Raw genomic sequence first — 72,089 nt, 5'->3', positions numbered from 1 at the left:
AAGAGAGACTGCACAGTCAAAGGGGACTGTCTGTGACTCCATGGTAAGACTGGCATAGTGATCCAGGAGTTCACATTTCTTACTGGCTTGGTGAAATCTAATTATAGAACTCACCACCCATTTGGGGTGTCTGCCGGGTTTTCTGATAGTCTGCCCTGAGACAGGCACTCACAATTGTGAGCCACTACAGATAGCCTGACAAGCTCTCTGTGAATGGAGTCCTGCATCTGTGCAGAACTCTTTGCGGTAGTTGGGAATAAATCCCTGATTCAGCAAGGCACATAAACATATGCACAATTTTACCACATGTGTAATCCCACTGATTTCAATGGAGTACTCATATTCTTAAAGTTATGCACATCATTGAGTATTCTGGTGACTCAAAGCCCATACCTCTAGCTCTCATGATTCTGAAGCTAATCTTCACACTGTGAATCATGTGTAAACTGAGGCAATGATGTCTTCTTGAGTATGCAGATGTCATAAAACAATGACTGGGAAGGTGTGAACTGCCCTATTCATCTCAGTCATATATTGACTCTGAAGCTTAATGATGATAATTTATATTGTTAAGTGAGAATCAAAGCAGATATGACCACACTCGGAAAGAGGCAGCCCTATTATAAAGAACTGCATAACCTACTATCTAATTTTTGTGCCTTGTTTTCTATATCAAATGAGTAGGGCTTAGTTTGTGAACGAGGCTTGGGGGAGTACCAGTATGTCTTATTTTCCAAGGCAACCTTTGCTTGTTAGATGCATTGGGATCAACAAGAAGAATGACAACATTTTCAACTAAAATCATATGAAATCCTTTTAAGTTATTTCTTACAATCTCACACACACAAACAACAACCTGGCATCCCTCCCTTTCCTTGCAAACCCAACACTTTCTTGGCATGTTTTTAACGTGCTATTTTGTTGCTGCTACTTTTCTAGCTGACATGGAGCTTACAGATCTTAACGTGGATTCAAACATGAAAAGTGAACGCTGTATGTGGAGACAGGAAGGAGTAGAGAGAAAATGGTAAAAGGGCAGCTTATGCACTTCATACCAATGGAAGAAGAAGAGCTCCCCCATTTCTCTCTGTCAGTATAAAAAATCTTAAATTTCATTTCTTGCCTTTCCACAAGCTTCTTGGTGAATTTTTAAAGTTCCAAGAAAATCGAAAGAAAATAAAACCCCTTGAAGTAACATTTCTATTTGTATATACATAAAGAGATGGTGAAAGGAACTGACTCCAGACTGACTGAGCCATCAAAGGGCCTTTGGAAATTAGACAGCTAGACTCTGGGGACCTTATTATATACTATATTTTTATTCTAAAGCCACAGTCTATTTGTTTAACTGTTTGTACAAAAGGGGGCAAATATCTGGGGTAGGAGAAAATGAGAGATGGAGGAAGAGTCCTATTGTTCAGCTGATCCTTTCAAACATCACTAAGTATTTTGCTGCGTTACTGGAAGAAATCAGAACAGATTCTTTCTTTAACACAAGGACTCTTCGGGTATGATATACAAAGTGTTCCATCAACAACTCTACCACTGTAAGTAATGGCGCTGGTCCCAAGCCCAGATAAAAGAGGAGGGTTCTGCAGTAGGGTTTGCAACCCACTCAGGTAAAACCTTACTGCAACAGAAACAGCTCAGTTAAACCAAAGCCCGAGGATGGAAAGTGCAGATGGAGCTCAAAACCCAAATATGGCAGATGTCAGTAAAAGCCAAAAGGAAGAGGAGATCTCAAGACCTTGAATCCTGATGACCAAATCTGTAACAAACACAGGCACATAGAACGTACAACACTTTATATAGTATGGGAAATCTTGCAGAGGTTCTACGAGAAATGAAAAAAATACCACCTGAACATACTTGGTGTGAATAAGACTATATGGCAGGGAGGGGTAAGATGATGTCTGATGTGCTACAATCTTATACTCAGGAGGAGGACTGCATAAAAGAGGTGTAGAGCTTATGCTAGGTAACATGACAGCAAAGACCTTGCTGGCTTGGGAGCTAGCAAATGATGGACCAAGAACAGCCAGGCTGCAAACAAGACATGTCAAGTGTACAATAATCCAAATATATGCACCACCAAGTGCAGCAGGTGACAGTGAAAAGGGCACATTCCATGAGCATGTACAGCAAGTACTGGATGACGTGTCTAACCATGACATCAAGTTGTTGATAGGCAACTTTAATGTACAAAATGGCAACAACACTACTAGATAGGAAGGAGTCATGGGCACAGCAGCAGAAGACATCTGAACTGATAATGGCAAATGGCTCTTGAATCTCTGTAGCACAAATATCCTAAAGACAGGAGGTTGTCACTTCCAGCTCAAAAGAATTCACAAGCCCACATGGAGATTAGCAGACTATGTGACTGTCAACTAGATAGACCATGTGTGTATATCTTATAAATGGACATCTTCTCTGAGTGTTATCAGAGTCAGCAGAGGAGCAGATGTTGGCTCAGATCATTATCTTTTAGTGGCATGTTACAACTTAAACACAAAAAGATCACAAAGTCAGATGAAGAGTCTTACAGCAATAGAAAAGTTGAAGCATGAAGAAACAGATCAGATTGCATTTAGCAACCACTCCAGTGTTTTACAGGACTAGGCTGATGAAAGTCTAGAAAACAGATGGTTTAGCTGGACAAAGATGGAGTAATGGTCCTCTGAAGAGGGTGAAAGAAAGATGCATGGATTACATCTGGAACGTAGGCAGTGACTGACAAGTGGAAAGCTCTGAAGGCAAAAAAGGAACAGTACAAGATACAGGCACAGCTCAGAGGTGGATGCAAGCTACAGAGAGAGACAACAAAATAAAGAAGAAACACGGGCAGGATAAAAATGCCTAGGTTCATGAGAAGACTGCAGAGGCAGAAGCAGCAGCACGGAGGAGAGACTTCAAGCACCTCTGTAGAATAGTAAAAGGCCTTTCAGGAAGAATCAGACCATCACAAGTGATGCACCGGGACAATTATGGACAGATGTTGAAAATACATGAAGAACAAGCCAGACAATGGAAAGAACACATCCATTCCATATTCAGTTGTCCAGAGCTGATGACGATGCACAGGTTCAAGAGAAATGCCAATGTTAAGTTAGAAATAGAAAAGGGACCAGTAATACCTGATGAAATTAAAGCAGACATCAAAGGCCTCAAACAGGAGAAAGCTCCTGGGGTTGGCGGAATTCAAACAGAGGTACTGAAGATGGCATGCAAAATTCTGTTTGAGCAGCTAACAAAATTCCATAATGAAATATGGGTGAAAGAACAAGTGCCATAAGCCTGAAAAGATGGTGTCACTGTAGCGTTGCCAACAAAGCTGATCTTACTCAGTGCACAAACTGGAGAGCTATTGTACTACTATCAGTCCCAGGCAAAGTTATTTAACAACCAAACTAGCTTTAAGAGAGACCTGGATACATTTATGAGTACAATTGTATGAGGGGGTTACTTGGGATGTTGGGGGCATCACGTAGGAAATAAGGGCCCTTGCTGTCTGAGGACTCGGTTTACAACTTACATGTAAATTGAGATAACACACATTCCTTTATTTAAGACCTGCTTAGCCATTTCTGCCTAATCAGGGCTATGTGAGTCTGAACATATGCCACCAACATCATTTAGGGGCAATTCATAACTTTACATATAATGTTGCTACATACATTTTATCGTGATACTATTGACCAGAAAGTTATCGGCTTTTAAATGATACTTTGCCAGGCATATTTTGTAGATTATTACAATAGTGTGTAAGGTGTGAAGAAAGAGGTGCATTCCATCATATTGGCAAACAGTGGTCTCCATACCAAACTAAAGGTCAAATTATCCCACGCGATTGTACTGAGCATGCTACTGTATGGAGATTTGGCCGAAAGATTGGAGGCTGCCCACCACAGATGGCTGAGGAAGATACTACACATTTCATGGAAAGATAAAATAACAAATGTGAGAGCCAGTGAGCTGACAGAGCAGGACATGTGAGAAAATATCAAAGAAAGAAAGCTCAGGTGATTGGAACTCGTGCACATGGATGATGGGAGCCATGCTGAGCACTGAATTGGGTATCTGAGGGAGGAAAGAGAAAGCAAGGAAGTCCAAGGAAGAACTGGCAGAAGACAATGACAGATGATATTGAATGTGCAGACGTCACCTCGGAAGCAGTATCACAACTAGCGAACAACTGTAATGAATGGAGGAACTGGACTGCCCAGTGTGTCAGCAGGAGGGGCTAAGGTATAAGGTTCCATCAGTCTGTACAACCTCATCTTTGTAAAGTGACACAGCAGAAAGTCTGACCAAGAGGATGCAGTTTTGGGTAAGGTTACATCTTGTCCTCTTTGAGAGCATATAGCACAAATGGGAGAAAATCTTTATCTAAAAGTCAGATGGGATTTTAAATAAAATTTTAGCACTGATTAGCAGGAGAAACTTGTTTGCTGCTATGTCAGTCTCAGACTTTTATAAAGTCTGAGGCCTAAGCAGACTGACAGTGAGTAAACAGCTGTATATAGTTAAAAGAACGGTGGAAAAGGCTGTGCTGATGTGGAGCTGTGCCTAAACATGTGGGTTTGCTTCTTAAAGTTCCTGGAATCAAACCGAAATATTTACTGGAATTTCTCTAGCGCCTGGATGTAGTATAAAATGGTACTGTGTGAACTTCCTTCAGATAGCTTTGTGATATACCTCAATCCTGACCTATGACGCTCATGTATCCTAGCTGTTGGCATTCACAGATTAAAAAAATATGCCTGTTGTCTTAATTTGGAACATCTCTGGGTACACACACCTGATAATGAATCTCAGTCCTTTCCTGTAATTAGAGCTGAGTGGGAAATGGTTTTCCCGTTCTGTGAAAATATTTGAGATTTTGAATCCTGACAAAAATATTTCACAAACCAAAAATCTATATATATAAATAATTTTGGGTTAATCAAAATGTTTTGTTTCAATAATTTCAAAATGTTTCAATTTTGACCATTTTGTATTTTTACTTTAGCTTTAATTTTAAAACAAAAGTAGTTTTGAAGCAGAAAACTAATTTCTCATTTTAAAAATGTTGAAGCAGGACTTTTTTCAAGTCAAGAAATTAATCAAATGAACATTGTTCAACAAAAGAAGTTCCCTCAAAAAATTCTCAACCATCTCTATTTATAACACCCTTTCTAGGTTTTCCTTGAGCAGAAACTCTAAACTATAAACCATGCTGAACTGTAAGGGGTCTTTCAAGTGTAAGTTTGGGACTAGCATGAAACTTCCAAACTTGTTTTAATTCCGTTACATGGCAACTCCATCCCAGTGAGCTGCGTAATAAAAGCAGTTGTGGAAGCTTTTTGTCTTCTTTGGCTCATAATAAAGGGACATTACAAGCCAGGTTCTTGGATGTGGTGTGGCTAGATTGGCATTAGAACTGGCACAACTGGCCATTGCTTCATAGATTAGAAAGTGGGAAGGGACTATTGTGATAATCTAGTCTGACGTCCTCTGTAACACAGGCCACAGGATCACCTCACTGTAAAAAATCCTAAAGCTGTATTAAGATAGCATAGCAGCTACTATGCCACCCCATCACTGCTGCTAGTGTGCAGGGCATGGCTAGAGCAAAGGGAGATTCATTATGCCCTGCCAATACCCTGCAGTCTTTTCAGCCTCGTAGGGCTGCTGGCAGCTAGTGTAATTTAGCTCTGCACACAGCAGCTCAATATCAGGGGTGCTTTTTGTCATCTTTGCAAATACCTTCTGATCAGTGCCGTGTGCTTCTCAATAATAGCCCAAGTTCTGATCCCACAACTTTTCACCTACACTTTGTTTATGCAGGACTCCAGCATACTGGGGAATTCTATTTTAGCTCTATTCTTGCTTTCCAAGTTTTCATTTCCTTACAAGAATTTCTCACCTATTGAATTTTGGAGGAAGAGGAAGGGCCTTTCCTATATATACATTTGCAAATTAGTTGAAAGTCTGCTTGTTCAAGCTATGCATTCATGAGCCTAAGGATACTGGCACAAGAGAGTACTCATATCAGTTGCTCGGAATACATTAGATGACATAGCCTAAGGGATTTAAAGTTTGCTTTGAACAAGGCATCAAATGTGCCTCTGAAATGGTTCTAAGGACTTTTTGACAAGGGTTGAATACAAAGTTGGAGTTATTTCTAAGAAAACATAAGATGTGGAATTTTGTGTCACTGATCTTGGTTCGATGAATGCTGTGTTGTAATTTGTTTTCCTAGACAATGTGCTATTTTGAGGTTGTTATGTGGTTTTTTATTCTCCAGTTCTTTTATTCTCCAGTTCTTGGAGAAGGCACTTTGTGAAAACAATGCAGTGCAAGTTTAAAACAGAAGTTTGCCTGGAAATTGTTGATTGCATGTATACCTAAAATATAACTTCTAGTTCAATCACAAGTTATTGGGCTGAGTGCAGGAATTACTGGGTGAAATTCAATGAATTATATCATGTAGGAATAAGACTAAATGACGATACTTGTCCTTTCTAGCCTTCAAATCTATTAATCTATTTAGAACATTACAAATTAAAATCAATTCAGATACAGATTTGTAACCTGATTTTTTTTGGGGGGGAGGGAATGTGGAGGGGGTTAAATTCTAAATATTCATGTGTGCTATAGAACAACTAGCAATGTTACCAGATCAGAGATCCAATTCTGTAGTCCTTTGCAGGCCAAGAATAAGAACTAAAGGACCAGGCCCTAAAATAGCAGAATTAAGGCACTGATTCAGTAAGATACTTAAACACGAGCCCCGTCTTAAGCTTGAGTAGTTCCAGAGCCTCATAAAATAGTAACACGCAAGGTTCTGGGGCCATTTTTAAAAAAGTAAGTTTAGTAATGGTGAAAGGTGCCAGAATGAAACCATTGAAGACGGTTAGCTATTTATCCACAGAAGACGTGCACAGGTAGTGGCAATGCAAGTTTCCCCAAATCTCTCTTTCAACACATCTCAACCCTATCCTGGAAGGATTACTTTTTGGTTTGGGTAGGTTGCTCCTCTTGCCATGCAATTCTAAGCCATTCTTTTGGGATGGTCAACAACGATCTCAACTAGTCTAAATGGTGGTAGTGGTTTATGGACACTTGTGTAGTCTGAAAAAGATCACATACTCATTTCCCAACCCATACACCATGGCTGCCTTCCACAGTGTTTCTTCCACCTTTTTCTGAAGCAGCTGGCACTTGCGCAGAGCAGCTGGTATTGTTTTGTATGCTGCAGGGTTGGCTGCAGAGAACAGAACAGATTAGGGCAGGCTGCATTTTAACATAGCAATGACAGCTTGCTGTGTTATCTACTGTTTGAATAAGAAGAATGTAGTTGTTAAACACAAGTACTAGCTTCCTGAATGAAAAGAACAACACAGTACTAGCCACTGCTGGAGACAGGTTTCTAGACTAAATGAGTCCCTGGTCCAATCTAGTATGGAAAGTCCAAATGGTACTTAATTTCCTATCAAATAAAAACAATATTTTGGTCACTTCTTACCTGGACTGAATTCCAGTCAGGTGGCCTAATGATACAAGGGACTTAACATATTTTATTACCAATCCCTTGAGCTATCGAGTCTCCTCAACAATTTTACATCCTTCTCCCTTCCCCTTCCCCTCCTTGTCACGAATTCCGTGCATGAACTTGTTGCCTGCAGTCCCACAATTAGCAATACCCCAGCACACAGTCTGCTGCCTTTTCTCTTGTTCAGATAGCATTGAGGTTGACAGGTTTAATTATGAGTAATCAGAGCATGCTGGGACCAAGGGCACAAAGGTGATGAAGAGAAATGAGATTCTGGAGGATTAGTAAAGGCCTTCGATGTCCTCCTAAGCTCCTGAAAGCATCAGGCTGAGAAACCAATAGAATTTATTGAGCACTGAAGTGGCTGGATTTTTTTTTTAACTACTTAATCATTTTCATAAATAACACAAAGTATTTTTACCGGAGACTCTATTTTAATCCCTATACGAGTGTTACTCACTTGTTATAAATCTCCCAACAGCAACAACTGCTAGATTGTATCTAGCACTTCCTTAAAGAGTAAATTCTATTCTGTATTAAAATATGGGGAAGGATTTTGGTTTCCATAGTGTGTATTTTACCATATTGTACTATAATTCTGCAGGTGACAGTTACGTTCTACTACTAGCGTGGGATAGATTATAATCCTCTTTGCACAACAAGGGAGAGGGAGTCAGGAGACTTTCCCCATGCCCTTTGCCAGTGGCATAGCTACGGGTGGGCGTGGGTGGGCCATGGCCCACCCACTTTGAAAGCAGGCCCACCCAATCAGATTTTTAAGCAATTCATCCCATGTTTTTATCAGCCTCTCTTTCGCTTGTGATACAAGGCTTGTGCCCACCCGTGTCCACCACAGGCCCTGCCAAAAAATCAATTCTGTCTACGCCTCTGCCTTTGCATAAAGTCTGCCCAGAAGAGCAGTCTCTGAGCTCGAGAGATCACAGACTATATCCCTGAAATGCTGTCCCCCTCGTAAGAAATCACTCACCATAAAGAGGGTGCAGAAGGGTTCGGGGAAGACAGAACCATGGCTTCACTCCCTACTAAATGCCAGCTAGCGGGATTGGCTGGCTGCATGGTGAAAGGACTACACTGCACCCTGAAAGGTTTGTTGCAGATTGGTCTCCTCACAGTGCAAATAGAGAGGCACAATGCCTCCTGTGGCTTCCTACTGGACTGCTGGCCCTAGGGTTGTGCTGCTCCACACTGACCCCAATGTGGCACGGTGGCTGAATGCCCTCTCTGAATACAAAGTTATTTCAAAATAACTTTAACCTTTTGAGTGGAGATATTTATGAGACACCAGCTGCTGAATGAAATTTGCCTGAAATGTTTTCTGCTGAAACTCCTGCATTAAGGTTCCACACACAAAGGCAGCCCAGAAAGCTGCGGATCAGGCTAATGCGTGGAATCTCCATTGCTCTTCAGCTTTTTTTCATTAAACTGGATGTTTTGGTCGTTGTATTGTTTCTGTAAACATTAATTATTCAAGCTGTCAGGAGCAGCCTCTGAAGCACTTTAAGCAACACCAGGAGCAAGTGGGAGAAATGATACCCAGCACAGGGCTGCTGATCCTTCTCTCCCCTGCATTCCTCCAGACCGATTATTGTGCAGGCCTTACCCCTTCCCAAGCCATGAGGCCCCTGTCTGTTATACAATCATGATATTTAAAATGATTTTAGCTGCTGATTTTTCTGGGTCTTCAGCTTCCTTGCTACTCACTCATTCACGTTCATACTTATCCCCAAACACATTAAGTGAAATGAAAAATTGATCTGATGCTGCTTCTCCATAGGCGAATGAAGCTTTTTGCCACTCTCAGATTCCAAATCTCTGCACTTGATGAGAGCACCAGCTAAAGAGCTGCAGACAAGAAGCCATTTGCAATGCACAAGTCAACAACTTTTTATTGGTCCTGAAAAAACCCAGGAACAATACTGCGTATTCTGGAATACCAGCCTACTGGCACATTATCTCTTTTATAGAGCTCTCTCTCAACAGCATTCAGCATGAGGATGGAGAAGAGGAGCCAATGTGCCCACTATCATGTTTTGGGGCTAGTCTGATAATCCACATAAAGGTTTGCAGGATTGGCCAATAGTTTATGCTGTGGTGGCATTAGACAATACAGCAGTACATAATTTCTTCAGTAACTACACAGGTACTGTGTATTGGTCCAGGTATTAAAAGGATCCCCTAATCATAGTATCATAGACTACAACTCCACTGGAAAGAGAAAGGTGTGTTTCTTTTAAATACTGTGCAATAACTTCCAATGCCATTTCTATTTTGTCTGCTGGTACTGCAACTGTGCAATTAATTGAAGTAAGCTAAACCTTTCTGAATGTACTGTGCTGATCACGTTCACCAGAGAGCTTTATGAAATTACCTCCCCACTGTATTTGGAACCAAGAGGAATAAAACCACTAGATATTCTACATTGCTTGGCGATACATCTGCCGCTTGCCGGTGTGGGATGTTTTTGAATAAATAATTCAGCATGTGCATTTGTTTTAATGATACATAACTCTACCAAAAATGTGCTCACAAAGATTCACAATACCATCTCCTTGCTTGTTTCAACAAGACAGCAAAGCACCTGCATGCAAACAGCATCTGTCACTAAGAACTGCATTTGCATTTCCATGTATTCATTATCTCAGGTTAATATGAGGTGAATTATATTGTTCAGAGAAAATGTAAAAATGAAGATATGGTAGGTATTGGGTTTCCCATTCATAACTACGGGTCCTATAGCATTACAACAGGCACACTTAAAAAAGCCCATTCCAGTTTTAGAGGAATTATCTGTTCCAATGACAGTCCCCATTTTAATGATTGGGAATATTTGGAAACCTTATACCACTAAAACTGTAATGAACTTTTAATGTACTAACTGTATGTTGTGTTGAAGTAGGATACTGTACTTTGTTTGCTGTTCTGTTTGTGGGTTTCTGACAAATTCTAGGCAGAATTCAGATATATAATAATGTACATACAAACACTAGTGGAACTACTATTTTGTATTTTTATAGCAACTTTTATCTAAGGATCTCAGTGGTTCAGAATTATAGTATGACAGCAGCCACTTCATAGTTAAGGTTCCAACTAAACTTCCATTGTTAATCTGAAAATACTGCATTATGTCAACACTGAGGGACAGAATGAAGATTGCTGTGATTATTTGGTCTATGGCTTATTGTGGAAGTTCAATCTTAACTCTGAATTTTCTCAGTTTCTTATCTTTGTTGGTTCTTTATTGTTGTTATAATTTAATTCTAACATTCCATAATGTCGTATACTTTCAAAACACAAATATGTGCCAGAAACCCCAGCTTCACTTCAGTTAAGCTTTGTGTGTATCAATTAAAAAAATGATTATCTGACAGAATTTGGTTTCTATAAAATTAATATTTTCTGTAAGAAAATCTTGATTTTGCCAGAAATGTTCATGTGATGCTGACAGACCAGCTCAAGCCAAAACCATAGGCCAATTAACTTGTATATGAATATCAGAGAAGTGTTAAGTCTATTAATATGGATTCAGGCCCATTAGATTGTGTTGATAGAGATCAAAAGAGATGTTAATCGTATTATTTTTGCTTGTCTAGATCCTGTTGTTTACCATTACACTACCTTTACATTATGTACACCCCAGTAATTAAATAATCCTGATTCGAAGTGTGTGTTAATGTAAATGTACTCGGGTGTTAGAACTTCATGACAACTAATAGAATGTTACTTGTATTGTTTTCACTTACCTATTCCTATTATAATGTAATGGCAGGCATTTACATTATGTATATCCCTTTGACTAAATAACTCATCAAGTGCAAATGAAGGAAAGTGTGGATTCAGTGATAGTCGTGTTCAACAAAAGGAATTCACAGACTCAGTCTGCATTTTCTACTCATTGTCATCAAAGGAAAGGTCCAGGTGGGTTACCGAGATTGTCAGCTTGTCTTCTGCGAGAAGAAGATATAAATATGGATTCAAAGAATGATCCTGTATCTCTGAACAGTTTGGATTCTAACAAGGTGGAATATCTGAACAAAAAGACAGAAATCCCCAGAGTTATTCTGGGTACCCCGAGAGACATTTGAAAACTGGCAGTTTATTACATCTCTGCTATAATTTTGCATTTACAAACTTTCACTCACCTGTTATTGTATTTTACCTTCTTTAACCTCTCTCAATAACTCTTTAGTTAGGTTACTAGAGAATTGGCTGTCAGCGTTATCTTTGGTGTGAGATCCAGAGTACCAATTGAACTGGGGTAAGTGACTGATCCTTTGGGATTGGGGGTAACCTGATGTAGTGTGATTTTTGGTTTATGTGACCATTATAACTAAGTCCAGTTTGTCTGGGTGGCAAGATATCCTGGAGTGCCTAAGGGGACTGTCTGCGACTCCATGGTAAATTTCCTATAGTGATACAGGACTGCACATTTGTTACTTATTTAGTGAAATCTAGTTATAGAATATATCACCAGTTTGGAATGTCTGCCCTGTTTTCTGAGTCTGACCTGAGACTGGCACTCACCATTGCAAGGTACTCTAGCCAGCATGACAGTTCAGTTTTCTATTGGGAAAACAGATTAAATATTCAGTTTTGAATCAATTAAATTAAACTGTATTTTGCTATTAGAATGTTATTTTATGGGATTTGTAGTTCAGACCCCCATTCTCTCCTATGAGATGAGCTCTCTGGATACTAAACTTTCCATAACATAATGTGAAGTTTTCTCTAACCAAGCTCTTCATGGTCTATTGTGGGAGAGTCATATGACTCTGAATGCATCATGGAAGATTTATTCTGGTCAGCAGCCTAGCGCATAGGGGAGAAAGAGGAAATTAGGCTCCTGAATTACAATTCTTATAAAGCAGTGCACCATGATGGGAAAATGCTGTTTCATGTTGAAATGATTTGAAAGGAAACATTTTGGGTTATTCCAACAAGTCAAAACGAAACATTTCAATTTCAAGAATGTGAAAATGTTTCATTTTCATAGAAAATGTCAAACACAACATTTCGAAAAATAAGATTTTTTTCAGAATTTCCCTATGTGAAAAATTCCATAATTTCAATTTTTCATAAAATATGAGCCAAAGAAAAATGTAGAAATTTCCCATGGGACATAAATTTCATATTTGATTCAGTTCTGCCTCTTAGGAAGGTATGCATCATTTTACCTATTTTATAGATGTGAGAATTGAGGAATGCAGAGCTCAGATTTTCTACTCATCAAGCTAATCAGTGGCTGTTGGACACAGCATGCAGGAGACCTGACTCTGTCCATTAATCAATCACTAGATCATTATTTCCTGCTAGATATGTTTGAGCCCCATTTATAACTACTCACACTTTTTTCACATCTAAAAGGCATTTATATTTTCTCATCACCTTCTTTTAATCTGGATTAACAATCTACTTTCCTTTCAGCCTTACTTTTGCTATCTTCCCTATTAAAATCAGTCCAACTAATCTGGACTAATATGGGCTGGCATTTTACTAATCTGGGCCAGCAGAAGTTTATGTAGTCAAAAATATTAATTCCATTTTAACAGTCAATGCAAGCTACTGGGGCCCAAAAGTCATTCTGTGTTAGATTTCTGCCCTGTCATACAGGGTTCTTCTGCTGGAAGACAGGAAGTGGGATAGCCTCTGTGTAAATATCGAGTCTTAACCCTGTTGAATATTTCTAGGATTAGCCGAGAGCACTCAGTATTGCAAAACTGGGTGTGGATGGGGGACAAATTAATCTGACATATGTGAAAATCTAGATTGGTTTCAAGAGGAGCCAACGAACAAACCATTCATTAACTTCATATAAAGGTTAACAAGAAGAGATTATGAATGGCTTCTTGGAAACAGCTGTATCGTAAGAATGACCTCCTTGTATAGTACTGTCCAAGAATGTTTTTCCATGCTTATCCAGCCTTGGGGCATATATATGCACTGAAAATCTACAGACGGTCAGAAGTAGCCTGCAGACACCTGAAGTCAACAGGCAGATCAAGCAAGTAGTTGCTTCAGATGTTGGTGGAAGACTGTAGTTTGTTCAAGCATTCTAGCTATTTTTTTTTTTTTGAAGAAGGGAAAAGAACACATACAGTAATTCAGGTGAGGAGCCTATTCATTCCTTGTGGACTTTGTTCATTCTGTGTAGGAGGAGATATGTTCATCTTTACTCTTTGGATTTATTTAATTAAGAATGTTTCCCCAATTAACAGGATCACATCTTGAGCTCAGAGTGCCCTGATAATCTCATATGTAATTAATAACAGACTGATCATACCATCAAAAGCAACAAAGGCCAAGATTTTCTATAATAAGATCCTCAAGCAAGGCTTCTAAATCCATATTTATTTTTCAAAATTATTGGCCTGATTTTCATAATTGCTAAGTGCCCAATACCTCCCATTGACCTTGATAAGTAAATACCAACCTCTTTCCACAAACTAGCACTCTCCAAATCTGGGAGAAGAATTGGGCTTTGCAGCATGATCAGAAAAATAACAAATCTGCGCTCTTGGTGGACTCAGGAGAGAAGCTAATTTCACAATCAAGGAGTCTTCATGGAAAATGCCCTGCCAGCACATCCCTCTCATTTATCTCAAAAGAGCTTCTCATCTCATCTGCTTATCTCATCTGTGGCAGAAGGGAATAAGAGAGCATCAGTCTTTTAGATAATCAGATCCCCAATCATTTAGGGCTTTAAAGGCTAAAACTTGAATTCCATCTGGGAATTAGCTACCAGTGAATTTCCAACACTGAGCTCTTGGAACATTGGTGTAATTTTCTCCTGACACAAAAAATCACTCAGCAGATGGTCCGCAACATTTTGTACCACCTTGAGTTTGTAAGTGGTCTCCAGATTTAGCCTAAGTAGAGAACATTATGTCAGTCTAAGTCTGAGGTGACAAGACATGGATAACTATACCTAGGCCTGCATCTGAAAGAATCAGTTGTACTTGTCTCACCAAATGCAGATAGAAAAATGCCTTCTTGGCTATATCTTCTACCTGTGCATCAAAGGGCAATGAATCTCTCTCTCATGCACTATTGAGGTTTTTATTGTGTTCTTAGAATACACATTGTTTATTATGTCATAGGAACATACTGGATCAGAGCTGACATCCAGTCTGAGATCCATCTAGTCATGTCTCTACAAGGGTAGTGTAGAGACAAGTATCCTGTCTCTACAAGTGGCCAGCACCAGATGCTTCATATAAAGGTGTAGAAGGACCCTGCAGTAGACAAACATAGGATAATCTGCCCCCCACCTTAAGTTTTATCCTGATCTCAAATAGCTAGAGATTGGCTTGAATCCCTTCCAAAATTTGTTAAGTTAATTATGGTAAATCTGGATATTCTTATTATCTATATAATTGCCTAATCCCTTTGTGAGTCTAAGTTCTTATTATTAATATTTATTTTTATCATCATAGCACCTAAAAGCCCCAGTCATGGATCAGGACCCCATTGCATTAGGCACTATACAGATATATCTCAGTAGAAGGGTGATCAATCTCCTTAGGGATTGGTTGGCAAGAGTAGTCAGGAGGGGGTTAAACTAATAGCTAAAGTGGAGGGTTAAAAAAAAGGAAAATGTGAGCACTCAGCACAAAAATTGAGCTGTGTTGAAAACAAAAGTAATCAAGGAACCAAGGTCATGAAAAGAAGAAATTCTTTAATTGTCTATACATCAATGCCAAGTGTCTGGGTAATAAACAAAAGGAACTGGAATTACTCATTACTGAAACCTGGTGGGATGAATCATAGAATATTAGAGTTGGAAGGGACCTCAGGAGGTCATCTAGTCTTGCCCCCTGCTCAAAGCAGGACTAACCTTAGCTAAATCATCCCAGTCAGGGCTTTGTCAAGACGCTGCTTAAAAACATCTAAAGATGGAGATTCCACCACCTCCCTAGGTAACCCATTCCAATGCTTCACCACCCTCCTAGTGAAAAACGTTTTCCTAATATCCAACCTAGACCTCCCTCACTGCAACTTGAGACCATTGCTCCAAGTTCTGTCATCTACTACCATTGAGAACAGCCTAGCTCCATCCTCCCTGGAAACCTCTTTCGGGTAGTTAAAGGCTGCTATCAAATCCCCCCCTTCATTTTTCTCTTCTTCAGACTAAATGAGCTTAGTTCCCTCAGCCTCTCCTCAAAAGTCTTGTGCTCCAGCCCCCTAATCCTTTTTGTTGCCCTCTGCTGGACTCTCTCCAACTTGTCCACATCCTTTCTGTAGTGGGGGGCCCAAAACTGGACACAATACTCCAAATGCAGCCTCACCAATGCCAAATAAAGGGGAATAATCACTTCCCTCAATCTGCTGGCAATGCTCCTGCTAATGCAGCCCAATATGCTATTAGCCTTCTTGGCAACCAGGGCACACTGCTGACTCATATCCAGTTTTTTATCCACTGTAACCACCAGGTCCTTTTCTGCAGAACTGCTGCCTAGCTCGTTGGTCCCCAGTCTGTAGCTGTATATGGGATTCTTCCATCCTAAGTGGAGGACTCTGCGCTTGTCCTTGTTGAACCTCATCAGATTTCTTTTGGCCCAACCCTCCAATTTGTCTAGGTCACTCTGTAGCCTATCCCTACCTTCAATCAAGAAAGAAAGCCATACTGATTAAAAAATGACCTGGCTTAGAGAGAGAAGTAAAGGCAACTGAAAAAATAAAATTATATATATATATATAAACAAATGGAATAAAGGGGAAGTTAGGAATTGTAGAAAATTGAAAAGGGAAGCAAAGGGACTTAGCCAGCAGAGCTAAGAACAATAAGAAGGAGTTCTTAAAATATACTAGGAACAAAAAGAGTCCTGACAATAGTATTGGTCCATTACTAGATGGAAATGGTAGAATTTATCAATAATAATGCAGAAAAAGCAGAAGTGCTCAATACATATTTCTCTTCTGTGTTTTAGGGAAAAAACAGATGATATAATCTCATCATATGGTGATAACACTATGTCCATTCCAGTAGTCTCGCTGGAGGATGTTAAACAGAAGCTACTGAACTTAAACATTTCTAAATCAGCAGATGCAGATAGCTAGCTTTTTTTAAACTTTTGTATGCAAGTTGAAGAGCTTGCTGGACCATTAATGTTGATTTTTCAGAGAGTCTTGGAGGACTGGGGAAGTTCCAGAAGACTGGAAGAAGGCTAATGTGCCAATTTTTAAAAAGTAAAGGGATGACCTGGATAATTATAAACTTGTCAGCCTGGCATCGATCCTGGGCAAGATAATGGAGCTGCTCATACAGGATTTGATTAATAAAGAACTAAAAGAGGGTAACATAATTAATACCAATCAACATGGGTTTATGGAAACTAGAGCTTGTCAAACTAACAAAAAAAATTAACAAGAGATTACAAGTTTGGTTGAAAAATGTAATAGTGTTGATGTAATATACTTAGTCTTCTGTACTGTGTTTGACTGGGTATCACACATGACATTTTGATTAAAAAACTAGAAAAATATAAAATTAACATGGCATATATTAAATAGATTTTAAAATGGCTAACCGATGGGTCTTAAAATGTAACTGTGAATGCTGAATTGTCATCGAGCAGATGTATTTCCAGGAGGCTCCGGCAGGGATTGGTTCTTGGTCTTATGCTATTTAACATTTTTTATCAATGACCTGGAAGAAAACAAAATAATCACTGATAAAGTTTGCAGATGACACAAAAATTGGAAGAGTGGTAAATAATGAAGAGGACAAGTCATTGATTCAGAGCAGCTTGGATTTCTTAGTAAACTGGGCACAAGCAAATAATATGCAGTTTAGTATGGTTAAATGCAAACATATACATCTAGGAACAAAAAATGTAGGCCATACTTACAGGATAGGGGACTCTATTCTGGGAAGCAGTGACTCTGAAAAAGATTTGGGGGTCATGGTGGATCATCAAGTGAACATGAGCTCCCAGTGTGATGCTGTGGCCAAAAGCGCTAATACAATCCTGGGATTCATAAACGGGAATCTCGAATAGGGATAGAGAGGTTATTTTATCTCTGTATTTGGCATTGGTGTGACTTCTGCTGGAATACCATGTTCCGTTTTGGTGCTCACAATTCAAGAAGGATGTTGATAAACTGAAGAGGGTTCAGAGAAGAGCCAACAAGGAGGATTAATAGATTAGAAAACATGCCTTGTAGTGATAGGCTCAAAAAGCTCAATCTATTTTAACAAAGAAAAGGTTAAAGGGTGACTTAATTACAGTCTACATTGGTATCTACCTGGGGAACAAATATTTAATAATGGGCTTTTCAATCTAGCAGAGAATGGCATAACATGATCCAATGGCTGGAAGTTGAAGCTAGACAAATTCAGAGTGGAAATAGAGTTTAAATATTTAAATCAAGACTGGACATTTTTCAAAAAGATATGCTCTAGGAATTATTTTGGGGAAGTTCTGTGGCCTGTGTTTTACAGGAGGTTAGACTAGATGATCACAAAGATCCTTTCTGGTCCTACAGTCTATGACACAGAATAGAAAGATGGTTCTTTTCCCAAAGAGCTTACAATCTAAGTATAAACAAGAATGGAAGTGACTGTTTGAAAGTTTAACAAGTGGGTAAGGGAAGCATCATGGGCCGACAGGAGGTGGGAGTCAACTTTTCAGTACTGAATGAGGGAAGGGGGCTAGGTTGTGATGGGCCTTGAAAATGAAGACAAGTAGCTTATGTCTGAACAATAGAAAACAGGGAACCATTGGAGGGATGCAAAGAGAGTGTTGACATGACAAAAGCTTTGGGCTAGGAAAAATATCAATTGTGCATTGTGCGGGAAAGTATTTCCCTTTATCAGTTTTGAATTCCCCAGTGTGATGGGGTGGACTATGCCCTGAAGCTCCCTGCTGGAGACCTCACAGCCCTACCACACCTCTCCTCAGAAAAGGGCAGTGGAGAGGGTCCTCCAAGCTGCCTAGAGAGACTGTGGGAGAAGCAGCCAATCAGGAAAGAGGCTGCAGGGAACATCCAATCAGAGCCCAGCCAGCTTGTATAAAAGGTGCTACAGGGCCAGAGTGAGCTCAGACTGCAGAGACTGGGGAAGCAAGAGGTGCTCTTGGCTGACTGCCGGAGCAGAAAGGCTGGACAAAGCAGATGCTGGTAGGGATTGGGCGAACAAGGAAGGGGCTGCAAGGGCCAAGCAGACAGTTGATGGCAAAGAGCCGGGAAGCAGCAAAGCTGCTCCAAGCTCGCTGCTGGGACTCAACAAAGATAAGGGCTATGAGGAGGTGGCCCAGGGAAATGCACTTAATTAAAGGGAAGTGGCACATGGCTGCTACTTTGGGGCCTGAAGTAGTGGGCGGGCCTGGGTCCTCCCCAACAGTCACTGGGGAAGTGGCTACGCCCTGAGAGAAGGGAGTTCAGACTGGTCCAGGGAAAGGACTGTGCCTGGAACTGTGTTACCCCATCCCAGAAGGGGGCCATACTGAGCCTGACCCAGCTGGAGAGACAGAATCAGAGGACTAAAGGACAAGCGAAGAGCCTCCAGGGACAAAGCCATCCCAGAGCAGGAACCTTCACAAATAAGCTGGCCAACAAGGGTACTGAGATGGACCTTGCTGAACTGTTAAAGGACTGAGCCCAGGGAGGGTTGCAGGACAATACCAACGGCTTTGAGATAGGCCTAACTGGATGTATATTCTGGAAGAGGTTTGTTTTATTTCACACATGGACCATGTGTGACTTGGCCAGAGGGTTAAGTCACTGAAGGCCCGCCTGACAAGCACAGCAGCCGAGAGGGGGCACTGTGAGCGGAGCAAATCGAGAAAAAAATTGCAGGCATACACGCACTCGACCAGGGGTTGCTCACGAGAACTGAGTGCACCCCATTACACCCACCTTTAAATGTCTCCCTTGTTCTTATCTGGAGGAAAGGCCTTGCTTTATGAATAAGATAAGTATTAATATTATTGACTATTACTTGCCAAATAAGGTTTTTGACATAAATGAGAATTTTGGTTGAGAGAAAACTTAAGTTTCTACCCATTATCATCATTATATTCCATGTCCAATGCTCTTTCAAAACCTTTGTGGCCCATCAACAGAAGGAACTTTCTAACAATCTGTCTTTTTGGATGCAGACAAGCATAATCTTAGTTCCTAAATATTCCAGGCAATTGAATTCCACAGACTATTAAACTGCTATATGCGGGTATTGGAGAGCTCAGTCCTTCAAAGAGTATCTTTGAGGTGTGTTGAGCTCCCCTTTTGCCCCCATGAATATGATAAGAGTGCTCAGCAGCAAGCCCAAAGTCTGTGTCTTAAAAAGAAAAAAAGGATCTCTTGTTTCAAATAATATATCAGTTAAAATCATAGAAGACAGTAGCATGGGTGAGGGAGGGGGGAAGTATTGGCTTTGAAAGAAGAGTAAATCCTGTCTGAGACTTAAATCAGTGGGGCTAGTCAACTGGTGTCAAACAAGAGAAATTGCTTCAGAAAAGAGTAATCTAGTAAAAATAAATGTCAAAAGAATTCGGATTAGAGGATGGTTTAGCACTTCTTTAGAAATAATCTATATTTATGAAAGTGATCCAAGTGGGATATTAAGCTAGGAACACAGTATCAGAGGAAAGGGAAGGAAAAGGAGATATTCATGATTTAAAACTCTGTGATAGTTATTAAAATGGCTAAGGGTTTCATAAATTGTGTAATATTTTAAAAGTCCAGTCCAACATACTCCTATATCCTGAATAAAAAGAAGTTTGCTCTAGAAAGAGAATTATTTGTTTCTGAATTATGTAATTTGGCATGTAATTCATTGTTGTCATTTGATATACTAGAAAAAATAGTATCAAATACCTATAGTGTGTGCTATTGTAACTCATGCCTGCTTGGTATGGCACTCTGTCCCCCTCTAGTGACACCTAGACCAGATAGAGATTGATGAGTCTCCTACAGCCATAGCTAAGAGAGAGGTCGTTTAGCTCATGCGTTAAGCTCCAGAGGTCCCATGTTTGATCCTGACCATCAATTGGTGTCTGTCGGTGTTACAAGTGGGTGCTCACCCATGATATTAGACATCCTTATGACTTAGTTATTTCTACAGTTTCCTGAAAATAATCACCCTTTATTATTTAAAGTATGGACAGAAGAGTTTTGTGATCCGTATTTCAATTGACTTGATCTATTCTTATCTCCTTTTCTAGACATACAATGATGCTCCTTTGTTTGGCAACTAAAGAAGCAAAAACTTTAGCCCGCGCCAGCCTGTAGATGTGTCTGCATAATTCTGAGATTCAGCACACACCTCCACTTTGTTATAGATCTATTTATGTCTTTCTGCAAAGAGATTGCATCGAAGCATATATTTACCCATCAAAGAACCGTTACTTGTGACTTGTTCAAAGCACACCCTGCTTGTCTCCTCTTTACATTTGTTGTTCCCTGTTTGTTCGTCATCTATTATTAAGTCTTCCTTATTAAATTAATATCAACTTAATTTTTGATTCTCCTCACTCCCATTTTCAAACTAAAATTCCAACCAGGTGTTGGTCTGGGAAAGATTTAAGATGTTACTTTGATATCATTCATCAGTACAATAACCTTTCACGGAAGGTGTGCATACTTACTCCATAAATGGCGAGGCAATTGTCAGACTGCGACAGTGGCTTAGTGCAATCTGTCGGAGACATCTCGGATGATTGTCCAATCCATGCTCATCCTGGAGGTGTCACAGCCATCCATCTGGCTCTGGGCTGGACAAGAGACCTTAAGATCCCTCTATAGTCACACCGTTGCTTTCACTGTTCCACCATCATCATATGAAAGAATAATAACCCTTTATAAGGATAAATGTAAAAGACTGAACTAGACTGTGTGTACTTGGAAGTTAATAGAAAAAACAAAGAGAATCCTAATAAAGCAAGTTACTTCCAGTAGCTATATCTAGTAAAAATATTTGTAGTACCAGAGGCAATCAAAATGGTACAGGGACCCAAGGATTTTAATAAAAAATGCAAGAAAAACAAATCTGTATCCTTTGGGAAAAAGTAAAATTAAGAGTAGGGCACCACTGGTTTGTAAAAAAAAAATGGAAATAAATACAATAGATGCTATAAGGCTATTTGAGAAAAACAAGGGAACAAATTGCTTTTCTAGTAAAGAAAAATCAGGCATGATTAACGTGGATTTGTTTTGTAGAGCATTTATATTTGGCGTAAAATACCAATGATAGTAATAGGTATAGTAACATTTCTCCAGAAAAATATTTGGAGAAAGAAATGTTTTGTAAGTATAACTGCTGCTGCCTTGGGGATGTCATATTGTGGAAAGGCTTCATCGGCCTGCAATATACTGAAGCATTGCAGAGGATTGTATGTATGGGGCAACTTTACTAAAAGTGGTTTTGTAAAAAGTAGCACCGTGGACTTCTGTATCCATTGTGTCTCATTGATCTGTCTAGCATATACATTTGCAAGAATGAAGGTGTTTGTTTCTGTCAGCCTCACAATCTGACCTTGGGCTTGGATGAAATTCAGACATGGTTCTTTCCCCCTGTCACGTAATCACCAGGAATAAAGATGGTTGTAGGCCAAATGATGCCCTCAGATATGTATGTGTGACTCCTTTGTTTCTAGATCATTCCCTCTGTGTTTACTTTGCAAACCCAACAGAATGGTTGGTTGTGGGGCTGACTATCAAAATAAGCATCAGTTTACTTGCAAAATGAGAAAAACTGATTAGAAAATAAGTGAGACAGGTGGATTTGGTGTCTACAAAGCCATTTCGACTGAAACATTTTTCAGAGAAGACCTGCATTTCACGGTAATCTCAGGGTGAAATCCTGGTCCTGGTGATGTCAACAGGAATTTTGCCACTGATTTCATGGAGCCAGGATTTCACCTAATTAGTGTGACTATATTGTGACAAACTCCACACTGTCTGCAACAGCTGATTTATCTTCTGGTTCCTGAATGACTGAAGAGCAAGGTTGGAGCAATGCTCAGTTTCTCTCTGAATAATATGTATTATCTTAATCTCAGCCAAGAGTATTAAATTAAACATTTTCTAGCAATGAGGACAAGATCCTGCATGCAACTGTTATTGTTACCCCTTTTTGAGCCAAGACATTAGCCAATATTCAGGGCTTTGCTGGAATATTTCTGTACAGAGGAGAAATTGATGACTTGTGTCAAGTATTTCTTTGGTCCAAAAAATATACCCAAAATCTTGTTTCCCTGAACACATAGAAACAAACAGCAGGCAGTTTCTTTGTTCAGAAAGCCAAGCCTGCCATGCCAGTGAGTACTGTGATCAAAAGAAGCTCTCTCTCTGCTTCCTCCCAGGGCCATGGGCACCACTGCTTCTCTCACTTTCTAGTTGCTATGTACCTCCCATACAGACAAATAATCACTGCCCCAGCCCTTGCACATAAAATCAGTGCCCAGAGGAACCACTTGATCCATATTGCTTCACTTCAGGCCTTCAGCTCAGGTCTTCCCATACAGGCCAGTGCCTTGGGTGGTGGCATCTATTGTTTCAGTTGTCACTACACAGAGAGGGGGTTAATTGCTTCTTTCATTTAGCCTGAATCAAAGGTACTTAATAAACCCATCAGCTTTAACCAGGTCTGTGAATGATGTAAACTATAACACCTTCTAGCATACCATTATTTTACTCATTGGATCCAATGTGTCCAAAGGCAAAGGTGTTTGGTTTAGCGGCTCTCGTGGAACTATGAAAGGGGAAGATATTTCATCTGACTTGGTGTCTGAAGATGACATTAAATTCTCATATTTGAAAATCCGGTTTCAGCAGAGCTTGTTGGCCAAGGATATATGGGAGGAGTGATAAAATCAGGAATTATGAAAAACTTTTTGTTAATGGACCTACTGCCATCACATTTGGTGCAGGACTAGTTAATGCATAATTTTAAGGCATATGCCAGTGCAGCATTAATAATTGTTGTTTCTTTAATAAAGATTGTTCCTTTCTGAACAAGTTATATTATGTGTGTCTGCTGAGATAACTGTTTTACATGTAGATGTAGCTTGTTCTGTACTACCTATTATATGAAGAAGACAGTGCATTTCCTTCAAGTTGTATTACATGATATTGTGATATAGTGCAATATTATATGATAATAAAGCAACCCTTTGGCATGTGCACACTGAATGAAAATGAAAACCATTTCACACATTTTTTCCCAAAATACTAAGGTTGACTGTCAGTGACTGGATAAAAAGAATCTATTGTAGTTTTCTCTAAATCCATGTCATCAGAAATTAACACACAACATCATCAGCATATTTTCAGCTTGTTTGATTCTCTGACAAAGTTTTAACATTGGTTCCTTCCAGGCAGTACTAGGTTTCACATGCCCATATAACCACAGGCTTCAACCATTCATTCTTCACATTCAACCCCCTGGTTAAGAGACCTATAATAGGGGAAAATGTTGTAAACAATTCAATTCACAGATCCTGCTGAGGTACCTCATGTGGTATTTTAAACCTAAGCAGTAAAATTTACTCTTAATAAAAGACTGCTGATACATGACACTGCACATGAATTATTGAGAGAATATGTTACAACCAAGATAAATCAAAACACTGTTAGAAATCATTTACTTATTCTATTGCTAATAGTGAAATCAATTTAGACCAAACTAGGTGACTTTAGGCTTTGATCTTAGATTTTCTTATTTTAGATATTTTTGCTGAAATATAGATATTGACAAAAATATATCTGACTATTAGAGAGTATCACAAAAGACCTACAAACTACATGTATGACTCATTTCACCCACGACTGTCATGCAACTGAGCTACATCTGGGGTGGAATTATACCACAACTGTTTAATGCTACCTAGAACACCAGTTCTACACAGAGGCAACTCCCTCACCTCTAATGGAGTTACTTCTGATTTGCACCATTGTAAACAAGAGGACAATTAGGCCCAATGCATTTAGACTTTTTAAAAATTTAAAAAATTGTGCAAGTCACTTGGCGCTAGATACTGCCATATTGACTCACACTGAGTAGTTCCTCCCTTTGCAAGTAATTCTACTGATTTTAAGGGAACTACTCATGAAACAAGGTGCTGCCCAACACAGCGAAGAGTGAAGGATATTTTGCGTTGTCGGGTATTTTGCATGATCCCTCACTGGCAACTGCAAATCAGGGAATTTTATTCTTTTTAACAAAGGTGGAGGGTGAGTTGGCCAGATCTTACGGGGTTGCTCAGTTCTTCATCGTTACTTTTTTAATATAAACATGGCAACACTCTTGGGTGGAAAGCATGAAGCAGTTGCCATCTTAAGAACAAAGCTGCCTCTGACTGAAATGTCAAATACTATATTAACCGGTAGCAGATTATGATAATGAAGTGCTGCAGCCTGTCGCTATGTTACCAACTGTTCTGAACTGACGTGTCAGAATGGATGGCAATGCAATGCACATAATTCTTGCTTAATGCTCTTTCCCCATCCCCACCACTCAGACTGAAGTATTTCCAAAAAAAAAAAATCACTGGCCAATTTTCTTATATAACATGGACTCAGAAAAGGGGGAAAAAATCCCATGAGCAAGGCATAAAATAATTTGGCTAAAATAATTTGAAAGAGCTTTTTCTCCCAATCCAATGTCTCCTATCTTCCTACAGTACATGAATGGTTTGAGATGGGGGTTGGGGATTTAACAGACGTTTTCAGAGCTCTGCTCTTCAGTCCTTATTCACAGAAAACTCCCACTGGCTTATGCGCTGTGATTAAAGTAGATAGAAATAGGAGGATACGTTCTCCCTGTAACAGCCATGGGGGAATGGAGAGCTGTGAGGGCACACTGTTCCTCCAAGTCATTAAGAGGGGAGGAAACATCAGCAGAGAAAAGGGGGAGCTGTACCCCCTCCCATCCCAACATGCTGCTCCTATTTATTATTTGTACTGTGATGACAGCTAGGGGCTTGGCGAGGGAGCGCCACCTCCATCCCCTGACTCACCTCTTTTTGCCTGGGTTGGGGGGAGGGGCGCAACCAAAAATTATAACTCAAAGGGGGGGGGGAGGGGAGGAGGATCAGCTCAAAAAATTTGAAAATTGCTGCTCTAGACTCTCTCTTGAATCCCAAGCAAACCAACTAGTAGGGGTTGAGGATTTCCAGCGACATGCAATTGAGAATCAAGTCTGGTAATTATGTTACCACCCAACTGCATTTGTGATTGGATGTTTAGTTACATAATGTGGCAGTTTTATGCATATTTTTCTTGCAAGATGTAGAATATTATGACCCCAATCCTTCAACTGAATCTAGACTTTTGCCCACCCACAGCCCACTGAAGTCAATGGGATGCCACAGAGCCAGGGGGTCCCTGTGCATTTATGATTGTGGGACCAAAGTCTTTACTTGTAAAAGCTTGGCAGTGGGGTGGGCCTTCCAACCCACAGTTACAGTCCATGGTGGCAGCCCCGCCTAGCGGTTATGGAATAGTGGAACCCTAGCCTGGAACCTCCCGGGAATCTCCCACTCCACTGGGTTCTGACCCAGAAGTGCTTTTGAGCATTGTAATGCAAGAGTCCACTACCAAAGGTGTGGCTAATGCTCTCCCCTGGGCCTCTTCCTACCTCTCTGCCCTCGCCCCCTTTGAGGGAGTGTGTGGTGGCTGGCAGTTGTCCCTGATGACCTGGTCCATGGGTCTCAGTAGCATAGGGAGTCTTGGCTCTGTGTTGCAAACCATCTCCTAGGAATGCCTTCCTGGAATAGCCCCTCTGCAGCAAGAAGTGCAGATCTGCCTCTCTCTGCCCACCAAACTAACAGGTGTCTCTTCAGCACAACAAAGTCCCTCCTCCAACTGAGCATGCCCAGCAGGTCAATGGGGGTGGGGCTTCCTGGCCCAGAGTAGTTCCTACCAGTGTGGGGTTTATCCACCATCACACACACATACATGGCACATGGCACACGCACACACTTAAGACTATGCTGGGATGTACACATCCAAGTATTGCAATCCCCTGTCCTAGGAAAAGAAATCTGCATTCTGGTGTTTGTTTCTTGGCCTGTGACCTACCCAGAATGTATAAGGCAGTGAAGCCAAACATCAGGAGTTAGCATCCTTCATGGAATTGACCCAGCGGAGGGGTGCATGATCCATTAGCATGAAGAAGGAGTTTTCCAGTAGATAGTATCATAATGTGTCTATGGTCCATATCACTGCCAAGGCCTCTCTTTCTATAGTCTTCTCCCAGAGAAACAGCTTTCAGCTGATGTAGAGTATCAGATGTTCTTCCCCCTCAAAGTCGTTGGACAGTACTACCCCTAACCCTACATCTGAAGCATCGGTGTGGAGTATAACCCGTCACATGAAGTCTGGGTGAAAGAGGACTGGTTCACTGCTCAGGAGGTCTTTCAAGGTCCTGAGAGCTTGGTCACAGCCCTTGGCCCAAGCAACCTTCTTGGGTCTTCACCAGGTCTGTGAGAAGTGCGGCTATTGTGGCGAAGCTGGTATGAACTATCTATAGTAGCAAGCCACACCCAGAAATTGTCTAACTTGCCTTTTTGTCAAGTAGATAGAGCAGTCCATCAAGGCCTGGACCTTCCCGATCAATTATCTAAGTTTGCCCCTTCCAACGGTGTAACCCAGATACATCACCTCATGAAAACCCAATCGTCACTTGGCTGGGTTTGCCATGAGGCCTATTTCCTGTAGGATGCTGATGTATGCTTAGTGTTTCTCCCAACCACAACTGTAAATGACTATCATTGTTTTAAGCCACCTCACACCAGCTGTGTGATTGCAGGACTGTGTCCATCAACATTTGGAAGGTATCCACAGCCCTGTGAAGGCCAAAGGACATAGTTTTGAAGTGGTAACATGCCGAAAGGGATGCAAAGGCTATTTTACTTGAGACCCCACTCATTGGATGGAAACTGCAAGTAGCCCTTGGTCAGATCTTGGGTTGAGATGTATTACACGGCCCCCAATTGCTCCATCAACTCGTTGACTTGGGGCCTGAGATGTGTGTCAAATGCACATTTAGCATTTACCTTCCTAATGTTGATACAAAACCACATTGTTCCATTCATCTTGGGCACCAGGACAATGGGGCTCCACCACATGCTGTGACATTCCTCTACCACTTTGAGATTCAACATTGTCTGTAGCTCCCAATGTAAGATGTCCCACATGTTCTTGGTCAGAGGATGGTGGGTTTTATGGATCTTCCACCCAGGATCTGTTGTGATATGGTGACAAATCAGCCAGGTTTACCCCAGTTGTGCTGAGAATACAGAAGGGAAAGATTGGACCACCTGAGCCCATTGGAATAGCCGAAGTTCTTCTCCCAGGGGAATTATGGCCAAGTCCTGGTATAACGGAGGTGGGGCGGCCAGTTTTGGATCAGGGGGAAGGGTGTTATGAATAAACTCTCATGGTCCTGCCAAGCCTTTAGAAGGCTTATATGATGAATCTATGTCTCTTTCTTCTTCCCAAATTGCCAAATCTCATAATCCACTGCTGCCACCCATTGTACTACCTTTAAGGGCCTTTGTCATTAAGCCGTTAATTTTTATTTTGAACTGCGCAGTAGCAATAGTACTTCTGTCACTGGGCTGGAGTTCACATGGGCGGATGCTCTCGTCATAGGCTTACTTTTGCACTCTTGGGCCCTTAAGCAATTTTCCGTCTCAAAGGTTCGTAGGGTCTTTAGCTTCTCTTGCAGCTGAATCATACTGTACTTCCCTGGTGCCTCTGGACTTTTGTTCCTCCCAGGTTTCCTGAGCTGGGTGTAGGATCTTCCGGGCTGACCTCTCATCCAACAATTTGAAGGGAAAGAATGCCATCAATGCCTGGGGGACCACACGTGCTGCAAATAGGAGGGGTTGTAACAAGCAATTGTAGTCGGGGGTCTTCTGCCATGCACTTTCAGAGCATCCCCTTCAAGGTCCCATTGAAGCATTTGACTAGCCAATCTATTTGGGGGGTGATAGACAGAAGCTCTTAGAGATTTGATTTTGAGCAGCTCCCACAAGTTCATCAGTCATGACTAGGGATGTAAAAATTTGTTTAATTAAGAATCCGTTTAAACGTTCTAAAAATAGAATGTTTAAACGGTTAAACGCATGGAACGGGAAGACGTGCCGGGCTCGGCACCTTACTGCCCATTGCTGGGTATCTCTCACTCTCAGGGAGCTGAGCTGAGCCCAGCTGCAGCTCCCTCCCTCCTCCCATGCTCTGCATGTGCAGGGGGAGCTGCGCTGGGCTCCGCGCCTCCCCCAGAGCAGGAGCTGCCCAGCTGCTCTTGCTCACTGGGAACTGAGCCCAGCTGCCGCTCCCCTCCCCCTGCAGTTTAAACAATAATCAGCTGTTTAAAATGTTTAAACAGCTGGCTACCATTTAAACATTTAGGCGTTTACATCCCTAGTCGTCACACAAAGTTCATCCCTGGTCTGTTGTTATTTCCCTGGGGATCTCCACCCTTGCAAAGACCTTCATGAATTCCACTGCTATGGTTACCATGTTGGCTGTGCGAACAGGATAGCCTCAGGGTACTGCATGGCATAATTGATGATCTCCAGTATGTGCTGGTGATTCATGTTCCTCCCTAGAGGCCATATCAAGTCCACACTGATTTGCTCAAAGGGGGTGTCTACGCCTCCCCTGGTACCAGGTGGGCCCTTGGAGTGTTCTTGGCTCCTGTCAGCTAGCACTCCAGGCAGGACATGCAGTAGTCTCCTACCCCTTTACAGATGCTGAGCCGACAGAACCGGCTGTTGATTCTTTCCATTGTTTCTCCCTCCCCAGGTGGCCAGCACATGATACTGAGTGAATAAGCCAGAGTAACTCCCTCCAAAAAGGCTGGGGTTCCCGGAGTTGGGCCCAGGCCTTTTTGGTCTGGGGGATCACCCCAAACCACCCAGTAGAGGTGTTCGTCTTTCAACTCAGAGTGTAGCCATTGTACTGCCCTCTGTGGGCCAGTTATCTCCCCTTTGACAGCTGCCAGCTGTTCGTATGCATGGCTCAAAAGGGGATCTCTTTTCTGTTCCCCAATGAAGTCCTTGTTCTGGGTCAGCCATTCTGTACCCACAGGGCTTTGAGTTTGCTGGTCCTGCTGGTGTTTCAGGGACTCCTCTGTTTGTTGTGAGGTCCCTTTCCCAGATCTTCTTGCACTCCTGCATCAGCCAGTTCTGCGGGCTCTGCTCTTTCCACAGTCTCAGAGTCACGGTACCTACAAGACTTCACCAAAGTACTTCCAATCTCAGACCAGGACCACCCAGTAGACAAGAAAGACCGCCATCCACATCTGGAGAGTCTTGCTGTGGTTCCCCACTGACAGCTGTATCTCCTTTGTGGGCTACAGAAGCATATCCCTGTGTATATGCTCTAAGAAGATGGTGTTGGATGGCATCCCATCTGCCTCAACCAGCTTTTACCTTCAGGAGGATCTGGCTGCACCTGGAATCTATTTGGCCCATCAACTCAGCTGCATAGACCCTCACTGGGACTATTATTTTGGCCTTCCCCTGTTTGTGGGCTCTAGAGGGAGCCATCCAGGTCTGCCCATAACTACAATCCATAAAGAAGCAATAATATTGAAAGTGGCCCTGTTTCCCACTCTCAAAGCAGCTGCCCACTGCTGGGGCCACCATCTTCCCCCTGACCTCCATTGGGGTTGCCCTGGCTGAGGAGTCTTAGCTTCCATGCTCTCTGGCTTCCTAGATCTCACTCTCAGTCAACCTCATAGTCTTTGTCATCAGTCTCCTGTGCTCGGTTCTCTCTGCTGTGCTTGGACCTCCACATTTGGCGACAGCCTAATTTCAGGGCCTGTGCCTTTGTGGTCTGGAAGATTGGCCCTTTGGCGTCCAGGTAATTCTTTCATGAGCCCCACCACCACCACCACCTCTGACAGTGTGCCAGATCAATGTCTCTGCATCCACTCCCCTCCTCTGGTCAGGAGATTCTGGATAAATTGCTCAAGGACAATTTCCTCTACCACCTGCTCCCCATTGTGCCATTCTGGGGTTAGCTAGCACCAGTGATAATCCTTGAAGTGCTGGGCCATTACCCAAGAACAGGCACCCAGCAGGTATTTTTCTCTCTGGCAGTATCTCCCCAGAGACATAGTGAAGGAGTCCAAGATGGCCGCCTTTCCTTATGGTAGTCTTGGGCATTCTCAGGATCTGGAACTCTATAGGCTGCCTGGGCCAGACCTGTCAGGTATGGGTCTAAGAGTATGGCCCAATGATCTGGCAACCATGGCGCCACAATGGCCACATGTTCAGATGTCACCAAATAGGCTTGAGGATCATCCCCTGGGTCCATCTTTGTCAGCTTAACTAAGATCCCTGGCATCAGGACCCCACCAGGGGACCCCAGCCCCAGGCTAGCGGCATCTCCTGGGGGTTATAGGAGTGCCACTATCTGCTGAACCTGGTGGTGGTGTTCTTGGTGTTGAGGAGTCAGCTACTGGATGAATTGCTGCTGCTGGTGGTGTTGTGAGGCCAGCTATTATAGTAATTGATTCTGTTGCTGCTGCAGCTGGGTTGCCTGTTGCTGTTGGCTCTCCACCAACCACGTTAGCCGCTTCTATGCCTCCATGTCATTCCTTCTTATTTTCCTTCCTCGCTTCTCGGCTGGCCTTCTTGATGTCCTTGAGCAAGACTGGGCCATTATGCCCACATGCTCCATCAGTTGTGGGAGCCCATAGTGGTTATAGTGCATGGGGGCAGCTCCACCTAGCAGTTGTGGGGGAGCCCAGGGTTCCCTACCCCATTCCACTGGGTTCTGACCCAGGGGCCCTCTTGAGCACCAGGAGGCAGGAGTCTACTATTGGAGGTGTAGCTAATGCTCTCTCCTGGGCCTCTTCCTACTACTCTGCTCCCCACCTCTTCGGGGCATTTCATGGCTGGCGGTTGTCCCTGGAGACCTGGTCCATGGGTCTCAGCAGGGTAGGGAGTCTCAGCTCCATGCAGCAGACTTCCTCTGAGGATGCCTTCTTGGCATAGCCCCTCTGCAGCAGGTCTGCCTCCACTCACTGCCTTGCGGTGCTGAAGAGGCTCCCTTTTAAGTCCCTCCTCCAACGGGAGCATGCCCAACAGGCCTGTGGGGGCAGGGCCTCCCAGGCCCAGAGATGTTCCTGCACCCTTAACTCCCCTGTGTGGGGTTTATCCACTCTGTCACACAGCTATAAGTGTTTTAATTGGAACAGTGTCTGAACCTTCCTTTCCATCAGGATTTTTTTCTCCTTCATTAATTATATTATTGTAATCCACTTTGTAAATAAACAGCTATGTTACTGGTTCAGGGATGCTATCATGTCATGAGCAAACAGGTCTGCTCTGGATGACATTGGTTTTCGGTCTTTTACATGATTAGTTTTTTACCAAACAAATTGTTTTTTAAAGTTGAAAGACAATGAGACTTAAATGTTTCATACTATTATGAAAATTAACCAATTTTCTGAAAAACCTTTATAATTTAGAGTGAAAATAGGCTCATTTTCCCTTAAAAATTGACTTACTTTGTGCAAAATACTCCAACCCCCATATCATTATCTAAATTCAGAACTGGAACATTTGGGTTTGCTTTTCAATGAAAATAAATTTGTATTAAAAATGCAAACATTTCACATTGGAAATGTAACTTGTTATGAAAATGACTCAGAACAAAGCTAGGAAAATATTCCCATAAAAGCTTATGAAATAGGTGCATCATATTTGTAAGACACGACTCTCTGGGAGTGGTATTTCCAGCAGTAACATTTTGCAAGATGGTATAGAGTAGCAGATCATCTGGCTATACATAGTATTTTATCCATGAGTCTCAACACCAATTTGGTTTTCATTTTTTTCTGTAAGTTGCCTAGCACTCACTTGGGCACTTAGTAATATTCTGATTATAGAGTAAATAATAGAAAACTGTTTTTAAAAACCCAAACAATTTTTGAATGTGTTTGAAATTAGAATGTGCTTTCAACATTGGGACTCTGAGAGTAGGGGCCCACTGTCATCCAGCAACACTTATATTCAGACAAGGAGTTTTTTCAGTTGGGTTTCAAGAAACACAATGCAAAGCATAAGCTTAAAAAATAAGCTTCCCTCAACCCAACTTCAGAGCTTTGTTCAAAATAAACAAGATTTCCTCTAGTCAGGATGGGAAATGGAGATTCTTAGGAATGCAAAGCATTCAAAGTTCTGAATGAGGTAGCAAGACTGCTACCTTCTCCTCACCCTTCCAGAGCCTCCCAATTACAACTCCACAGAGCCCCTCCCTCCACTATGAATTAAATAATTGTCCTGATGGCTGGGCCTGTGAGCCAGCTCTGCTTCCATCTCTATTCTTGTGCTAGAGGCACACAGGTATAGTCCTTCCTCTGCTGGGGAGACAGGGGGAGGAGAAGTGTGTTAACCCGCCCCTTGCCACTCAGTGCATAAAGATTTTGCATCCATCACATTCACTCAGAATACATTTACATTCACCCCAGTTCCATGTGCGAACCACAGTTTTACACAAGAAACTGGGTTAAAAGTGGCTGGAGTCACACTGCTGAGGAAAGAGCAGATTGTCCCATCCCTGCAAAGAGCCATTTAAAAATTTTTTTTTCTCTTCTGCCTCCTCTTGTCTTTCCTCCTCAGAGCTGCCTCTTTTCACCCCTTCTCCCACCACTCAGGCATCTAGGTAGAGTAGAAGGTCTCTTGATCTATTTGATCGAAAAAAAGCCTAGGACCTGTCAAACAGAGACTGCCTCTCTCCTTGGACTATACTGCTACAACTGCAGTCAGCAGAGTGAATGAGTTGGGCCTCCCATCTGTGTAAAAGAGGTGGCTCCTTGCAGGGAATTTCTATAAGGGTTTCTTGGGTTTGGAATTTGCTTTCCATCCTTAATCCAAAATAATCTGAATTTACTGATCTACAGCAGAGGTTCACAAACTGGGGGGCAGGCCCCCCTGAGGGCACACAGAGTGTATTCTGAGGGGGACATGAGAAGGAAAAAAAACTTACTGCACAAATTTTATCCACAGCCATGAATAACTAGTCAAGCTGATCCCTCCAGACAGATCAGGTCCTCAGCTGGCACTGTGCATTGGACTCGAGATGGCGCTGTGCATTTGGACGGATTTCTGGTAAGCTTACATAGCATTATACAAAGTCTTTGCCATCTGTACTTTAATCTGTTTGCTATGATGCGGTGTGCACATTTAATTGCAAGCATCGATCGCCAGGGCAGTTTTGCTTTTGCTCTTATTACAATGGATCGTGGGCTCTGTTTCAATCAATGCCTTGCTGCTTTTCATATTTAGTGAGAGTTGTGTGTTGGCTTTTCTTTATCCGTATATGTAATTGTGTGGCGTAAACTACCCCAGACACAAAAAAGGAAGGTGCGATGAAATAAGTTTGATCTACCGGGCATATTACAAAAGTCCATCTGTGACAGGGTGTCTACCCCACACAGAATTGAAGGGGTTAAGATGGCTAGCATTCAATTTACTCCACAGGCTGCACCTGGAGGAGACAAGGAGCAGGAAATTGATGGGAAACAGGCTCAGCTGAAGAGGCCTATATAAGCCACGAAGCCGGCAACAGAAGAGGTTGCAGGGACGGAAGCCTGGGAGAAGTGAGGTGTATTAGGGGTTAGAGGGTAAGTCCACAAATACTTCCTGAAAGGAGGGAGTTGGGAGGCTGGCAAACCCAGAGAGGGGTGAAGCCAGGAAAAGGCCCAGGGAAAAAGCGGCAAATGAAGACAGTGCAGGCCTTGGCTGCTGATCAGAGAGCCCCTGAGATAGAACCCAGAGTAGGGGCTGGGCCTGGGTTTCCCTACTAGCCACTGGGTATGTGGCACAGGCTAGGCAGAGGACAGCAGGGTGTCTGGGATTGTTTGTCCTGGAAAGACTTTGTTACACCACCCCAGAAGGGGAACACACATGGTGACCTGGCCAGAGGACTGAGTCATAAAGAGGCTGTGGTTCCTGGAGTGAGAAGGATCCGGAGGCGAGAGGACGATGGGAGACAGATGGTCAGAGGAGGGCACAATGCCTGGCCAGAGCTAATCCCCAGAGCAATCAGGAGGTGGCACAACCAAGAGTACACCCTGTGACACCATTTTTTTATTAAGCGTTGAAGAGGGCTTTAAGTGCCTGGGTGGGTTCTTTTAGCAATTTGGTGAGTGGAGAGATTAATTTGTCTTTTAGTATGTACTTTCTGCCTCATGGTTATAAATATGAGGGGCAATATGCTACTGTTTGGTTTTTGTAATGATGTTCTGTAATGTATTTTTCTTATCAATGGCAAGGTCCCTAGAGCCCCAGATAGCTGTTCTTTGATGTGCATTTATCTAAACATTTTTGAAAAATATTCTTCCCCCATAATTCTACCCTGCCATCCACTACCACCTGCAACAAATACAAGTAATTAACATAATGGGAGCAGGAAGTTTTGTTTTTCAGAGATGAGACCCTAGCTGTGCACCAGTGGAATTCAGTGTATCCGTATGACACCACCAGATAAGCCAACTGGAACGTTCCTTTCAGCAATCAATGTCCTACAATCTCAGAATATATAACTTCCACATGAAGACTCCATGGACGCAGCTGGTCCACAGCCCACCTTGGACTTGTAGTGAACAAAACAAGAATCGTATAACCATTAGGGCTTGCCTGCACTTGGGCTTTTTTTGCCGAAATGGTCCACTTTGGTGCTACCATTGGGAGCCTAGCATAGAGAGCCTCTTGACTTGTGCTGTTTTTGCCACCACATCAGTTAAACCTTCTTGTTAGATAAATCCTTAGCAGAATGGCTTCTGACAGCATGTGTGAACTCCAAAGGATAGCCAGCAGTCCCAGCATACAACTGAGTGACATGCTTAAAAAATGTGCTAGTGAGGTGACACTGCAGTGTCCTACTGCAATTAAAGCCCAAGGCCCAAGCAAAACTGGAAGTAAACTGGAATTAAAGCCCAACCTCTAAGCAAACCTGTTATTGATTGCAGTGAGGCCAGGATTTCACTCCTGGACTTTTATCTTAAAAATACCTGGAGCCACCACCATTTCAGTAAAAAGAGATCTCCCTTAGTTGGGGTGGTGATAGTAGTAGCAACAGATCCTCAGAGCCTCTTTGAACTGGCCCCTACAGGGCAATATCAGCACCTCCCAAGCCCCTGACATATTACCTCACCCATACACCACTAAAATGGGTGAACTATAGCACCTCCGCAGTAGCTTCAGAAACACTATGTCTTAGGAGTGGAAATGAAAAACATATTTTCCTACTGGACCCACAGGAACAATATAGATGGGCAAATTGTAAAGATCTCAGTTGGAAATTAGCCAGAACACGGAGGGCAATAGCCTTATAAAAGAGTGCTGATTTTAACGTCTGCAGACGATCCTGGCCTCTATCCAGAGCACAGCAACTCCAACAGCACAGTTCCCCCTAACACTATGTAAACTCATTAAATCAGTATTGACTCAAAAGGAAGAATGCCACCTATGACATCACAAACATCACTGCCAGCAGCCTGTGGATTTTACTTGGCTGAAAATCCTGTCTGCTAGTGATTATGATGTTAAAAATGAGGTTCCATATTGCTTTGACTGCCTATAATTCCCAGTAGGCAGTAGGATCCAATTTGTCCATTGAGTACGTCCTTTCAGTGCAGTTGAGCATTAATTATTTCATCTGGAAAAGTGCCTTGGAACTAAATATTGCTTCCCCTCCAGGTAGAAACAAGTACCTGTGCACAGACACTGTACACTACTTTAAATGCCGATATGGAGTCATTGTACTTCCATTTACAATGAAACTTTGAATAGCCAGCTCATGCAAACAAAAATTAATTTCAGGTGGAACTACTGCTATTAAATTACATATCAACTCTGTCATTTGAAACAGAGCAAAGTGTCCAAGAACTATAGCTAAATGGCAAAAACAAATGTGGTTTGCTATTATCGAAATTAATATGTGAGTATAACAGTGTTCACACACAACTCTCACTAACGTTGTCGATTTATTGTTTCATTCACTGCTGTGATTGGAATAAATGCAGTGGTCTTAAGAAAAAAATGTCAGTGCTTTGCATTCAATATTTAACCCATTATTTCTCTATAATGGCTAATGTCATTATAATTTCCAGGTTTTGCAGTAATGGAAATGTACCTTTTGAAAAAATAGACTGCGTTGCCCTTTTGGGGCAATTTTAGGCAAGCTAACTGCAACATATCTAAATGGATTCACTGAAAAGATAAGCTATGACATTTGCTAAAGTAGCCAGAATATCCTCAGGCTAGTGTTGTCCTTTGCTATATTACAGTATGTTGTAAAGTCATGATGAGCTATAAACAAATATTATTATAAAAGTTATACAGCAAGAATATTCATTTATCAAGGCAGTCTATATCAGATCCTAGAAAGATCCTGACAAAAAACTAGTTACAGCCACTTAGGAACACAAACAAATTAACAATCGAGAAGACAAGCTCAGATCAATACATGTCAGATTAGTAGGGTGTCCTGAAAACAAAGATAGGAAGGCAGAGATGCATTTTCTAATGGATTACAAGAGTGAGAGTGATTAGGGAACAGATCATTCTGAACTCCCTTTGTAATGTGGTGTTATACCTTGTCTTCTTGAGAAGGTCAGCCAGGCAACACCTCTAGAGCGAAGTGAATATTGCCAATTTATTTATTCAGCTATATAAACCAATTTGAATCTCCATCTGTATTTGAATATTTAAATGCACACATGTCAGCTGTGTTTGCACCCTTCAGCATTTGCTTAACTGTGTGACATTCACCAAGTTACTAGTGCTCATGATTTTATCATTCTCAGTCTGGAGGCTCAAAGAAGAGGGGAGGAAGATCAAGAGAAAACACTTCCTTTGTCCCTTAAGAGGCCTTTTCACTGCCTCCTCTTTTCATCCTAGCTCTAATAAGTGCCTGGATCACCATTTTCCTGTCCATCTTAGTGAGGGGTGTGCACACCCCATCATAAGCTTTTAATATTCTGTGGCTGTTTGACAGAGGTGTGTGGCAGAATTCAAAAAAACTCAAAGAAGAGTACAGCAAAAGTCTCCCTCCTCAGCAAAGCTAACAAATGCAGAATTTGCGGGCACAAAGCCATTTTGGAGCTTTACCCATTGTCAACGTCTAGGCTAACAGCAACACAAACTTTCCCTGCTGCAAGGTGGAAATGGCAACAGTACAAGAACACACACACATAATGAATCTTCTTTTCAATAGTCAAAGTTTCCATGAAATAAAGAGCCTGATTCTCCAGTATCTTTAACATTTTGTCACCAATTACGGTTGGGAAAAGTGGGGCTTTACACTCACTTTTCCCTGATATAAATGACCGAAATATAAGACAGTAGAGAATTAGGCTCAGACTTCCTTTCTTATACTGAAGCACAATAACAATGTTTTTTATAATACATAAATCCACTCCTGTTGTTAAAAGAAAGTATTCACATGTAAGGAGGTGCGGGGGTGGGGTTCTTAAAACACTTAGGGCTAGCAATGCACTTAAATTCTTATGCTTAAACACCTGCTTAAGTGCTTTACTAAATTAGGGCCAGGCTGATCAGCATGTTGCAGGATCACCTGTTTCGATGTTTCTGATAGGAATTTCAAGCAATAATGTATAACAGCCTGCCTGAAAGAATCAAAGGTCCTCCACAGCAAAAAGAAAAGCTTACAGCAGTTACTACCATCTATAGGTCGAATGCAGTGCAAAGCACCTCTGACTTGATCCTTGTATCTTTTTCACCCTCCTGCCTTGACAATGCTTGTCCAAATATCAGTTAAGACTTAGAGGGGATCATGATACTTACAGGTTTGGCAGTGGAAACAGGCTTTGGCGTATTTCCTTGCTCTGTACAGCCTGCAAGTCCTCAAAGTTTCACAGCAAAATCACAAGATTTCTGTGCACATTTTTCAGGCTTTTGTACTGAGCTTTAATCTCTGTCATGGAGAGAACAAGGTGAAAAGAGAGTATATTGGAGCAGAAAAGGCAGAAGAGGCTGATTGGCATTTTTGGACAGAGGGGAAGAGTGTTTGGTGGAGGGGGAGGGAGAAAGAACAGAAGAATAAAAAAAATTAAAAACAAGATTTCCTCAAATATTTCACTTGTCTGTCTTGTCTAAGTACATTTTAATTCTTTGGGATGGGGATGGTCTCCACCTATATGTTTGGAAAGCACCTAGCACATTGCAGGTGCTTCCATAATGTAGATAAACTGCTCACAAAATAGTTATAGTAAAAAGAGAATTATTAAGGGTGCAAAGTCACGCTCTCAAAAGCTAAGAAATACCAGAATTAAGATTGCCCTTTAGCAACCTTAGTTCTACCCCTTGGTTGTATGCATTATGTTAGTATGGAAGCATGTAAGGTTTAAAGACTTTTTTTTTTTCCCACAGGACCTCTGCCTTTTAAAAAATCCTCATGGCTATCTCTGAAGACTAATCCTAATTGTTCTCTTTAGGAATCCAGTCCACTGACTCGTAAATCATTCAAAATTAGTTTATTTTGTATAGTGCTTCATATCACCAGTCTGAACTGGCCTGTACCACACTAGCTCAGCTCTTCTCTGTCTAGAATTTTTTGTTTAAATTGCCCAGATTTTTAAAGGCTCCCAACTGATTTAAGAGCCTAAATCTCACTTTCAAAAAGGAATTAGGCACTTTAGGGGCTTAAATCTCATTTGCTGTCAATGGGAATTAGGATCTCTAGTGCCTAAATCAGCTAGGCATGGCAATGCTGAGCACAGCAACATCTAAATACCCTTAAAAATCTGGGCCACAGGAACATGGAATATAAACCCCCTAGAACTACAAAACAGGATCCCAAAAATTCATTTATATGATTTTAATAATACAGAACTCAGACTTCATATAATTCAGAAATGACACCGCCTCAACACTGCTATATTCCATTATCTTATGCGTCTGACACCCACTCTTTTAGGTCCTGATTCTGCAAGCACTTAAGCAAGTAAGGGGACAACAGCTTTCCTCAGTACCTCCTCCCATTGTTCCTTTAAAATATAATCTGCAGTACGCTGTGGAAATCCCTGGAAGTACAGAAGAACTATGTGTAACTATGTAGCATAATAGCTCATCTCTCTCTTTTACTTAGAGCTATATGTCTATCCCTGTTTAACCAATTATTGAAGCCCATGCTTAAATCCTTTTGACTTCAGCTTGGCACGTGCTCCAGCTTTAATGTTTTGCTGAACAGGAATATGCTTAGGGTTTTTTGTTTGTTTGCTTGTTTTGGGTTTTTTTTTTAAAAAGTCATGAGTAATAATAAATTGTTACCTGCAGGGTTCTATGCTTCCAGGGATCTCCAGCGCATTCTGTAGGTTACACTGGGAGAGGATGCTGGGAAGAATAAGAGTAAGTGGACTAGATTCGGCAACCCTTACTCATGATGAGTAAGTGAATTGGACTACACAAGGTGCAAGTTGCTACTCAACATCCTGAGGGAGAGTGGCAGAATCTGACCCGTAGTTGCTTTCTCTAGGCACCTTGCTAGCTATGCTCCTTCGTGCTTTTGGTAAAATACTTTTTCTACCCTTGATCATCCACAGAAATTCATCTTCAGATGTAACCTGATTTTTTCTGATTGTACCTTATGTGCAGGTACCTTAAAAAGGATAGTGTAAAGTATCTTGTCCCTAAAGCATCACTAGTGAACTGAGCAAAGACCTAAGACTGTGTTACGAATTAGACTAATTTTTTTTCCCCTGCAGTTTTTCAGGCTCTAAGGAATGTTTCCATTTGCTAAAAGAACAAACTAGCAGAATTGCTGAGGGTTAAATTTACATTGTTCTTTGTGTTAAATTAGATCCACAGCAAGGAACGAATGGTTACTAAGACAACAGGAACATGCTTTCTATACCTGCTATTCAAGTCTATGTCCTCATTAACGATAATATTGTTTATTAATATTCACTCTAAAATGGGTGTTGAAGGCACCTCCTCTCCTTGGTATAAAAGATAAGACGTGGTTTCATTTAGAAGGAGCTACAGTAACATGCTGCATGTCAAGCGACTCCTTATCAATCAGAAACTCCATCTGTCATCTCCACAGAACAACTTTTGCTTTAATGTAATAACTTAAAAAAATTGTCAGCAACATTCTGGATGGAAATCTGGGAGAATACTGAAAAAAGCAGAACCAGTAGTGATAGGGTCAAATTCTCTGCTGGCTTAACTTCACATCAATTGCTTGGTGTGACCCCTCGGTGCCAACTGGCAGAAGGCACAGGGGATGCATAGGATTTTACAGGGATCCCCTGGATCAGATATATATATAATAGTTCACTCCAGGGTGGCATGTGAGGACTCTACTGAGAGCCAGTAGCCCACTGGGCATCATAATCATTGCAAAATGTATGTACAGATAATACTTAAGGAGTATCTGTACTGAAAATTGTGTTCTTAAGGTCTTGGAGTTAAGGCAATTAATGAGGAGGTGACATACTTCCTGCCTGCAAGGAACATTTCTGAGGTAACAGACATCTTTCTCCCTGGCTGGTCATTTGTATACTGAATGCCTCACAATGTAGGCCTATTGGCATACTGAGCAGGGTGGAATGAAAGACAATAAAATCGACAAGAGGGGAAATGTACAGGTTGAAAGAAACAGCAAGGGGGTTTCCAGTTAACAAATAAAGACAAAGGACTGGTCTGCTGTATCTTGGAGTGCAAGGAAACGTAGAATCCTTCACATAGGAGGCAACTGAGAATGCTTGAATCATGAACGTAGAGTCACAGCCAATCTGAGTCTAAAGCACAGCAAGGATTTCGGTAAGCATTACTTTACGAGAGATGAGTATATTGTTAATTAAGTCAATGCTCTAGTGTGGTTGTTATGATTTTATATGTAACCATGTGTTTCCAGTACTTCTACTTGCATCTCTAGGCTTTGTTAAATAAACTTAAATATACTTGATTTCATTTTAAACACAAGTGCTGTGTGTTAAGTGGAACAGCCATCTGAGATGGGTAAGCCCCCGTGTACTGTTTCGCTGGAAACAGTGAATCTGTGAATACCATGAGTTTCCAGTGGACCTGGGCTTGGACACTCCAGGGAGATGCTTGGCGGACTCAAGGGTTGTGCCTATTGCTAACCTGCAGAGTGACAATGGGGCCTGCATAGGCTGAGAGGGGAGTGCTGGTGTTGTCTCTGGCCGATGGAACTAGCAAGATGATGCATGGACAAGACTCCCTCACAGTAAGGACAAGTGGTATTGAGGTGCCTCAACCTGGCATCTCCCAGGAAGCATCACACCGGGGTTGGCCACTCACACATCTCCAGAATACTTGACCTTCCGTCTTTTCAGAAATGGTGTGACCCCACACACACCAGTGTGACCCATGCACACCATGTGAGGTTATGTTGCATAGAAGATGCCATTCTGAAGAGCACGTTGTCCTCTTCCTTTCAGTGTGACCTTGCATGTACAGTGCATGCAACATCATGTCGGCGGGGGTGGAGTGGATCACTCTTCAAAATGGCACCCCCATCCATGATATCAGACAAAACCACATCTGGCTTTGTCTCAGTACTGGACAGGGGAAAAAGCTTAGGAAAAATAGGACTGTCAGTCTTAAAACAGGACAAATGGCCTGCCTAGGCACACCTGTCACCAACAGAAATTTTGGCCCATGATACCTAGCTTATTTACTCTAAACCAGTAGCTAGGAACAAAGGAATTTCCAAATTGGAGCAGACCCCTGGTCCGTCTAGTCCAGTATCCTGTCTCCAACAATAGCCAGCACCAGATGCTTCAGAAGAAGGTGCAAGAAACATATAGTAGGCAGATATGAGGTAATTTGTCCCATTCATTAGGTCTCAGCCTGATCTTTTTTGACTCACAGGTTGTGGCTCCCTGGTTCCATGCTAACAAAGGTTTCCTCCACTGCCATGAAGGTGGAGCTATACTATATGGAATGGTTTGCAGTAAAGGCATCTTGCTGAGATACTATAGTGATGAGGATGGGATTAACCGATAATTATAAAATCACACAGCTATTTTATTTATGCCTGGGATCTTGAAAACAGAGCCTAAGGGAATTAAGCTCCCATATTCAAAAGAAATTCAATATGAGGTGGATGTCTAATCCCCTTAGTCTCTTTTTTTGAAGATCCCAGCCCAAATCCTTGAAAGTAAAGGAACTAAGACTCCAGCCACCGAGGAGGAAGAGCAAAGTGATGGAGTCTTTCTCACAGAAGGGGATGCAGTCCTTGCTCTAAGAGGTGGCAGAAAACAGGCAGGGGTTTGGGCTGGCATAGAGAAACCCCTCTCACTTTAGGGATTAGCCACTGTTATAGCTAGTAATTCTAAATTTAGGTAGGCTGGGTTACCTGATTACTTGGAGGAAATTTAGAAGGAATCAGCAAGTTTATGCTTCTCAGTGGTGAATACTGGGACTCTGACCATACTCCACTATGTACTATAGCCTTCAAGGAAAGTTACCACCAGGTAACTGTAATCAAGAAAGCTGGGGTTCTCAACATTGTGTGACAGGTACAGGTTTCTGTCTTTGCAAGAAGGAACTCATGGCCAAGGAGACTTATAACCAAGCTCAGAAAAAACATTGATAATTTTCCTACATTAGTGGTGAATTAAGTATCTTAGGGCCACAGTCCTGCAAAGACATATGCATATGCTTATCTTTATGCACAGCAGGTAGTCCTGTTGGAGTCATCAGGATACCTCACAGTGTAATATAATTAAGTCTTTACAGGATCAGGGCATAATTAGTGAACTTAGTCAATCAGTTGATTTAAAGCTAGAGAGCATTTTCTACAAAGTCTTTTTGTGCTACTCTTAATGCAGCAGGAACAGGTGCTAAAAATGCTAACCCTGAAGTTGCACTCCTTATTTAATAAAAAACTCTCTTTCTAAATGGAAAAAATAAAATGATTTTATTAGACAATTAAAACCAGAGTACGCAACTTTTTGATAAAAAGAGGAGGGTTAATTAAAGGCTGGACACAATCGAACAGCATTTGAAAAGTTGATTTTTGTAATATGTAATCAAAATAATGTTATTATTTCACTAAGTTCAATGAAGTAGCATTGGACAGTCTGAGCAGTGTCTTCTTGACTGATAAGAAATACAATGAAAATCTGAATGATTTTTGGAAGAAAAATGTCTGGATATTTTAACATGCTCAGGTTTTTAATAAACTCTGCCTTACTCTTGAAAAAGTTAGGTTAAAAGAAGTTGATGTACTTTTAATATTTGGAATTTTTTTTTAACTTCTTGCTAAGGAAAATAGCACCATCTAGTGATCATCACCCAGAAATCCCAACATGTTTTATTTTTTGAGATATATAAAGATATTAATTAAATAAAGAGCACCTTGAGCAAGGGCTAGTTGCTCCTGACAAATCTTGAATACATAGTGTCATGAAACAGGCCATTCCTTAACACCTGATTAACCACTAATCAACATTTCTATGAGACTCAACAGTATACCAGTAACAGTAAAAAAGACATATTTAAGATCTGTAGGCTCTCCCAACTGAGCCTTCCTGTTCTTTTGCAGCTAGAGAAAACAAAGTGCCCCCTTCCTGCATCAATGGGTGGGTGAAATTGATGGGGCAGGCACTGAAAGTGGGGGACAGTCCAAGCAGCAAGGGAGGGAGACACTTGCCAAGGGTCAATAGATAGCTCCACCCGATGGGAGTCGCTAGCACCTTTTGGCCAGCTGGGGGGGGAGTGGTGCTGATTGGCCAGCATACCCCAGGATTTAGCCCAGTGCCAGGGCCTCATGTAGCCTCTTTCTGCTCCGTTCCTGAACTCGGAATGGAAACCCGACCTGACAGATGCTGCAGGTCTAGCCGGTTGCCTGTTTAAAACTCAGAGCTGAGTTTTGAGGAGATCCACCTTGCATTATGGGTAGGATGACCAGATGTCCCAATTAGACAGGGACAGTCCTGATATTTGGGGCTTTTTCTTATATAGGTGCCTATTACTCCCCACCCCCTGTCCTGATTTTTCACACTTTATATCTAGTCACTCTAATTATGGATTATATGGTAAGGAGCCCTGTAAGCCCTGCACTGGAACCAATTAAATGCCTGCTATAGGAGAATATGGGTGATGGGTGGGTAGTGCCCCTCCCCTGTGCTAAAGTTTAATAAAAGTTGTCGCCTGCCACTTAATTCCATGCATGTGTCTGTCCTCATTTTGCCGCTGTGTCCACATCAGTGAGCCTTGAAACATGCCCTGAAGGACAGTATATTATAAGCCTAGTGTACTACGGAGAATAGTGAGTTCCCAAGTTCAACTCCAAATAAAATCTCATTCTTTAAGCTTTTTTTTTTCTTCAGTGATAGATACTCAATGTTTCAGAAGAGATTTCAATAAAAAAAAAAATTCAGGTGTGGCAGTGATGTCACATTAATCTGATGCCATAAACATTCTTCAACACCTGCAGGCTGTTGTAGCATTTAAATCACAGGTCATTAGTCAGGTGTTTCGCCAGCTGCCTTCTAATATTCTTTTAATTACAACCCTGAGAGCCTACTCTTTATAGCTACTCTGAATTCATTAACTTTTCCTTCCCAACTGTTCCTCAGTCAATCCACTTTAATTCTTTCCCTTCTTTCTCTCTGATGAAAAACAATTTATTTCTGGTTAATTTGAATATGTGGGCCAGTGAATTTAGCTACAAATCAAACTTCTTGTTTCTCTAATTCATTTGATTTTCATTTTGTAGATGTGAAAGTTTTGTAGCAGATTGATTCTGCCCTGAAAAGTGACTTGGTAAAAATTGGCACGGTGGGGTTCTGTATTGTGTGTCCAATTCTCCCTGCCTTACACCTAGTTCAGTCATTTACTCCTGAGTGCAATAGAGGTGTATGGGTCTATCCAATCAGAATGGGAACATTTTATACCCACGTTGCAATTATTTTGGCCAAATTTAAATGACTATAGCCAAGCCTTTAAAAGTGACTGGTGTCTCGAGTTTTGGCTGTAGAGTGATGCTGCTGGTCCTTTCTATTGGTACCTCACAAGGGTCCTGGTGAAGAAACAGCAGAACTACAGGAATTATCTATGTCCCAATCACAACAGAGAACCAATCCTGATCAGTGCCTCTACCATAATAGAGGTAACAAATAAAGTATTACTAACTATTAATTAATGTTTGTTTGCCATTGCTGCCCATCAGATGAGCTCTGAGATCATCTCACACACAGCCAGAGATGCTAAGCCAGTTATGTTAAGATGCAAGCCTTTGTGATATAAGTATGGCAAACTAGAGGTGTTGTTCTAGCAGTTGCAAAAAACAAAAACAAAACCCAAAGCTTTGACTTCAGCCTAGCATGCTAAGCCTGTCTAGCTAACGAACTCTCAGACCCAAGACTTGACATCAACCCAGAAAACTAGGGATGTTAAGCCATGAACCTCTCAAATGCCCCATAAAAGCCCATCATCAACCTGCCAAATCTACAGCTTTTCAGACTTTATCATAAGGCTGGGGAATGGGGAAAAAAAAAACAACCCACCCACACGGCTGCCTTTCCATTTCACCTGCCTCCTGTCGCAGGGCTACTAATTAGAGCTGATGTAGGTGCTGAGAAATAGACTGGTCCCTTAGCATGCGTAGCAGTGGGAGATTGAGGACTCCTTCTCCCACTGTACTTCCTGAAAAGGCAGGACATGAGCGTTCCTGCTGTTCTCTAGCCCGGTATCCTCAGAATGGACTGGAGAACAGCTGCTTCCTTTCACCTCTGCAGCATTTTCTGATTGGGAAGTGAATATTCTCACTGCCTCAGCACTCCTTTCCCCGCTACCCCTGATCTGTAGGCCTGGGAGGAGATGCTGAAGAATATTCAGTACCGTTAGCCTCCTTCTCCTTACCACAGGTGGATAAATGTGCAGATTCAGCCAGGGCCTCACTGCTGGGCTTAGTGTGAATAGGTGGGAGGGAAGGTTCACAGATCTTCCAGTTCTGCTGAGGCCTCCAGTTGTGTGTGTGTACGGCACAGGGTTTGAAGCACTGCTTACCCCATAGCTCAGCAGACAAAGCTGGGCAGCCTATTGTTGTGATTTTTATGAGTCTCAAACTGTTTACTTTTTCTTTTCTTCAAGTCCCAGGTCTTGGAGGCATGTGAATCTCAGCTTCTATTTTGTTAAAAATAGGTTGCTAGCCCTCATAGTTGTAGAGCCACACTTGAAAATGTGACCCCAGTGCACCCTAAAGACTCAAGGCAAATAAAGAGTACCGTGAAGAACCAGCATCTTATGATTTTAGGAGGCCTGAGTCATGATTTTTGAATGCTTGGAAATTGGCAAAACCAAAAGCTGCTTCTTTCTTCAGCAAAGGAGAGGGATAACAAGGAGTTGGGCCCCTGAGAGCAGCAGGATGAGCAATTGGGTAGAGTTAGCTCAAAGTTAAAGGGGTCCCAGAGTTAACTGGTGGATATGGGGATCTGAGTGTGGAGGAAACCAGATCGGTTGTGCCTGAATTGATGACAGGGGGCTAGAATCACCTGTGTGTAGGGTCAGGAATGTATTGCTGGGTAGTTTCGCAGTGGGATCAGACTCAATAGTGAGTTATGGGGGCACAGACTCAATAGATTTGCTCTTTATGGGTAGGGCAGGATTAACTAGCAATAGAAGGCAAAATCAATTGTAGAGGAAGCTGGGAAATTGTTTGTTTTCCTCCTCTGAAAATGTACATAAATGATCTCCCCCTGCCATTTTTGTCTAAAGAGGTCATTGAAGTGTTCTTGCTTTTTAGTGAAAACCTCAATATCTTTGACAAAAATTGACCTACTATATGAAAATTTCTATTTTGTTGTAAAAGCCTTTTTTTTGACAAAGTTTTCCACCACTTTTTGATCCTTTGGACTGTGTTTTGTGGCAGGGCAGAATAAAACGGGTTTTGTTTTTTGGGACTAATAATAATTACACCTGCAGCTCCTCGCTGCCGGTACTCAGTCAGAGACCATTTTTGAAAACTTGGCTTTAAGGGACTTTCTCAACATCACACAACATCACATAGCAATCAGCAATAGATCTTCTGTCTCCTGGACCCTGCTCAAACCTGTTGGCACCTCAGCCTGGTGTGTTTTACCTAAAGTCTTTTTTTATTTACGTTTGTTGGTCATAACTAAGCTTAAGATTCTGTCATGGGTATTTTTAATCAAACTCAGGACAGGTCGCAGCCAATAAACAAAATCTCATGGAAGCAGTGACCTGTCCCTGAATTACTAAAAATACCCAGAGGGAGGGGAGAAAACAGAGCTGTCAGGGCTGTTCAAGCCCTGATGCTCCAGTGGGCTGGCCAGCCAATCAGCTGTTCTTTGGCCCTGGGGCTAGCCAGCTGATCAGCTGTTCTACGGCAGTCCCATCAATAAGTTGTTCAGCAGTAGAGTGACCAGACATCCTGATAAAATCGGGACTGTCCCAATATTTAACCCTTTATCCCATGTCCTGATCAACGTACAATTGAGATGCTTTTTGTCCCAATGTTTAGGTAAAATTTAAAACTTGGTAGTGAAATAGAAAATTAGTCGATTTGGGTTCTCTTATTTGTTAAACCCTTACCTGACTGCGCTCTATGTTATCTGCTGGGAATTTTGGCTTTTCAGGTAGTTTTCTGGTGTAACAAAATTTACAGTAGTTTACATTACAGTTCTGAACCACAGTGTGTACCGTAGCACAAACTACAGTGGGCGTGTAATATCATGTGTATGCATACAGAGACTGTGTTTTTCTTTTCAGCTGCTAGCTAAATATCATCAGCCAAAAACCCTGAAATGGCAATGGCAAGTGAGGAGGACTCAACTACCAAAAACGAAAAAAGACAGAGCAGATGCAGGAAAACACACTTGGGTTCAGAAATCCTACGAGTGTGATTCAAGAGCCTTTTGTAAACCATGCAGGAAGGAATTTAGCATTTCCCATGGCAATGAGTCCAATGTTAAGCATCATGCTGATTCAAAAAATCATGAACAAAACACCCAGATTCACAAAGGCAATACCCCAATCTCGAATTTTTTCAGCAGGCCAAATTAATCCTTCAATAACCAGGTTATCGTTGTTGAGCTAACTCAAGTGTATCATGAAGTAGTACATCAACACTCCTATCACTCGTGTGACTGTGAATTTAAACTGGCACCTATCTTGTGTACAGATTCAATTATTGTTGAAGCATGTCAGCTGTGGCCGGACTAAAGCAGAGGCATTGATCAAAAATGTGCTGTTGCTGCTCTCAACAGAATTTGTAAAAGACCTCAGCAAGCCAGACAGTCCCTATTTCTCAGTTGCCACAGACATATCTAACAAGGGCAACGTGAAAACTTACCCCTGATCACTGAGATACTGGACACCCAAACATGGGGTCCAAGATAAACTGTTAGACTTCTATGAGCAAAGCAAAGAGACTGCAGAGGCAATAAGCAACACATTACTTGAAAAACTTGCAATACACAAACTAGACCCGAACAAAGTGTCTTCCTACTGGGCTGATAATGCAAACATGAATTATGGAAAGCGACAATCAGTGTACCAGAATTTGAAAAACCAAAATGAAAATATCTTGCCTTCAAACTGCCCAACCCCCATTGTGCACAATGCTATGAAACATGCTAGCAATAGCCTGCAAGTTGACATTGAGACTCTGGCAATTAAGACATTCAATCATTTCAGCAGTTCTTCTAAGAGAGAAGCAGCACTGAAGGGTATGTTTGACTTTGTGGATATGGAGTAAGCTACTTTACTGCACCATGTTCCAACACACTAAACCCTGGTCTACACTTACCTGTAGCTTGCGTAACTCCCGTCAACTGCTCTGCTTCCCTTCTGTGCTCCATTTTCACTGCACTGCACCGACTGGAACCGTATTCCCGTCGACGCAGGCCTACGCCACTTGAGGGGGTGGATTACCAGCATCGACTTCTGGATCGACTGAGCGGATCTTCACTGACCACTCAATCGATCCAGATAGGTCGATTTGACGGCGGCAACTTTGCCGCCGTCAGTATAGACATACCCTAACTGAGTCTTGTCCCAGCTGTAAATAGGTTTGTAAATATGTGGCAGGCTGTTAAGAACTACTTTGTTTCTCTGGGCAACGAATGTCCAAAATCTCTATGGATGCTGTTCTCCAACATGGAAAATGGTGAAGAAGGTGAGGGGCTTTGCAAAGTTGAGGTTCATCTGTTTTTTCTCCAGAATGTCCTGAAAGTCTTCAACAATACTGTCTGTTTGGAAAACGAGAATATGACAGCATGTGAAATGTATGTCATAATGAATATTCTGAGAATTAAACTTCAGCAATGGAAGAATGACAAATTCTTCGGCTCCAAAGTTGAAAATGCATTAACTGAGATGCTGCCTGTCACTGCTGAATGTCTCCGGAAAGATTTTATGAAATTTTATAATGTGTCGGTCCAATATCTGGAGAAATAGTTTGATTTTTCGACAAATGGCTATGTTTGAATATCCAGTGCTTGAACATCAAAGTTATAGGGAATTTGAATACAGGGATCTGTCTGCAGTCATGACAGCTGTAAACCTACAGAAACAGTGGATCTTGATCAGCTGTATGATTGATGAGTACTGTATCATCAAAGACATCAGCTCCAAGTTGGAGCCTGGCAAATACTCAGTTGAGGAACTCTGATCTCAAGTGCTGAGAAACAAGGACAGTAGCATTAAATTCTTAAACATGACAAAGCTGGAGTCAAATGTGCTCAGTATACCTGTCAGCAATGCATACACAGAGTGTGTATTTTCAATCATGAAAGGTGCATGGACTGATATCCGGAATCAAAGCAGCAAAGACTTGGTGCATTGTGAAACCCTTCTCAAAACGAATTTCCAGAGGAGCTGCAAGGACTTCTACAGCTTTATGATTGCCCAGAAACAAGTCATGACTATGGCAAAGTCATCAAAGAAGTACAAGACTGATTGCTGGCATGTCTGACAGATATGCAAATTGTGAAGTTGATTTATTGACAATTTAAAAACCCACATCCTTTACCCAAGTTGTTTGTTCAGTGTACAAACAAATCAATATGTTTAAATGTGGATTATAACTACTCAACATTAATTACCATTTTAGCAGAGGTTTAACGTGAAATTATGCCTTGGTGAGTTATCAAATGAAAACAAGATAATTAGGATAATAAGATCAAAGTAGCTTTTAATTAATACAATGGGTTAATTATCAATTTACATATACAGTATATTGTGTTAGCGATGTTGTATTGTAATTGTTGAGGTTATGCATATACCATTAATATTAATACCAATGGTTTTTCACATGTTTATGTATGATATGGTATATCACCCCTCCCCCACTCTCATGTGTCCCGATATTTCACTCTTGCGATCTGGTCACCATTTTCAGCGGCAGCAGCTCGGGGTTGATAGCTGCTCCAGCCCTACTTCCGAAGTCACAAAGGTCTCAGAAAGTCAAGGGATTTGTAACCACCTGACCAAATCATAGCCTCATCTCCACTGCTAATAATGGGAGGTATGTATAGGCATGAGGAAGGGATCCCACAGTGAGCAGAGGACCTTAAAAATAGGTCAAGCGTGTCATGATGAATGTTGTATAACTACATTTCCCACAGAAAGTTTCAATTTAAGGATTACACATGAGAAATTTAAAACTGCTTCAGGTGGTTTTCTAGCACCATCTGGTGTTTATTCCATAGAATTTCTAGTGCAAGGACAGTTATTTTGAGCCGCATTTTCCAGCTTTACAGTGGAAACAAGGAATGGTCATTAAAAGGAAACGCAGATTTAAGTACATCTACCATGGTTTTGTCATTGCAGCTATATAATAGCTCAACTAAAGGTACAGCAAAAGCTCTATTTTGCCTGTATTTAAATGCTATGACTTAATTTAAATTAACCCTGAAGTGCTTGCCACAAGATATTGCTGAGCATCACATCCAATCATTTTTTAATAAAAGTTTGTTTTCATTCAGATCAAAATGAAGTTTATTCTTGCAGGTTATCCACCCTTTAGAATGGAAAGAGGAGCTGTGAGACCAGATATCACAGAGCATCTAAAAATACAAGTTCATACTGACACCAAACTTTCAGATTTTTCGTTGTCTATTAAACGTCACAACAACTTGAATGGAAATTCAGCGCATGTCCAAAAACAGTGCGCAGCACTGGAGAGCTGAGAATTTCTGACAGATGTTGACATTCATCATCATATACTAAGCTTTAGAACAAGAATTTTAATGAACAGGAAATACAGGGAAATCCCATCACCCAGCAGTAATAATGTAGTGGTATTTTTGTCTGATGAAAGTCCCCCAGAGATTTCCATTGTTTGTTCAAGCTGGAATTTATTTCTATGCTATATAGGTTCTTATGCCATGCTTGTCACCAAAGTATCTGAGTGCCTAATCTATGTCCTCACAACTGAGTTTCTTCCTTCCGTATCTAAGTAATATTCCGTAATGATTCCGTATCTAAGTAATAGGATTGACCATTGGGAATATCTGTCTATTTCCATGTAGCTGTCCCTGAGACCCGTGGCTTTTCCAGGATTTTTGACAGCCACTGGGAATGCTGGGCCAGCACATAGGCAGACAGTGTTTGTTACTGAGAAGTGGGAAAGGTGAGTGATGAAACTCTCCTGCCCCCTAACAGGACCCACTGCTTGCCTGTTCCTGGCCCCAACCACAGAGAGAGGATGAGCCAGTGATCAGAGTGCTAACATGGGACTTAGGAAAGCCCGGTTAATTCCCTCCTCTGCCACAGATTTTGCCTCAGTTTCCCAACTGAAAAAATGGGGATAACAATGTTTCTTTATCTCCCAGGAGAGATGTTGATAGAGTGAGGCCAGGCTAGCAGCTATGTGAGGTAGAAGGCACCATACACTCTGCTGGGGCAGCTGTCTCTGGAAATTGGAGCTATGAAGTAGGAACTGATTGTTTTGTTTGAAGTGCCCCAGCAGCTCTATAACAAGGTTGCATTTAGTTTTCTACTCGGGTGTCAATGGGAGGTTTTCTGAGGAATGGCAGTTAGGTGCCCAACTACTATTGACTTAATGGCAGCTTTGCATCTAACTGCCAATTATGCCTTTGAAAATGTTCCCCTAAATCCCTTAACTAAGTATGATCGTTCACAGAAATTAATCTCAAGCATGGACAACTGCAAGGAGGAAAACCTAACCTTTAATTTTCTAGTAGAGCTAGTAAGGAACAACAACAAAAAAACCTTTCACTGAAAGGTTTTCATTGAAATTTTTCCCATTTGGGGTCAAAATACACAATTTTGATGACAGTTTACACTGAAATTCAAAACTTAATAAACTTTACCTAGATCTGTTCTCTAGCTACTTTTCACACTGTTCTGAGCCTTCTTTTCAGAATTCTGTAAAATTTAAGGCTGGACTTTTCAAAGCAGACTAAGATGGACAAGTCCCACTGAACATCAGTGATAATTGGGTGAGTAAGTTTCACATGCTTGAAAATCTCAGTCTGAAGTATTTATTTTTCTTGAAGTTTTCATAGAAGTTCTCAGTTTAATGGGTCCTTATGGGAAAAATCCCCAAAGCCACACACTTACACCTCACATGGCTTCTTCTTCTTCTTCTTTTTTTTTTTTTTTAAACACTCATGCCCAGTGTAGTGTTTTTCTTTTAATAAAAAGAATTAACTGGCTTCCTTGCCATTTCATAGCTGTTTTATTTTTCTGGATGAGAATCTATAGATGGAGCAGGCTAGGAAAATAATCCTTCCTCACCTTTGTGATGCCAAATCATAAGATTTTCTTGTTTCTGCCCTAGAGTATAATTACACAAGTTATTCAGTATAAAACTATCTATCCCTTTGTAAAAATCCAGCTATAGTACTTAAAATTAGATTTCCTGTGAATGCCATGAGCTAACAACATGCTGCCTGTGTGAATAATGATTCCTTTTTTGTCAGCCACTAATTTCATCAAATGATCGCACCTTGTGTGATCATGAGACAGAGGCTAAGACTGGAATACCACATGTACAGGAGAGACAAGAGCAGAATAGACTACAGGAACTTTGGGAGAACCTAGAATTATAGAGTGCTGTGGGGATAGAATAAGAGCCAGGTTTGCCTCTACAGAACCGCTTCACAGCTTACTGTGTGCAATTCACTGAATCACAGGGTCTCCAGTGGTTAGCTGCTATGTCTCACACAGCATAACACAGAAACAGGATCATCCAACAAAACCTCCACAACTGGAAACAGGATCATCCAACAAAACCAAAAACTACCCACCCTCTGTCTAGGTCCCACTCCCATAGTCTAGTCATTCTTCTACCAGAAGGCTAATAAACCAGTCAGCCACCACAGACACTCAGCTATAACCAGAGCTCTGTCTGGTCATCTCTGAACTAGGCTATGTCTCCTCCTTTTAATTACCTCCACGCCTGTCAGCTGCAGCAGGATGGGGCCAATTGGATCCACAGGCTCTCATTAACCTTATCCTTGCCAGTGTGGCCTGTCTTCGCTAGTCCTTTCTTAACAGTGTTGTATAGGGCAAGCTTACACAGTAACTGCCACATTAACATTGGCTTTAGTCAGAGCTAGTAAGTTCTCATTTTGTTACTACTAAATTCCTCCGCCAAAGAAAATACAGTAACAACACTTAATGGAGCTGTAACAGCATCAGGCAAAAGCCAGGAATTTCAAAGCTGAAGATAGCAGCACTGGATATCTGGCTATGTCTGTCGCAAATCATCACATCATATAAAAATATGTTTATTTGCATTTAATTCATTTCATAGCTGCGACACCTTTACCAATTTACCATTAGGTACCGTTCAGTGCTTGCCCAGCTGCCTGATTTTTGCATTCAGACTCCTAGTTTTTGATAGTTTGCTTCTGCTCTGGCGTTTGTTGCTATTTAATTCTGTTTTTTCCCGTACGGCTCCTCACCTTCATCTCAGCTAGTAAATTTGTCTCCTTCTGCATCTGTGTAAAGGAGAACCAGCAACAATGGGGCTGCTGGGAAGAGGCAACTGCCAGAACGGTAAAACATCTGGAATTACTTCATTCCATTGGTTCATTTGCCCTCACTACCAGAGGGCTTCCAATATTAACACTTAGCATTTATATTGCACCGTACATAGCCATGGCACTCTAGGGACATTAAGGACAAGGCTTTGATTGTTGTTTACCCTGCCCCATGCGGAGATACATTCCTCACACTATAACCTTCAGATATAAATAGACTGGTGTGTGGCTCTTATGTTTTATATACACCTCTCTCTCTTTCTCTCTCTCTCACACACACACACTGCTTCAAAGCAGACTCTCTCTCTCCTGTTTTAGGTTTTGAGCACTCCAAAGTTTTAGCCTTACTCAGTGCAGGTCTGGGGTGTTCCTGACACTGTCAGTGTCCCACCCTCAGTAGCAATGTCGGACTGTGTGCCCGGGGGACGAGGGGGATGGTTTGCTAGGAGGAGAGGGGTCAGCTCTTCCCCCCAAGGGCCCCTGCCTGTTCTGAAAGCATTGCTCGCCACACCATAAGGACGATTCGTCCCCCTCTGTCTGTGCCCACACAGTCACCAGAGGCGGGGCTAGCGGGAGGGGAAGGCGGGCGGTGCGTGCAAGGGAAAGGAAGGATAGGCCTGCTCAGAAATCCATCCACCCCCGCAGCTAGCGAGACAGCCGCGGCAGGGCGAGGGAGACCCGGAAGAGAAGCTGGAGAGTGGAGCGAGGCAGGCACATCACATCACATCACTCACACCATGTTACAGTTTCTGGTAAGTGCCTGCAAAGCCCCGCCCGCTCCCGGGCCGCGCGGCTCTCCCCGGGCCGAGCTCCCGTCCTGCTGCTGGCCCGCGGGCAGCCCCTGTAGCGTGCGCACGGTGGGGCGGCCTGGAGGAGCAGCGCCCCGGCTCCCTCCCCGCCAGCAGGAGGAAGGCGCAGCCTCTCTGACCCTGGAGCGAGAACCAGCAGCTGCTCCGTCACCCCGCCTCCCCCTTCCCAGCTGTCTTGCCTTGGTCCAGGGATCTACACTCTGTGGCCGGCTTCACACCCCGCAGCTGGGGGCTCGCTACATGTTGGCAGCGGCGGTGCTGGTGGCAGAGGCTGCAGAGTTCCCCGCGGACGTGATGATGCTGTCTTAGGGCGGCCTAGGCCCCGGGGAGTGAGGGCCCTTTTTAAGGGGTAGGCCGGGTTTGAGGAACTTTGGACCCTAAGGGCTGGTCTACCCTGCAAAGGGACATTGGCCTAGCTGCATCTCTCGGGGGTGCGAAAAATCCACTCTCTCTGAGTTACGCAGGTAAACCGACTTAACCCTGGTGTAGACAGCGCGACACCCAATTCCGCCAGTTTTTCCCTCGGCCTCGCTACCTACCACTGCTCGGGCAAGTGGATTATCTACAGCGGGTGGGAGAACGCCTCCCATGGCCCTAGTGTCTACACTGCAGCAGTGCAATTGTGCTGCTCTGGCGTTTTACGTGGAGACCCAGCGTAAAGTCTCATTGAAAATCGATGAAACTAAGGCCTGGGCTACACTAGGGAATGAGGTTAGTATAACTGTGTCACTCCGGTGTGAGTTGGTGGCTCCTCCCCTTATGCTGAGCGGGGGAGGGGAGGCTTTATCAGGGCCCAGTGCCTCAATAAATCAGGGGTATGAAAAATCCACACCCCAAGCAACACAGTTAAACTGACCTAACACTGGTATACACAGCACTAGGTTCACGGGAATTCTCCCATCGACCTAGCTACTGCCTCTCTGGGGCTACGGCTACACTGACAGCGGCAAAATCGCAGCCGCCAGATCAATTTCTCTGGATCGACTGAGTGGTCAGTCACTTTATTAAAAATGGACAAATTTAGACAGTACAAAACTACTCAAGTGATATTCAGCAGCTATGATTTAACATTTAGAATATTGTGTCCAGTTTTGGGCCCCCCACTACAAAAAGGATGTGGACAAGTTGGAGAGAGTGCAGCGGAGGGCAACCAAAATTATTAGGGGGCTGGAGCATAGGACTTATGAGGAGAGGCTGAGGGAACTGGGCTTGTTTAGTCTGCAAAAGAGAAGAGTGAGGGGGATTTGATAGCGGCCTTTAACTACCTGAAAGGGGGTTCCAGGGAGGATGGGGCTAGGCTGTTCTCGGTGGTGGCAGATGACCGAACAAGGAGCAATGGTCTCAAGTTGCAGGGCGGGAGGTCTAAGTTGGACATTAGGAAAAAGTTTTTTACTAGGAGGGTGGTGAAGCACTGGAATGGGTTACCTAGGGAGGTGGTGGAATCTCCATCCTTAGAGGTTTTTAAGGTGAGGCTTGACAAAGCCCTGGCTGGGATGATATAGCTGAGGTTAGTCCTGCTTTGAGCAGGGGGTTGGACTAGATGACCTCCTGAGGTCCCTTCCAACTCTAATATTCTATGATTCTATGATTCTAGCCACCTCAAATAAAAAAGTTGCCTACACCCCCATAATACATGGAATACACTGTGGCCTTACTAACTTCAGTTACATTCTCTTTGGTTCATGATCTATATGCCCACAATATACATCTTCCTTTATTCTTAGCCACTTCTTTCTTCAAATCACTCCAAATGTACTCCATTGGATACAGTCAGGTGACTGTACAGGTCAAAGCACCCAATGCCTGCACACTTTCTCTAAGAAAATGTATGCATGGCTGATGTGTATTTTAATTCATTGTCCTTTTGAAAAAAAAAAGTACTTTTGCTCCCTATAGGGAGATTCAATTCTAATATCTCTTCATACACTGCACTCTCTATTATGTTATTAATAGAACACAGGTTACCAACACTTTTATAAGACACAGCCTATACAACTGGAATAATATTCTTTTTGGACTGCTGCTGCTTTTGAATAGTGCTAAGGCAGCTTAAAAAGAGTAAGATATGGGGCTGACACTTCCACTGCATTATTGGTTATGCTACAGTAAAACAAATCCAACCTTTGTATCAGAGTGATTCATATTAATTTGTGTTTGATCACACAGTTCTGTTCCAAAAATATGAAGCTGCCTTAATGCTGTTTTAAGCATGTTTTAATCATATTGCCCCTCCAGTATGGTGTGGGTATTATGTTCTTTTTTCCCCCGTTCAAATTTTCACCTTATTTAGTCTCCTACTTCTTTGCTTTGACAATGCACAGCCTGTTCTGTTGTAGTGACCATAGTTCATTTAGGATGGTATTTGAAGCTTCTGGCTTATTTTTTCCCTGAGACCAGCCTTGCTCTGACCTTCTGCAAATGTTCCTAAGGTCAGAATTAAACTCTTTGCCCATAGTCTTATGATACTCTTTTTCCTCATTCCCAGTCCTAAAGTATGTGTTAATTACTACAGCTGTTTGCCTCATTGAGTAGCTGAAAATTCTTTAAACTTTTAGGCCATTTCTACATTGACAAGTTTACTTAAGAGTAATTGTGTAGCCCTGCTATACTGACAGGAGAGAGTTCTGTCAACATAATAAAACCAGCACTAGGAGCGGTGGTAGCTATGTTGGTGGGAGAGCATCTCCCACTGACAGAGCGCTGTACACACCAGCACTTACGCCTGCAAAACTTTTGTCGCTCGGGGGGTTGTGTTTTTCACACCTCTGAGTGACAAGAGCTTTGCTGGCATAAGTGCTAGTGTAGACATGACCTTAATCTTTTTTTCTGTGTCTGCAAACTCTGGCATGTGTCTATAGTTAGTCGCCAAACTATATGATTTATTTACAATTCTAATTAAATCCTTAATTGATGCTAATGCCTTTAATATCTGGCACTTATTAAAAGTAAACAACACAGAGAACAACAGGGTACATGCCAGTAACAAAGCACAGCAGCAGTTCCTCATTAAATCATTGAGGATACTCTGTGGATTTTTCTCTATGTTCAGACTTGATGCCAATAAGTCCCAATAATACATTGCATATGATTTTTATTAGAAAATCAGGACTATGGGGGTCTTCTTAATTTTTTTTTATTTAAATCAAAACAAATTAAGTTAGCTAGCTAGCTCAAATTCTGGTCTCTGTTGATAATGCTGGCAGAGAACTTCTTCTGAATCATTTTGGCTCTTGGTTGTTTATTAAAAAAATAAACTTCCATATCCTATCTCTACTCCAACAGATTTAAAAAATTGTAAATGCATTTGCATTTCTTCAGAATGGACCCATTCATATCTCTGTTTGCTGGTAATAGGCCTCATGCACTCAGCAGATTTTGGAGTCAATGTTTCTGAACTCAGCTAGTGCTTGAAGCCCTTGTGTTGCAAATGCCTGGTAAAAATCGGTCTTTTAATTAAGACATTCTGATTAGTGTCTGAAAGCTATTGAAGGGAAGAGAGAGAGAGGGCATATTCATTCTGGGTTCCCTCCTCTCCTTTGTGGATGGAAGGAGGGTGTCTGTCCCTCCTCCCTAGCTAGAGCTGCAGCAGGGAGATACAAGGATAATCTTACAAACTTTGTATTTTTGTCTTTCAGAGTTAAATAATTGCTTGTTTTACATTTAATGTGCATCTTAGAATGTTGGGGGGCTATTGGAAGTCCCTTGAACTCCCATTAGTCCTCCCTGTCCTTAATTGGCATGCACATTTTAATTGGCAACATTTTTAGTTGTCAAAAGGGATGAAGATTAAAACCATGAGGCTCCCCCACTTCATGAAGTGGTATCTTATAAACCAAGTATAACTGATGAAATACCACATTAAAGACTGTACTGATCTTGCAAAGAGTATGTTGAGCTGTGACTTTGACTAATGGGATATGATTTGTTTATGTTCTTGGGTTTGGCATGGGTTTTAAGATACTTGCAGTACAAAATAAGGCTCATTGCAATGGTAAAGTATTGGTCCCATCTTTGGCATGTATTTTAAGCTAAGAGCAGGAGACCGAAGGTGTATTTGTACTCTCTAGGAGAAGAAATCAAGAGAACTTTCTTAGTAAAACTATTTTGTAAGAGAGAGACTGAAAGTTTCCCCCCAATGACTAACAACATAAGCTAATCTTTGCAGAGTTTAATAAATTCTCAGCTGAAAGTCTGCTTCCCTTTTGGGTGAATCCATGGACATTGCCAAGATATAGGAAAGCCCCCTCTGCTGGATTGACTTTCAGCATTGAAAGGAATCTTAAATCCTGCTTATCTCAGTGCAGCATACATTCATATTCCATGCAAAAAACTTCATTAATTTACAGTTAAGGTTGCTAGAATAAAATATAGCTCTTATACCAAACAAACACTACATTAAAAAAGCCCTAAGCTCTAAAAATGGAGAAAACCAGTAATTTAAATAAATGTTCTGTTCTCCTTACAGTTCATGCATTTAGTTAATGATGGTATCAGCATGTGAAAATGTGCAACCACTTCTTATTTTCCAATCAGTTGTATTAGTGGTCATAGCTTCCTGACAAGACTGTTTTTTACCAGTGACTGGTGCTGTATTTATGCTGCTGGAAGAATGAGTTATATTCTGCTCTGCTTTGTTCAGTGAATACAATTTCTAGCTAGGTTTTGATTGCAAAATCATTACTATTGATATTAAAAAAAAAAAAAAAAAAAAAAGTACAAATTTTCAGAGATTAGGTTAAACTTGCAGTATTGATAGTCAGAAAAATCTTATTTGTACATCAAGCAAGCTTAACATGAATTTGAATAAGGGCCAGAGTTTTAATTGGAGCTCCTGGGTGCTTAGCACTTTGGAAAATCTGGCTGTATGTTTTATTTTTTTCCTCTCAGCTGTGATTGAGACCTGAGTTTCTCCTCAGCCAGCAACAGGGATATGGAAGTGACAGGAGCTATGCACTCTATTTCCCTCTTACTCTTCAACCTCATGGACTGCTGTGGCCTGTTTCTTTAGCACCCAGCAACTACTGTCCCAAGCATGAGACCTAAACTTACATTTTGTGCAAAGTAGCATAACTAGGATGCTGGAGGCAAGCCCAGAAATCTACTGATGCACTTTTTCCTTACAATCTCCTTAGCCCATACATTGTGTAGCCTCTTTCATTTGTGTGTCCCCTGTGATTTCTTCCCCACTGCCCCCCGCACCTATTCTTAATATTTGTATTGTGGTAGCTCCTGTGAGCCTCAGTCATGGATCAGGAACCCCCTTGTGCTAAGAGCTATACAAATATTGAACAAAGAGACTTTCTGTGTGCCATTATATTCCCCAGATTTTAATGGACTTACTCTTATTTATACTGTAATGGGTATTGCAAGGAACTTTACAGAATGAGGAAGACCAGGCTCTGCATCCAAGATTTCTTGGAATTGTAAGAGAACTGTGATAAAGATAAGTTTCATATTCTGGTGCTGGTGGTGGTCTTGTGGAAGGAGAGTGGGGGTATAAATGGGTACATTGTTAAAGAAAGAGAGAGCCTTGGGGAGAGAAGTATAAAACAACTTATGAGTAGAGCTTGGTGAAGTTTTTTGCATGAAAAAAGCTTTACTAGGGCTGTCGAGATTAAAAAAATGAATCATGATTAAATTGTGCAATTAAAATAATTAATCGCAATTAACAATAGAATATAATTTATTTAAATATTTTTGGATGTTCTACACTTTCAAAAATATTGATTTCAATTACAATACAACACAAAGTATATAATGTTCACTTTATATCTTTGATTATAAATATTTGCAGTTAAAAAAGAAAACAGTAAAAAAAAGAAACAGGGACTCAGAATACTGTAGCAGAGGAGAGGCTAGTGCAAGGAGACTGAGCTCGCCAGGACCCTGTTCGCTAGGGGGTACTCCCGGAGCAAGGGGCCTGCCGGGGACAATGGAGCAGTGGTGTTGGGGGGGGGGGGAGGGAATGTCAGGATCCCTACCTCTCCACCAGGGCCTGAATGAGAGCCACTTCTTCCTCTGTCCTCTTCTCTTCACGCCCTCCAGTGGTGGCTTGTGTTACTGTGCCTGACCAAACACTGTCCGGTCCCTCCATAGCTGATACCTCCCTCGCTGCCCAGAGGTCTGCGATTAATGTGGTAATTGTGTTTTCAGTTAATTGCAGATGTTAACAGCAATTAATTGACAGCCCTGCTTTTTACTGAAATACTTTAAATTTTGTGGGTTTTGTACAATTTTGTTTAACCAATGTTTTTACAAAAATCTTTTCGAAGTAGTGAGGTTTTTTTCACCAAAACTGCTTGCGTTTTCTTAATGAAAATGATTTGGGAAAAAATCTCCATTTTGAAGCCTGTGAAATGAAAACAGTTTCATAAGTTTTCCTGACTTCCACCTCTTATCCCCCATTTTTCAACCTTCTCCGATGAGCGTTCATAAATTCTGTGCTGGCAAGGGGGAAATGTTAAACTTCTTGTCATTCATCCTTTTTTTTTTCCCTCCCCTTCTTAAGCTTGGTTTTGCTTTCGGCAATGTGGTGGGGATGTATCTGGCTCAGAATTATGAGGTAAGTTGTTGTTATTAAAGTATTATTTTGCATTAGTGGCCTATTTGCTATACTGGCCAGGGTGGAAAATATTTTCAGTGCCCCTTCCGCAAGCAGCTGAGCCCAAACTGACAAACAAACAAGCTGGCCAATCAGCGGAGGGGTGGGGAAAAATGTTGGCCAATTAGCAGAGCATTAGTGACCAGCCAATCAGAATGGAGCAAAATAAAAATCCACATTGCACAATGGTATGGCACCCCCTGCAAGTGGGCAACCAGCTTGCCCACACCTAGAACAGACCCTGATTATTTGTTTTACAGTAATGCTTAGTGGTCCCAACAGAGATCAGGGCCCCCGTTGTGCAGATATTGTACAAACACATAGTAAGATACAGTCTCTGTCCTGATGAGGAGCTTAGTCTAAACAGACAAAGGAGAGAAAACGGGCACAGAAAAGTGAAAAGACTTGCTCAAGATCGCACCGCTGGTCAGTGGCAGAGCCGGGATTAGAACCAGCTTCCCTAACTCCCAGTTTAGAGACCGTCCCGTAGGCCACACTAGCTGCCTCACAGCTCTATTTGTTTATGTATGAAAGTTTTATAGTGACTTGTATTTCTCTCTCATCCTTCATAGAATAGTGGAATTGTCAGGGATGTTTGGGAGGACTCAAGCTGTTGAGTTCTGCTTGGAAATCTATCTCGACCTGAACTCTCCCTTTCCTCCTTGGATTGAGATTTTCTGAGCATGCTTTAAGGGGTGATTTTGTTTTACAAGAATTTGGAGCAGAAGCTTTGGGGCTGAGCCTCCAGACCTCAGTAGCATGAGTGGAACTACTCAAACGCTTGCAGGTTTGAGGATTTAGTAGATCTAAAATTGAAAAACTACTATCCACTTACAAATTATGTATTTAAAAAGTTCCTTTCCTGGGCTACCAATGCTGCCTTAAAATTGAAAGAATCTAAGGGTAAAATCCACAAAGGTATTTAAATTCCTAGGCACCTACATCCGGGGTTTAAGTCCCAGTTTTGGCTCCACTACGAAGCACAAAACTCCCTCTGAGATTTTAACAGAGGTCTCGCATCTCTCAAGAGAGTGCTTTAACCACTGGGCTAGGGATATTCTCATGTGGACTGTGTAATGGTTTGTATTAGCTCAAGGTCGACGCCCACATCTGCAGCATGCACACAGTCACTCTTTCTCCACAGTTCACCTGTAGTCCTTCTTGTAGCTGCCAGGAACCTCCGCATTCTCTTTACAGCTTGGCCCTCTGTATTCCCCCTTCTGGAGTAGGTTTGGCTGCTCAGTAGTTCTGCCACTTCCACAGTGGCAGCTGTAGTAACTTGTCCTGCCGTTTCCCCTGCTGAGGGGAGGGACCAGGCCCACCCAGCCCAGGGATCCTGTGGATGGCAGCTTCTTGCTATGCCTCAAATTCCTCTCCTTGGGCCACTTCCCATGGCCCTATCACCTTATTCACCCATCCTCCAGGCCTGCAACTACCCACTCTCAACAGCCAGCCAGGACCTCCTCTTACCCTCCCAGTCCCTGCCAGCAGCAGCGCTGTCCACAATGATGCATGTCACGTAGCCTACCAAAAACACAGCCTTCCCTCCATGAGTTCCAGGCAGTGACTATCCTGCTCTGCCCTGCAGCTCCTTTTATATGGGCCTGCTAGGCCCTAACTGGCTGTTCCTCACAGCCCCTCTCCTATTGGCTGCTTCCCACACGGCCTCCCTAGGGCTCTTTTAACCCCTTCATTGCCAGTGTGGGGCAAATGCCCCATCACAGGCTCCCTCAATCTCTCCTGTTGAAACTCTTCCACTCTGGCTAATTAATAATAATAAAAAATGAGTGTTGAAGTATTTGTCCACCATTTCCACCAAAACCACTGCCGCCTTCTCTGGCTATTTTGTGTAGAGTGAGGCAGGCACCTAATCATTCCCTCAAGAAAACAGGTTAGGCATCTAAGTCAGCTGATTCCAAGCTTTGGGTTTCCATTTGGCAGTTGCCAAATAGAGATTGCCTCCCTGCAGCCTGGGCTTAGGTGCTTATCTCTGAGAAGGACTGGTCTTGGCACATACCCCTCTCATCTGCATCTCCCATTGGCTAGCTGAGGTGGCTGCCTGCCTAGTGTGCTGGTTTTTTGTGGATCACAATCTAAGGGTATGTCTACACTAGGAAATTTACAGCAGCACAGCTGCAGTGTCACTGAGTTGTAGACACTTGCCACAGCGATAGAAGAACCCCTTCCATCGCTGAGGTAAATCCACCTTTCCAAGAGATGGTAGCTAGGTTGACAGAAAAATTCTTCCATCAAATGTGGCTTAGGTCAGCTTACCTATGTTAATTTAGGAACAGCTTAACTATTCCTAAACTCTCAGGCATGTGAATTTCTCACACCCTGAGCAATTGTAGCTAGGTCAACCTAACATTGTAGCGTAGACCAAAGGCACCTATCTCTTCCCATTCATTGTATAGGGAGCCTGGGTGCCTAACTCAACTTTGTGGATTGTAGAGTTTCTGTTGCTTTCTAGGCAGCTTGATGCTCAGCATTGCAACACCTAAATCCCTTTGTGGACCCCACCCTAAATTCCTTTTCATCATTTATGCCTTGTATACTTTTACTTTTCACTCATCTTGGACAATGAAAATAATCCAGGCAGTTTAATTTTCCTTGTGCATTAGCAGAATCCTGCAGTCTCTGGGTTGCAAACACCAAGGAAAAGGTATACCTTTTAAGAATAAATTGTTTCCATTATTTGTTTTTAAAAATCAGGGAAATTTCATTAAGCTAGGTTTTTATTAAAATTATTGTATATCTATATCTATAGTTTAGACCTAAATTCACCTGAGTGTATGTTGCATATGTAATTAATGATATAATCCTTTTCCTGCAACACAACTGAAGTGTCACCACAGGAGGGCAACTTTTGCCTTTAATTCAGAGGAAGTTCTCTCCTGGTGATGTAAAACTAATTTTGCTAGCATGAACCTAGTATTTGATTGTTACAGTATCTAAGATGACTTTCTACATGGTTAATCATAAAAGCCCCACTTATACAAACAGGACCATGAAATTAAAATTTAGGTTTTTTTTGTCTCTGCAAGCGTGTTTTTGACATGCATGTAAAATTTCTTTAGACAGGGAGCACTTTTAGGAAAAGGCCCAAGGGTAAATTAAACAGTTTTTAAGAAGTACTATCACCGTTGCAGATGCTGCTAGGGAGTGTAAGGGTAGTTTAATGTGTAACTATTCATAAAGAAATCCAAAAGCTTCTTTATTCTGCTTTTTCACCTGTTGGCCCCACTCCTACAAATGCTTATGCATATGCTTATCTTTAAGCATATGAATAGCCCTATTGACTTCATTGAGACTACTTACTTGCTTAAACTGAAGTACATGTATAAATATTTGCAGTTTTAGGGTTTTAATTTCAGTTTCACAAATATTGGTCCAATTTTGCACAAAAAAACCCCCCAACCTAACATTTCCCATATGGATAATCTAACCACTCAAAAGTCTTGAGTCAAGCCCCCCCAAATCATGAAATTTGGCTTAAAAATCATGATTAAAAATACACATTTGGGGTATGTTTTATTTGCCTTTTGGTGTTTGATGGCTTACATCCCTATTGGGTCTCATCTTCAAGCTGTTCTCCACAACCATGAGGGCTAGAATCTTACTCTCCGCTTTTGTTTTCAAAAATTCTCATGTAATCAGTTAACTTGAGGAGCTGTGGATTTGAGGGAGGAAAATAATACACCAAATTTTGCAGGATTGCCAGTAAAATAAAGAATTGGCAGCATGGCATTTCTCGTCCAGTCAAAATTTTTGATTGGTTCATTTTCAGCCTAAAATTTTTTAAGAGGAGACTGCAGGAGTTTTGCAACTCAACTTGATCTTGAGAACAAAAACTTGATTTTTTGCTTTAAGGTTTGAAATTTTAAAAGGTTGAAGATTTCAGTGCAAAAATTGGCATACCAGACATTTTGGGGGCCACAAAATAGAGCAGAACAAATACTTTGACATCTTGCAAAAAGTATTTTCCTCTTTTTTCATAGCCCTCTTTATAGGCTTTAACTAAGACTAGAAAGAATAGATGAACATATTGATTCTGACTTCCTACATTACACAGGCTACGGAAATTCTCATTACACTTTGTGTTGGCATTTTTAGAAGATTGTGTTAATGTTATTTAGTTGACATTCTCTGCAGCCTGTTCCTTTGCAGTTCATTTCCTTCCAGTGAGGTAGGCAGGCTGATCCTTTTTATGTTCTTTCTTCTCTTCCATTCTCAGCAACAATGAAGATTACCCCAAATTAGGTCTAGCTATCCTTCCATCCAGCTCTTTTTGGATGGAAGGAGGCTCTGCTTGGGGCACGAGCACCACCATTGAGCTGACTAGAGAGGGTTGCTCAAAATGTCTGCAAACCACTTTTTCCTTGTCCCACCTCATAGGACTCAGCATGCGTCTTCTGTTCACAGTAGTCCTGTGGAGTGGGTCTGAGGCGGAAGCTCTTTATATAAAGTTTAACACTTAACAACAAAGTGTTCTTTCCCCTGGTCCCTTATTAGTCAACTAAACAGCTGACTATGTCTAACTTTTTTTTAAAAAGATTCCCAACATTGCAAAGAAACTTGAAGATATTAAAAAAGATGTGGAAGCTAAGAAGAAACCTCCTAACGACAAATCTTAAGACACTGATATTACCTGGATCATCTCTATACAAACCTCAAGGATGTAATTCCCCTTCAAGCTACACGTTCCAAGTAGAAATGTGGCTGTGGGGGATTTTCTCCACTTCTGGTCTCCCAGAACCTGGCTGTCCTTGAGCTGAAGCGCAATCATGAATGTGCTGTGAGACCAACCATCAAGAGTTTCATGAAACCTGATTCTGAGCTGATGTGACTGGACAAGATAATTTTGGATTTCTTGCTGTTTCCTTATATTTTAGAATAAATTTTTACATGGCTCAGATGGAGATCACTGCAAACTATACAATTATCCCTACTTGATGCTTTATAATATTCATTCTTAAAATGCCTCATAAAAGGAATTAAAACAAATGTATCCGGAAGTCACTTCCAAAGACTCTTCGTCCTTTATTCTGAGCTGTATTACTTCACTGTCCTTTTTTTAATCTAAATCCTCCTTCAGTTGGGGACTGAATCATGGATAATTCCAGTTCCTGGAGATGAAGTGAGAGCTTTGTGTCTAATGAATTTACATGTAATGTTGTCTGTTTGCCCTGTTGTATCTTACCTTGTTTTTGGCCCCTTTTTTTCTTTGCACTTGTACAAAGTGAGTGAAAACATGATTGAATCAAAAGGATGCAAAAGTTTACCAGCTTCAACCTACATTTTACCTTCATTTTTTTTTCTTCTCTCTGTTTCACTACCTCCCCACCATTCCCTACCTTTTCCCCTCCCCTTGATCAGCATTGGACACTTAGGCTGGGGGCTGATGAGTGTATCAGCAATTGACACAGTGAATTTGAGTCACCTTCTAAAAGTGGTTAAGGCTACAGCCTTTTTGTGCCCTCTCTACTGCCTCTAACAGCCCTCTTCCCCTGAGTTGAGTGTAGTGTTTGATATTCCTTACCAGTCCCTCAATCCCCTGCATTGCCAACAGGCCTTTTCTTTTGCAATTGCACAGTCTCTCATAATTTGAGCCTGTTTACAGGTTCATCTTACCACCTGACTGACCATTCCCTGGTGCTTCTTAGCCTAGGGTATTCTCCTTTACCTCACTCAGCTACACTATATTATATGGAAATGCAAGCCATTTTGTATGAGGCATTGACCCATGATGTTACAAGTACTATCCTCTTCTGACTGAACTCTAAATAAGACATGCGAGCAAAAAATTATAAACTTACATTATATAATCATTGGTTATTAGTTAAACCAACTTAATTTGCACTGTTACGTGCAGCAGCCTATGGGTGATTTGGCTTTTTACTGTTCTCCATTAAAAAAGCACCCACTCTTTTAGAAGTAGATGTATAAATAAACATAGCCATGAGTTACCCTGATCAAGTCCAGTAACCCTGCAGCAACAACAAGAATGAATTAACTTTGCAACACCTGTATAAGGTGAGGTGGTGGAATTATCCCCATTTTACAGAAGGGGAACTGAGGCACAGAGACTAAAGCTAAAATTGTCAGAGGTGTCCCCTAAATTTGGACACCCACCTTGATACACATAAGGCCTTATTTTTAGAGTAGCTAACATTTCACAGCATGGTATATGTTCAGAACACAGCTCTGTTTGACTGTAGCTGCAGTTGGAGCGCTCAGTAGTTCTGCAAATTAAGCACAGGTGTTTCATGTTGGGAACCCAGTCTATGAAGAACATACAATCAGTGACCCACTGGTGAAAAGTTTGGTTTAAGTGGCTTGCTCAGCATTACACAGGAACTACATGGCACAGGCAAGGATAGAATCCAATTTTCTAGGACAATATTCCCCAAAGACAAACCTTTCTTTTCCTGCAGTTTCTTGCCTCCATCACTACGTACCTTCCAACCATTGCAACCAATGAGATAGGAATCCTATGAACAACAGCCTACTTCACTACCCAACCCTTATTTCTTAGCACCTGTATATCCGCCCACGGCTAGTCACCTCAACAGCTCCTGTTCTCAGCTTTCTTCCTCCATCTTCCATCTTCTGCAACTGCCTTTGCTCCACCTTACCCATTTCTCCCTTCTACATTCAACTCAGGGTGCCTTTCTCCTGCTCCTGACTGAGAACAGGAGGAACAATTGCTGGGAAATTACTGCTCAACCCTTGCTTTCAGGGGCTGGAGCATGCTCAGGGCAGTCAGACACTTAAGTGCATTAAGCTGCCAAACTAGCTAATGTCTATTGATCTAACCCTGATTTTATAAAGGCTTATAATTAGCCAAATCTGTGCACATTTCCACAGGCATGGCAACAGGCACATCCCTGAACCAAAGGCCACCTCCCTGTCCAATTTCCAGTCCATGCTTCAAAAAATAGAGTCTATACAGTTTCTCAGCCAAATCATTGTAAGATTTTTTTTTCTTTAAACATGGGCAAAACAATATATTTCCTTTTAAACCTCATTCTTGGAAATGGCCAGGCCATGTTAGCTGAAATTTTCCAGAAAAGTTTACTCTGAATCAAACACCTGGTATGGAAAATTTCAGATGGAGTTTTGCAGGTTTATAAACAACTGAAAAGATGGTCTTATAATGGAACTTTAGTAATAGATGGTACACTCCCCACCTCTAATAAACAAGCTAACAAAATAGCTATTAGATGCTCCTGCTAACCATTTATCATGATAACACTATTTGTTGATGATTGCCCATAGGCATCATTGTAGAAGTGGTCTTGAGAAGGAGAAACAGCATCATTGAAGATGGGAATTCTCTAGAAAACAACAGTTCTGCTTAACCTCTACTGAACTGCCAGTAGGGGGAGCACAGACCATTCTTTGAGAAAGGCACGTTGCCTGCAGTAGATTTTGGATCAGCCAATCTTGGAATATAGCACTAGACCCATGTCACCTAATTTTTTTAACCCCTCTTTTGCAAATATGATGGATTTGGTAATTAAACAATAGAATCTGAGGAAAATTATTTCTCCTTCCTCGAGAACTTTAAAGTACAATATGTCAAACTATGGGCCCCAAACTACTCGCATTTTTTTCAGTTACCACCTAGATTATTTCAGTACCATGTGAATTTAGTTTATGCTGTTCCTGCACACCACACAGAAATGAGGAAGGAAAAGAGTGCTTAAGGTTTCTCTATATTTATTGACCATACAAAGTGCTTTGGCATTAAAGGTGCAATTTATATCTCAAATGTTCCTCTGACAATTCACAGCAGATGTCAGGAAACTTTCTATCAGCCTACAGCTTTTCAGAAAAAGAGAACCAGGCCCTTCCATGGTGCTATGTAAATAGTATTAAAATCAATAGTAAGGTTTTACATTTCTGAGTGCTCCACAAGGTTTGCAACACATTGCTTTTTAGCCAAAAATTATTTTCCTTCCACCTAAAAAAACTGGTGAGCTAGGTTACATAATTCTTGACCATTTTGCATGCCCTATACAATAAATTGCATTAAACTTAGTAGTCAACCTTGGGTTACACCACATTATACTGAAGTATAACCCACACTTACCCATCCAACTGGCAGAAATGCTACCTGGTGTAAAGAGTGCATGATGCACAGTGCCTGAAGTGCCAGCTACAGTGGGGCTCAGAGCTGTTTTGGCCACAGTGGGGTTATAGCAGGTCACACAGAGCTTAGGCTGATTTAATGCATCTTTGAGACATCTGGCAGCCACTTTGTGCTCAGGAACCCCGGCAGTGAGCACATGAAAGATACCTAGGTAGATAGCTGACTCACCAGCCAGAATCTAAAACCTCCCTGCCCTTGCAAAGGTGCCTAGGATGAGCTGGGGTGCAACTATTGGTGCCAGTTTCTAGGGCTGACTCCTTCATGGGGGCACGATAATGGAAGTGAACAGCGCACACCCTGTTTCAAAGTTTGGGGCAGGAGGGATTTAAGAAGGGAAGGGAGGTGTAGAACACTAACACAGAAAAGCTGTATTACATATGTTTAAATAACACAAATAGAGGTCTTGGCCAAAAACACTAAATCACAGAATGGTGCAAACCAAAAAGCTATCAATTTAGCTCAAGTTTAGCATGTCCTCGGACCCATTTCTAACCCAACTACATGCTACTAGAGTCACCTTGCTGATTGTCTGTTGGCCTTTACAGCTTTCTCAGTTATCCCAGAACACCTTGTCATGGAAAACTACTGACACATCCTGCCCCACCCTGTCGCTTCATTCAGGTCAGGTAGTGCCAAACTGAGACTCCTGTAGCACCCACATTTATACAAATGAAAGAAAAACTCAACAGTCTGGTTGTTTCCATATCTTGCTGCTTAGCTGCCTTCAATCCCTCGCCCCTTTCAAGTATCTTCATTAATCCTTTCCCCAATCCCACCAGCCCTTAGTGATGGAGATCTTCCTTCTGGTTAAGGAGGACTGAACATGACTTTCTGTGGACCATCCTAGCACAGCTTTGAGCACTGATGGGAGGCAATTCCTGCTGGCCTGATAGCATAGGACCTTTTCTCTGTGTGTTAAATGACATCCTGTGAAATCTTGGCCCAAGTGAAGTCAATGGTAAAACTCTCATTGATTTCTATGGGGAGCAGATTTCACCCATTGTACTTATACTGCCACTTTCCCCCCGCACAGTCTTGTCAGTCATATCTCCCAACAGGTTCATGTTGACCCCACCACATATGCTTTTTTAGGAGGTATTGTGATATAATCTAGGCTGGCCCAGGGGAGGCGTCTTGCTTTGGTCATGCCAATATTGGATCACTATGTCCCAGATTCATAAAGGTACTTAGACACCTAACATGGGCCTATATCTTTCAACCAACCACGGCACAAAAGATACAAATCAGTGTGATATGTTCAAATGATGTGGGATTAATTGCATTAACCAATTACATTTTGTAGAAATATGTTTATGACTTGACAGTTCTGTATAAAATAAATATCACCTCTATGTGATGGAGTTATTTTTGTGTCTTAGAAACTGATGCCTCATGCAATGAGGTGTAGGTAGTTAAACTGTGTAGAGACAAATCTCTCCCTACTGCTTTTTTTTACTTCCGTCTCTGAGGGACTGAAAAATAGATATTTTGTTAAATTTGTCAGTAGTGTCTGCTAACCTTTATGGATTCCCAAGAGGTTGGGTCCTATTTATTGAATACATAGCAATATAAAAGAACAGATGTTATTCACTACTTCTCTTTAAATATGCATTAAAATTTAAATGATCACCACAACCTGTCATGTTTGCTTCTTTGAAGAACAGAGAATTTTGCAAAGTGACTGTAAATCACCGGTTGAAGCTATAGCCACATTACAAGCCTTTTCCCCTCCTTGATTTATATTCCATGTTGTTACAGCCTTATCTTCTTTTCCTTGTTTTAAGATTTCAGCTGTCAGAATAACAGTCTTGCAGTCTGAGGTCAACTTCAAATATTAATGCACAGAGCTGCAGTAGTGCAGATTTCCACAGAGCGCCTGAATTTGGGATCCTCCCACCACACAAGGTCCAAAAGCCCAGGCTCCAGCCCGAGCCTGAACATCTACACTGCAATTAAACAGCCCCTTTGCCTCAGCCCTGTGAGCCCCAGTTAGCTGGCATGGGCCAGCTATGGGTTTTTAATTGCAATGC

The 72,089-nt window shown here is 41.8% G+C and overlaps 1 protein-coding gene and 2 long non-coding RNA genes across 3 annotated transcripts; all 3 read left to right on the top strand.

Moving 5' to 3' along the window:
• Positions 1-18,605: 18,605 nt before the first annotated feature.
• LOC137145464 (uncharacterized) lies at positions 18,606-21,226 on the top strand. Its single transcript, XR_010917665.1, has 2 exons — positions 18,606-18,673; positions 20,719-21,226. It is a non-coding gene; the product is annotated as an uncharacterized lncRNA (long non-coding RNA).
• A 12,920-nt stretch (positions 21,227-34,146) lies between these two features.
• LOC137145463 (uncharacterized) lies at positions 34,147-35,671 on the top strand. The gene is made up of 2 exons (XR_010917663.1): positions 34,147-34,663; positions 34,948-35,671. It is a non-coding gene; the product is annotated as an uncharacterized lncRNA (long non-coding RNA).
• A 19,430-nt stretch (positions 35,672-55,101) lies between these two features.
• Positions 55,102-67,648, top strand: STMP1 (short transmembrane mitochondrial protein 1). The gene is made up of 3 exons (XM_067536155.1): positions 55,102-55,246; positions 61,812-61,865; positions 66,458-67,648. The coding sequence occupies exons 1-3, from the start codon at positions 55,232-55,234 to the stop codon at positions 66,536-66,538; spliced, it is 150 nt and encodes a 49-aa protein (XP_067392256.1). The 5' UTR covers positions 55,102-55,231; the 3' UTR covers positions 66,539-67,648.
• Positions 67,649-72,089: the final 4,441 nt, after the last annotated feature.

Source organism: Emydura macquarii, unplaced genomic scaffold (assembly GCF_026122565.2).
Source record: "Emydura macquarii macquarii isolate MOO-44397 ecotype Brisbane River unplaced genomic scaffold, CSIRO-AGI_Emac_v2 contig_3530, whole genome shotgun sequence".
Lineage (NCBI taxonomy): Eukaryota > Metazoa > Chordata > Testudines > Chelidae > Emydura > Emydura macquarii.
This window is presented reverse-complemented; position numbering and strand designations above follow the sequence as displayed.

Coding starts and splice junctions, on each gene's coding strand:
- STMP1 (XM_067536155.1), top strand. Junction 61,866..66,457: donor ATCTGGCTCAGAATTATGAG/GTAAGTTGTTGT, acceptor TTTTTTAAAAAG/ATTCCCAACATTGCAAAGAA.